At 35.1% G+C, this 72,089-nt stretch overlaps 1 protein-coding gene and 1 long non-coding RNA gene across 3 annotated transcripts; one reads left to right on the top strand and one right to left on the bottom strand.

Annotated features, from left to right (window-relative positions):
* Window positions 1-48,048: 48,048 nt before the first annotated feature.
* Window positions 48,049-50,574, top strand: LOC128987631 (uncharacterized). The gene is made up of 3 exons (XR_008490260.1): window positions 48,049-48,154; window positions 49,941-50,018; window positions 50,370-50,574. It is a non-coding gene; the product is annotated as an uncharacterized LOC128987631 (long non-coding RNA).
* Window positions 50,575-53,503: 2,929 nt separating this feature from the next.
* Window positions 53,504-71,587, bottom strand: LOC128986676 (endoplasmic reticulum lectin 1). 2 transcript variants are annotated; one of them, XM_054407161.1, is made up of 10 exons: window positions 71,256-71,586; window positions 69,939-70,028; window positions 68,586-68,666; window positions 65,591-65,726; window positions 64,481-64,733; window positions 63,326-63,446; window positions 61,960-62,016; window positions 59,543-59,698; window positions 58,805-59,044; window positions 53,504-56,334 (listed from the first exon to the last, which is right to left on the bottom strand). In XM_054407161.1, the coding sequence occupies exons 1-10, from the start codon at window positions 71,400-71,402 to the stop codon at window positions 56,110-56,112; spliced, it is 1,506 nt and encodes a 501-aa protein (XP_054263136.1). In that variant the 5' UTR covers window positions 71,403-71,586; the 3' UTR covers window positions 53,504-56,109. The 2 variants fall into 2 exon arrangements, with proteins under 2 accessions (XP_054263136.1, XP_054263138.1); XM_054407163.1 differs by lacking the exon at window positions 61,960-62,016 and having other exon boundaries at window positions 71,256-71,587.
* Window positions 71,588-72,089: the final 502 nt, after the last annotated feature.

The following is a 72,089-nucleotide window of genomic DNA, read 5'->3' as shown; positions in this document are numbered from 1 at the left end:
ACGACAATGTCCTGTAAAAAAATGTCTACCGTACAGCAATGCCAATTTTATAAATCTACTCTATTGAGTATACACATGTTAAAAATCGTTCCAAACAATACTAAAACCAACATTTTGTATTTTGTATTGAACACCTGTTATTCCCTTGCCAGGAGATGCATTACTTTAAAATAAATCTTACCAGAACGTCCATTGGAAACGATTTGATACCTTGTTTTCACCACCTGAAAAATAAACAACTATCAGATACGTATTCGAGATTCAAGTAAAAATACAGAACACGTAAATTTGAAACAATTTTATAAACAAACTGGATATGCGATATGTGAGGAGAGAGCTGATTTCATATTCTGTACAAGGGAAAGCTGTGAAATTGTGTTATAAGATGATTGTGGGGGACGATACAAGAGGAAGAGTCTGGGTTTGAGATATAGCTCAACTGTGACTGAGATACAGAGTGAAGAAAGCTGGTGTAATTTTTTTTACTGTATTTACAATTTCAAACTCTTGAGGAACTGAAAACATAATAAATACGTGTCTAGCGAAAACCATAATTTTGTCCTTTTAAATTCCTTTAACAAAACATTGCCAGGGTTTTATACAAAGCACCATTTAAAATAACGCATACCACGATGAACGCCATTGTATAATGACAATCACGCTAACCTGCAGACTAAGCGTATTTCCATTTGTCAGATTCGATTTGATTAAAACGATTCCTTGAAGATATCATATATGCCCTAATTAAATAACATTAGGTTTAATGAGTACTTAGGTTTGCTGCTACAGGGAACCTAATAAAGATGATTTTTTAGTACAGTACACACTAACCTAGACAAAACTTGCACATCAAGTAGTCTCTTGATAATTGCACCTACATTAATAAATACGGAGCTCTATGGAATGTAATTAGATTTATAGATGCATTTTTCTATGAATACCATGATACAATTGACTGAATATCCATTGCAAATTTGCCATCCGCAAACTTCTACAGTACCTCAGATTTCCACCATCAATTGGACATTGCAAAATCGAAATCCGTTCCAAAAACGGTAAGCCAAATCGTCTGTGGGGACTATTTTAGGCGGCAAATCTTCAGATTGTCAAGTGGCATTCCCGGCGGACGAATATAGCGCGTGCAGACTCTGAGGGGGGATGTGGGTCAGGGGGGGGAGTTTCGCGAGGTTTCTGCGGCCTTCCTCACGCCACGGTCCTTCACACCACACAGGTTTCGCGAAATCGCCTATACCAAGGAATTGAATATGCAATAGCTCTTTCAGTGTTTTTACTGGACTAGTTTCTTGAATCAAAACACGAGTTTGCTTAAGATAAACTTTGAATAGAATCATAACCCTGAAGAAAATGAACATCAGACACCCAGTTTAATGTTTATTGTTGGTGTTTATGTAAGGATGGTTCACGTATACGGTGTATAATAATAAATGAATAAATACTTTTTTTCTTTCCAGTAAAACTTTTTTTCTGCAAGTGAAAAGTTATTTGATTTCTTGGGTAGGTAACTTTAAAATTCCTCAATTGTTTGGACTTCCTCGTGCAATTTATTTGTTGCCATTGAATTAGGTTAGAGTCTAAATAGTTTCCATATTCAACGATTAATTCCGTCATTCAACGAATCAAAAACCTCCAAACCTAGTATATTTTAATTGAGAATATGCTGCATATTAACTGCAAAAAGGCTCTAATATATTTTATTTTTCGAGTCCCAGTTTAAAGAATAAACATAACCACAAAAATAAATTACATCAAGAAATCACAAACAACACGGTCAATATTGACGCGCAAAACAAGTGTAAACTCATAAACCAAGTTATGACTTGTGCAATTTACAACTGATTGTGATAACGCGAACACAAACAATGGCCTAATTAACTAACCCGTGACTAATTCAATAAAACAAAGAGAACAATAAAACCATTAGAAGCACGTACTGATAATAGGCCTACATTAACACAATTCCATTAACGAAAGAATAAATTCAATTTAGCTTAATCACATGCGAGATTCAAATAAGAAATGAAATACTTATGATTCTTTTAAAAGAAAATTATTCGAAGTTCATACATGACGCAATGTTGCATGACCTAGTATTGACCTAAGTCACTTTGGTGAATTGGCAGGTCACGGTAACACATTTATGAGTATTAGCATGAGTATTATTAGCATTTATGAGTTGTCATTGTAACGCACTGTTGACAAACTACGTTACGCTGACCTCACGTCACGCATGAGCATTGCATAACGCATAAGGTACAACAACTATCATTACCCTTGATGTTAAAAACAAAAATCAAGAAACTATCAGCCGCTACAGTAAGTTTTAGGTTTTATCCACCATAAATTTTTATAAAACAAAAATCAAGAAACTACTGTATCAGCCGCTACAGTTTTATCCACCATAAATTGTTATAAAGACAACGTTTGTAATGTATAGTAAAGGCGACAGTACAGACCTCGTACACAAAATACCATCACATCACAGTAATTTCCATACCAATCGACATTAACAATCAAGCATAAACATAACTTTAACCATTGGCTTGATACCAGCCAGGTACAACAAATAGACTACTATCTGTAACACATTTCTTATCTAAATAAAACATAGTTTAATCACCATTTACAGGGTGTGCTTGTCAAAAGCTATTTTTGTTACCACGATGAATTGGTGTGACATAAAAGAGCAACATCTTACAATAAGATGTTTCTTCAATTTGGATGAAAAATGAACAAAACTTCAACATACCTGCTTACAACATGGTGCCCACAAGGTAACGCTACACATGCACTTTTCCACATCTACAGGCTTGTACCCAGCAACGCACGTCAGTTCCCGTTGGTGATCGTCAGTACAGTACAGTAATTGCCATGTTTGCACACAGTACACGGTGGCGCTAGTACTAGTACACGCCACAGGCGCCAGTCTGCGACTGTGACGCGACTGACGCGAATCGTTATCACTGTAGATAACGACGGGCGTCACCGTCATCTGGTGACGCTTTTGCGTATTTCACAGTAAAATGACATTGGTTTTGGTTTTCCTACGCTAGTGACGTTGCTATATGAGGAACTGTCCAAATCGTTGTCTTGCCCAACTACTACGACAACGCAGAAAGAAAACTTGGAAAGGTTGTTCACAAATGACTTGACTACGACATTCAAATACACATTCTACGACACCTTATTCATTCATGAAAATTTTCTGTTACAGAATTCATTGACTTAAAGCGTCGACCCTTTCTGACAAGTCCAGTCTGCCCAAAGGACAACTTCACAAACATGAGATGCTAGATTACAGCCATCTTAAGGCAATAACATAATTTTCTCCAATAGAATCAATTTATATCCTAAAGAGTTTTACTGTCATGGTGAAAGTCTTGACTGTAATGACGAATTTCACACCATTCATTCGACAAATCACATCCAATCGCCAATAGAGAAAAGGATGATTCGAATAATACAACATCTGTCGAAAAGCATCTAAAATCTGTAATCCAATCACCCAAGGTATAAAATACAGAAAGATGATTTCAGTCGAGCCAACGTATGAAAATGAGGTTGACAATATGTTGTCTGGCAGACGCAGACAACACAAGGTAGAAGTACAAGGACAGGCAGTGTGAGGCGCAGTAGGCCAACGGACAATGGCTCGGGCTGATTAATTAAAAGGGAATTCGTCACAGGGAGACGAGTGAGAAGGGGGTGAGAGGGAGAGGGGGGAGGGGGGCCTTGGTACAACCTCAGCCTCCTACGGGGAGTCTGTTGAGACGTCTCTACAACCAGGTCGGGGCGCGGTAGATGGAATAGAACCAGTGAGAATCTAATGACATGTGTTGAATTTGTCAATAGTTGCGAGTAAGGTCTAGGCTAGGTATGATAATCTCAGACTTGATGGAACTTGTGTATCCAAACGTCAATTGTATAATCCAAACAATTCAGTTACGATCAAGCATTATAATAATGGTTCTAATAGCTGATGTTGCTTTCGTAGATATATTCGGCAATGCATCCAACAATCCCGAATACACTTTTCCATCAGAAAATTTAAACAAGTTGGAATTAATCATACATTATGTATGATTTCTAACCTTCAAATCAAATCAAATATTTAAGGCCCAACGCTTTACGACAACTGCATGTTCTAAAGTAAGAGTACACACATGTTCAAGGCTAAAGTAGTACAGCAATACCGCCCTTATGGTTTTATTTGGCCAACATCTTTTAAACGAGTTTTTTGTTGGAGGTATACAAGGAATTTGATTAATTCATAGGTAAATTTCACCATTATGAGCGAATACGGTGTATATTTGGTGAAGGAATTAAGTAAAACCTCAAGGGAAATCATCACCGATTGCAAGGAGATAACGTCTGGTGTATGATAAAGAACGGACGTATAGTTGGAGTGTAGGACTTTCGGCCTGGGGTGATTATGAGAAACTTACCCTCCGCAACAAACAATAGGGAACGTGGGTAGCTCTGAGTCTGCTGTCCCCAAAAGATTCTCTATAGGTAAATTGAAAAGATTTTGTGGGTAAGAGGGAAGTAGGGAAGGGGTGATATGGGGTGTTTGACACAGCAAGCTGGCCAAAAACTATGAATAGGATTAGGTACGGTACTTCCAAGAAGGACCTGAGCCCCAGAGTACTCCAGAGCAAGAGCAGGTATTAGATGGATTTAAATCTAAGTTTAGGCTATAGTTTAGTTACAAACACCGTGCTAAAAGTTGTATATTTAAACAGTTTTTAACCAATTTTAACGACGATTTGACGACATATGTGTCACCTCAGTTCAAGATACAAAAACAGTGGATATGTATAAATTGACCATCATAATATTAGTTATAGATATTATAGTTTTGTATATACATTATAGCTTTTATAGATAGGCTACTGCAGAAGGTGGGGCCACCATCCGCCTATTGTCACTATAGCTTTCATAAATCACAAACGTTGACGAATTAGTCTCACTTAATATGATTTCAAGGCTTGTTTACAAGAATCCATCCACTCAATAGTACAAAAATATTATCCATACAACAGTATATTATATTATTACAGTGATACAATCAAATTTTATGTAAACGGTTAAGGCCATTTACCAAATAAAAATATAGGCATATGGCATATCAAAATGAAGCTTAGAGTGTGTAGATTTTGCCGAAAAGTATTGATATGGACGAACTCCCTAAGGGCTCTGCCCCACAGGCTGATTTTCAAAAGGCTACGCCTTGCATGTTTTGGAAGTTATTATTTGATTAATTTAGTGAACAACAGCTGGCCAATGCAATCGACAATATAGTTTTCCTACAGTTACCTAACAATGTACATGTTCTCTCACTGATTTGAGAAAGCAAAGTGGCCAATTCGCTCATCAGTGAGACAATGTTAACATTGTCTCACTCTAATTACTTTGTCTCACTCCAGATTTGCAACGTGAAGGCACGAAATAGTGAGCGCGTTACACGCAGGCAACGTCATATGCGCGCTAAATGCGTTGGCAGCACTGGCTGTAAATCAGCTGGTCAGCTGTTGTACTGTTGTATTTGTCTCTTCACATTAAATGTTTTATTAAAAGTTCACTTCTGTGTAAAATAGGTTATGTTTCTTCACAAATTTATTTGTTCTATGGTAACAGTAGGAAAAGTATAATGTGCAACTCGAGTTCAAAGTACAATTGCCTCACTCGAGAAACCATTCCTCACTCGCCTACGGCTCGTGAGTAAGGATTTCTCTCGAGTGAGTCAATTGCTCACTTTTCTCACTAGTTGCACAAATAACTATTGTTTGCTTACATTTTTGTTTACTTATTTTATTATTTACTTTCACGTTCTTAAAAGAGTCGCGGTGAATGGACAGTGAAGCTATTTATAGCTGTTTGTTACAAGTGAGTAACTAAAGGTGTTCGAACCATGATGACTATGAGATTAACAAACCATGTATGTTGTTCGTTCCAAGAGGTTGTCACCGATCTTTAACAGATCGCAATTTCATTGAAAAGTATTAAAGATGTCGTGAAAGAGAGCTGCGTGTACAGGTACAACCTCGGCCAACCTTAGGACGTAAGGTATGAAGGTTCCACTGCCTTTAACATCCTTTCACATGAAAATTTCTCGAACTTGGGCCCTTTAAATGAAATATAAAGTCAAAGTTGATTAAATTAATTTAATGGTGGTTTCTGTTCACCCGTGAATTCACGGGTAGAACCTCTTGTTTCAGTTTAAAGTGTGAATTGTAGTTTAACAGCTGAATGTACATTCGTAGTACATTCATTCAGATAATTTAAACAAGAGACGTAGTATAAAAATAATGATAGGCCTACTTTAATTAAATTACAGTCTGGTGTAAGGTAAACAAAAAACTGCAGTGTTTAAAATAATGTTTATTTAAAAAAAAAACTTCTGGTAGTGTCCTATTTACAAGCAAATACAAAGTGAAAGTAAATAACGTTATAAATAACGTATAATATATTATAAATAACGTAAATAACGTAATAATGTTATGTAAAAACCAGATAAACACTAAGTATAAAATACGAAATTAAAAACTAAACCAATGTAACAAGAGACAAGTATGTTATAAAAATGCGTTTAAAATATAATCCTATATATTAATTAACAGTCTGGTGTATTGGTACAACAAAATATTAAAATTAAACTTGTAACTGCAGTGTTTAAATGATCAATTACTACAAAAAGGCTTCTAGTGATGTAGATATTTACAATCAATAAAAGAAATTTACAGTTTGTTACATACAAAATCAGAAAATTCAGTTGGATGGAATTAAATGCCCCTATGCATTTCATTCAACAATTAATTAATGTAATTTGCAATTTAATAATTGGAACACACAATTCAACATTGTGCATTTCCAACAAAAATTATGTTGGATGGAATTAAATGTACTGTTGTTATTAGGTGAAATAACACAGAACAAGTAAGTATCAAAATTAAACTTTTACGGCCAAAATTTAGCGTACGCAGCCAACAAAATAAAGAATTCAAGTTAAAATTACTACAAGTATTTTGCATTTAAAGGTTTCGTAATACAGTAAAGTTAAATAGACACCTTCTAGTGATGAAATGCACTATTTTGTATTGTTTTACTACCTTACACAAACATCTGTTACTTTTATATTTAGTGTTCGCGGTCAACGAAATAAATAATTCAAGTTCAAATTGCTACAAGTATTTTACATATAAACGTTTCGTAATACAGTACTGTTAAATAGGTACCCTCTAGTGATGAAATGCACTATTTTTTTATTGTTTAACTACTGTACACGAACATCTGTTACATATTTAGCGTTCGCGGCCTAAGAAATAATGAATTCAAGTTCAAATAACTGCAAGTATTTTACATTTAAATTTGTCATAATACAGTACTAAAAACCACTATCATATACAGTATTAAAAGAAGCATAAAAGATTTATTATATGTAGTAAGAATTTGCGTATTTTTTAATCTAAAATTTTGAAACAAAAATAGGTTTATTTGGGGCGGATATCCACCACCCGTAGACACCATCACTTTCTGAGTCGTTAATGCCAAAGATTACAGCAGTATTCTAATACAATAGTAATGTATTTCCTAGAAGGTTGGCTCCAATGCTATTTGCCCTGTTTCCTGTGTCGACGACCCTGTCCACCACCCCACAGGTATTTCCGGGAGATTCCTGGGATTTAGTGGGTAAAGCGCAAGCTCAGGTCAGGTACCTACTCCCGAGAAACCTACCCTTTACACCACATAATAGGGGCAGTCCAGGCCGAGTCAGGGGCAGCGCAGGCCGAAAGTCCGTTTCCCGTATAGTTGTGCTTCTTGTCATAAGTGATGAGCTTATACTGTACAGTAAAAAAAAAACGGTATGCAGAATAAACAAATGTTATCATGAATATTGCCAGATTCGACTACAATCATGACCACACTCAACATTTTGTATCCAAGACAATTTCACAAATAGAGAGTCAAAAATCCATGAAGTGATCGTTCATAGCCTTCTAGGAACCGAACGAACCGTGCCAGAGCTTCGAGAAGCGATGACGGTTCAATGACTCATCAGTGATAAGATGATAAGCTGTCTCGTCACATCCTGTCTCTGTCTGCTCTATTGATAGCGCAAACACTTGTGTAAAACAATGTTACACTTGGGATGAGTTGTTGAAAAAAAATTTGACAATTTATTCGGTGTCTTTCAAAAAAAATTCTGTCGTTGGGTCCCTAAATTCTTGAAAATTACGTAGGGCATTGGTTATATCAATCGTGACTAAGACGATAATCTCACAACATCCTGTTTCGTCTAACTTGTTACATTAGTGTAAAATGTATAATAAAAACTTTGGGTAGTGTTAATGTTTTATATTTGGACCATTTTCCGTTATTTTACTTCCACTATGTTTTTCAGGTAAAATCTACGAATCTTAGAATAAGGTTATATTAGGTTGGGTTAATTCGAACCAAGACATAACCTAAAATGGAACTTCAATAGTTTAATGCTAATCAAATTATTTGGTAGTGAATGAAGGTCCCAAAATCAGTTGTAACTCATTGTCACAGTTAAATTGTCGTAGACTCAAGATTCTGGGGTCGTTCAGTGACTCAGCTGTCATAAGATGATCTCCCTACAGTACACCTTCTCAGGGTTTTGTATAAGAAGTGATGTACATCTCAGGTATGCCTATTTGCGTGGGTTCAAGACTTTAGTATGTGTTGTAAATGGAAACAAGTATTCCATGCGACCCTGTAGCGGCGAAACCGTTAGAACTCCCAGATACTAGGAACTGTCGGTGATTCGGCGACACGTGATGATAAGCTATATCACTACATCCTGTCCCGTCGGGGATTCTTTGAACATTGACGTTACAAAATGATGTAAGGACTGAATCAAAGATGTGTGTACGTTGTACGTAGTTGGGTGAATCAGGTACACCAAGCATTCCAAGTGATTACTATGTTTCTCGGTAACGTCATGGTAATAAAATACTGTATTATATTATAGTGATTAGAAATAGGAAAGTGAAATGTGTGACCAATTCTAGACTAACATTTCAAAATTAAATTGAATAACTTCATGCGTATAAAAATTGTAAGTAGGCCTAACCAACAAGTTCACGATTGTTTTTAAAACGATTTATTTAAACCTTTTTATGTAGCGTGAAAAGAGTTTTTTTTTTCTTTATCAACTTACACTCGTTAAAAAGGCATTTCTATGTATTTAATACTCGGTTAATACCATGCCTTCAATTACAAAACGACGGAACAAATATTTTAACAATATAATGATAATCTAACAATTAAGAAAAGAGAAGTACAAAAAATTAAACAGAAATGTACACCCTTGTACCAATAATTGTGAACTCAAAGTATTACAACAGTTCCAACGCAAGAAATTTCAAAAATTACATCGAAAATATACACAGAATATAACTACTTGGCAAATATCAAACAATTCTTAAAATTACAATCGAATTCAAGTCAAACAAATAACTGTATCTTACTGTGTGTAGGCGGGTTGGCGGGTAGCGGCGACTGTATGCAACTAACCATGTGACCACACTATGTCTGTCTGGAGACAGCTGACAGAAACAGCTGACAGAGACACCGACCTGGTACAGTGGGTACCGAGAGGCAGTGACTCATCAGTGAGGAATCCTGCACTCTGGCGGCGACCGACGACAATGCAAGTTGCAACTGTCCGTCGCCGAACCGGCGCTACTTGACTCAGCGCTACTTGGGCGGTTTCACGGGTCAAACAAAAATAGTTAGTCGCAAAAGGGTACATATGTACTATTATACCGACCACACCGATAAATCGACTTAAACAAAAGAATTTAATTGGTTTAAATAACAACATTTACCTAAGGGTTTTATTTTACCAATTTAGGTTAGTCGGTTTATTACGAAAGTACCGCACGTGTCGTTTATTCAGATTGAATAAACCAAGTGAATATATCAAGCTTGTCTAAACATGTGTTAAGCTTATATTTGGCTTCAATGTCTTGGCAATCACAAATAAATCACAAAACTAGACGGCTATTTGATTTTTTTCATACACGTACGTGTTTGTTTCCGGACTTTACCAATGCTAATTATGCAAACTAATATCCATAGTAACACACAATTTATGTTTTATGTTCTAGCACTATGTTCTATACTTATTTTCACTGTGTGTAGCTTTGTTATTGACTAAGCAGTTTCTTAGCCAGGATATCAATGATCAGGAACAGTTGGGACTAGTTTCGACCAATCAAATACTACCTACTTTTCTTTTATTACTTTTATTTCTTTTATTACCTTAAGATCGAACCGACAGTCTTTTGATTTGATTTCTAGACGAGTACTATAACCACTCACCTACATATCCGATTAAAAACAACGACAAAATCGTAAATAAGATAAATTAAAGTACAATACTACCATTTTAACAGCACCATACTAATCTTCCCTCTTACTCCATCACGGTTCTGATATACTGTAAGGTCGTCTACCCAGAGGTCATATACAGGTCATTGTACAGGTCAAGTACATTTACAGGGTGTGAAGTTACATGGAGTTCGCCGGCTCATCTTACATATCTGGTAGCGGTCAGCAACACTACACTGCTGACAAATCATAAAAATATGTTGTCCTAACGAATTGTATACCTCATAAATGTGTTGGTTTGCAAAATGCGTTGAGACTTTTATAGGAATAAGCACATAAAGCGCAGCATTAAAAAAAAAAATACACCCAAGCATGTTAAAAGAGAAATTTTCGATTCTCCAATTTTGTAATAGAGCGAAGAGTCAAAAGCTTTTGAAGGTTCAACATAAAGCCCCAGCTCTTCCGTTGATTATTTGCCTTTCAATAAATAATCCTAGCTAGGGAAACAGCTGATCTACTGGTGAAAAGATACAGAAACAACTGATCTACGGCGGAAAAAGCTTAAGAAAAAAAGCCAAGCATCATCTCATCCCACACTCGTCTTTCATTCATTTTCGAGTAAAATGCGCCTAAGTAAAATACCCCATCTCATAATAATGGGTTTCAAAATAGCGAATGTTTCTCTTTTTTACTAAACTGAAATGGTTTATTATATAACTATTTTTTTGAATAATTGCAAAAATGACTTAACCATCTAAAACAAACGCCTAAATTTAAATTTCTACAAGTAAACCAAGTTAGTTCAGTTGAATACAAAAGTTTAATAACTTTACCATCACACTTTTTGAAATTGCGTTAAAATCTATGACTACTATGTTTTGCGAATTTTACACTAAAAACCATACTCTTTTTAGAAAAATAAACAGTTGCTAGCATAACTTCTCACAATAAATCAATAGGGAATGCGGAGCTTCACATGGTCAGATATAGGTCATGGGACAGAATGCAACTGGCTGCAGCAAAAACTGCATCTCCCGCGAAAACGTGCTGACCAGCTGTTACAGGGGTGTTGTAAGGATTCTACAAGGGGTCAAGTTTCAATAAAATTCGACGCTATACAGTTACCTAGTTATTTTTAAATGACTATACTTGTTTCTTGGATAAATAATTGTTAACAGTGACATTATAATGACCTACACAGTAGGATTTAACCCGAGTCCTCTAGCGCTGATTTATGGTGACGTTTTGGGGTGAGTATAAAAATCGAGCCTAACAATTAACACTTACAAACATTAACCCTGTACAAAAGCCATAACACCTTTATAATTAGTTTAATTAGTTCTGAACAATTTATCAATTACATTGGTACAAGCTTGAATAAACTCAATAAGGCATACGTTGACATCATCCTACTTTAGTAAAACAGGAAATGTGTCTTTGCAAAACTTACTTCCATGTCAAAACACTTAGTAAATGATTTCATGTATTGTTATAAACAATATAGTCGTGTTAAATTATGTAGATAGCTTCAGTTTCCCCATTTAATAAACAACTCGGCATAAACAAATTACTAATTCAAAACCTTAAAGTTTTATAATCAAGTTATCTCTATATGTGCAAGACTTTCTGCAGAAACATGCGTTATGTATTACAGGAGGAAAATCAAGGAAACGTGGGATAGTCTTCTGAAAATAGCATTGTAGAAAGCTGTTATTTTGTTTGATAACTAAAAACAACCTTGATTTCCAACTTTTTAGGCGATTGACAGTACTGTGATATATTTGACAGTACTGTAATAAGTTTCAAACCTAAATTCTAAAGAACGCACCAAAACACGAAACATGACACTTCGAACAGAAGAAAACAGAAGATATTTCCTTATCTTCCTCGCAAGGTAAACTAAGAAACAAAGGATACAATGTAACATGAATGTCGTCCCGTTAACAAATCAGTTTACAATTTAATCAAACATCTAACATATAAACTAACATTTCAACATCAAAGAGCAAATTATCAAAGCAAAGTTTGTTTTTGGATCAAAGTCTAATTATACGTTGTTAACGATGGACACTGAAAATATTCCATAGTTTCCAAGTAGTAAGGTTGTTATTACACTGGGAGTGACAAAATCATAGAATCTTTCTAATTAACATGATAGCATGGACACGAAACTATTGTCAACAATATTGATTTATTTATTTCTTGATCAGTCAACAGGAGTAAAAAATAAATTTACAGAGTTCAGTATACTACATGGTGCAAAGAGATTTGAACCCAGTTCAATGAAGTATTTCATAATATTTCTAGAAAATCCGGGGTCAGTAAAGTAATTGAAGTTAAATTTGCTGAGTTCGCATAGATAAATTACAATTATGGTGTAAATTGAAACTAGTTGGTTATAAAATAATCGTCCCGTGAATACAAACCAAATCGTAAATAAAATTGCGCTCTTACAAGGTCGGAGGGCTGTCTAGTTTGGTTCGAGAATCAAATTAGTATTGTCCAACTGTAGGATTAAGAAACATAACCTTAACTTTCAAGGATTACCTAATAGCATTGACTATTGTACTGTAGTAGTCAAAACTAATAGTAAGCTAAATCACATGATATCGAAGTGTTGAAGGTGTACCAATTGATGAAATGTCCAAGCAATACTTAAAAATGTCCGGATCAAAGCAAAGCTCCTTCCACCATGGATCAAAGCAATACTTTGATACGTTACTTCCGATGGATTTCAAAGTATTATAAGTTATACTAAAATGCGTACAACAATAAATCCTTAATACCAATGTGATGCCCAAAATCATTTGAAGCTATAGCGTCGAAGGGAACTGGCCAAAAATGAATACTTTATACCCAAGGGATGTCCAAGTATTGGAAGTAAACCCAAATGGAAGATTCATCATATCATCTATGCATATCCAAGGTACACCAAGGCAATGAAGTATCAAAGTACAGTACTTTGTCGGAAGAAGCCTATGCAGAAGTGACTCATCAAGCATTTCCGGCTCCGGTGCCTCCTCAAGTTCCAGGAATTGTTACGCCAGTTCTGTTTGTTCAACATATTCACAGCTGGTATCTTACGTAGGTACTTTCCAAAAACAGTTGAAACTACCCTTGAAAGCATCAATATTGTTTTCTCTACTACTGTATGGAAATTATCATATTATCACATCCCTGAAACGGTACGTAAAACAGCTAATTTGCGCTCTAGAGCGGGAATGGATCAGCGCTAACAGCTGATATCACAGTTAGTGTTTCTACACCAACCACAGTCAAGGATCCGGTAAGTTAACAACCGGTAAGCAAATAACATAACCCAAACAAGCAAACGCAAACACACCCTAAATGCAATTTTATATACAACTAGTTCTCGAGCGTAGCTGATGAGGAAAGAACTGTACGGTAATTAACTTCAGCTTGTGCACTGTATCTTCATTAAAGTACAAAATTTACCTACTTGAAAACAAGCTAATAAATTGTAACTACTGTACTCACATTTAACAGATTCAAGTATCCAAAAAGGTATTAATCCACAAATCCACGTGACGCTGAAACAAAAATAAACTAATTAGTTATTTAACACTGATAAGTACATAGAGTAATAAGTAACACTCACTATAAGTACAAGTTATTGTTATTAAGCTCAGTACCAGCAGTACCATTCAACAATTTACAAGAACATTTAGAGTGGTTAATTAATTTGTGTTCTTAATTTAAACTTTCCGAAGTTGGCTACAACCATTCTACAACTAATTTTCAATTCCATGTTCAAAATTATACGATCTAAAATTATTAACAGCTGTAAAATACGTCGGACAACAAGGACACGAAATTAAACAGTATCGAACAGCACTGAATACAATTAATTCTTCAAGACACATAGCTCGTTTTACACACTTCATGAGAGTACAGTATTTGCTTTTCAGACACATCTAGCGACTGTTTCAAGGGCTTGGTTACTTGGAGGATTGTAAACAACAAATAGAGAAGATGAGTAGACCACGTCAGAGGTACTAACATGTCAGGAATGTGGGTTTAGGAATAGATTAGTCAAGCATTCCAAACATCACCGTCTTTTGTGATATGCTTGTCTTCGCGCCGAGATGTGTTCAAAGACTACCTAGACCAAAGTTATTCATGCAATTTATTAGCTCAATTTTTGTAAAACGTATTTGTACATCCCCTTTAAAAAATGATAATGCAATTTATTTGCTAAATTTTAATGAATAATGTGATTTAGTTAAAAATTTAACCAAATTTCTACAAGAAGAATATTTTGTAACCAAAATTCTGTCATATTCGATTAACACAATATTTATAGTAACCAATAAGATCACTATAGACACTTGACACTGGTGAACCTATTCTCACAAAGTAACAAAGTATTCTTGATTTCATAAGTTACAATACCTACACGAAAATTACGTTATAAATTACGACATAAGGACACAAATAAACGATTTCTAAACGAGAATAGCAAAATGGTTTCTAGGAGGGGTGATTTGAATAGTTCCCCTACACCTAGAAGTCATAGACACCACAAAGATACCCACCAAGATGGCGTCTCGAGTTACTGGTATTCCAAGACGGGACGTCCCATCCGAGACCGCACCAAGACTGCTGGATTTACAAAAATATCCGTTGACGGGCGATGAGGGGGTGGGGTGAAACCGGACTACCGGACCAGGGGTTGCAATTTGCTCCGATTGCGAAACTCAAGGGGAGTGTGGGAATCAGTGGGCGATATGTAGATTTCCGCGCGGGCAGGTCCCAGCTGGGAAACGGGGTCACCCCACCTGTAGTCCACAATCCAAACAAGGTGATTTATGTGCAAAGGTTAGGGACCCGAGGGGCGAGGCGATTCATCAGTCTAGAACTGTGTTTGCAAAACGTATTTTGGATTGTCAAGAAAGTCACATTGATAATCATTCATCGGCATCTAGAAAAAGTGTTAAATGTGGTTAAGAAAAACCTATTAGCAAAAGGTTTTTTGGATTGACAAGAAAGTCACATTGATAATCATTCATCGGCATCTAGAAAAAGTTGTAAATGTGTATAAGAAAAAAACCTATTAGCAAAAGGTTTTTTAGATTGACAAGAATGTCACATCGAGAATGATGTCCAGAAGATGTGTTTGCAAAACGTATTTTGGATTGCCAAGAAAGTCACATTGATCATCATTCATCAGTGATTAGCAACAGTATAAAGGTTTTTGTTATTGATAAGAAAGACACAGAAAATACGTTTTCCAAAGTATTTGGAAAAGTCTTGGAAAACGTATTTTGGAACTGTGCAAATAATTGTCAAGAAAGCCACATTGAGAATCTTTCATCAGCGTCTAGAAACTTTGCAAAATCATTTTGGGTTATCATGAAATTTACATTGAGAATAATTCATCTTAGTCTATAAACTGTACAAAAGACTTTTGGATTGTCAATAATTTATATTGAGAATTATTTATCAGCGTCTATAGACACTGTGTTTGCAAACACGTTTTTTGTATTGTCAAAGTCTCATTTCGAGCTGTATCTTTGAAGAAACTAATTCTGTGTGAAGGATGTAATTATATTTGGCATAAAAAATTGGAATTACAGTACAGTATTAACAATGGCAGCCGTTTTTGGGTTTATCGAGAAAGTCTGCACAGTTTTGCAGAGATAAAACCATCGACGTTTCGATTGATAAGGCCCCGTTTATGCACCAAGTGCGGGAGCGGTGCGATAGCGGGCCCGCTCCCGCTGTAAATGAGTCTGTTTATGCACGAAGAGCGATAGCGGTAGCGGTTGGTTAAAGGAGAATGGAAGGGGGACACAGTCTTGCCAACTCAAACTCTGCCAAATAATTCACACAACTATTTTGTCCTAAGTGCACGTGCGCGTGGGTCAAGTTGGCAACCCTGGCTTCAGCCCAAGCAACCGCTGCGATTCCTAACTACACAGCGGGCGAATTAGAAATCGCAGCGGGAGGTCAACCGCTATCGCTATCGCTCTTGGTGCATAAACAGCCCCATTTAACTCAATGGTGTTAGAAATCGCTCCCGCTGTCGCTACCGCTACCGCACTTGGTGCATAAACGGGGCCTAAGATAAAACATGTGTGATGTGTTGCCGTTCAACGAATCGAGGAATGATTTCAGTCAGATAGTGAGCATTCATTTTGATAATGTGCTTTTGTGGCTCTTAAGAAATGTGCTGTTTTGTGCTTTAAATCTAATGGTCTTCTGCAGAAACTGACATTAAATAAGACATCCTTGAACAGCTTAGAGGGATCGCTCCAATTTGGAGCCAAAGCTACTCCAAATCAAAATGAAATAATTAGCCTAATCGTATTAGGCATTGTTACTGATACCATTCCAAAGGGTTGTCATAAGCAACTAAAACACCATTCAATATCGGGGATCCAGCAACAAACAAACAACAAATTGTGATGGAAAAATATAAATAGCAAAACGTGCCCAAAATAGACTTGGGCAGCAACACCTGAGCAAATCTAGGATGGATAATTCAATGGATGGTTTGATCTGTAGAAGTTACAGTACGGTATAGAGCCAAATGTGTTAATAGTTTTATGGATCTTTGAAGATGCGATTACTTGAGAGGTAAAATTAAAGTAATATATTGCAATCGTGAATTCAGAACTTAAGTAAAAATCACACCATAGTGGAGCAGAATATTTCCGGATAAGAAAATAAAGTTTTTTTTCGTAATCTAATTAAAGAAACACTTTCCTGTCAGTCTTGCAATAACAGATTTAATTCCAAAATTAAATACAACGGGTTGGTAACTAAGTTACATATATACCATTCTATAACAATAACATCGTATGGTTTAAGCGATTTACAAACAACATTTTACACGTCGATTGAAGTTTTGATGCTATAAATTAGGTACAATTATAATCAGCCCATGTGTTACCGCAAATACAACTGTTAGCGAGTTTCATTAGCATTTTATATATTTCCATATATCCAGATAAAAATATGATTACTATGTATGCCATGATAATTGGCCCAATGATTTCCTAGTTAGCTCCATAATATAAGTATTGTATATTTATGTACATACTCTATGTATGAATCTTTGATTTTAGATAACTAATGGAGGCTAAATTTAATGTATGGATTCAACCCACATGACATGGCAATTTTAACCAAAACGTATTTATCTAGAAATTATGAAAATCATGCGCACATTTTCAGTGAGTAAAAATATTTTAAACAGTTTTTATAGGTATTCTGATGGTAATTGATTGTTAGCAAACGTGATTTATCAATATTTGCTGATAAAAAACAACACAGTACATATTCAGTCTGTCATATTGAAAACATCTAAACGTTTTTTGAACAGATTTGGAGATAAAATACAACTTCTTATTCAGTCTATCGTTTTTTTAAACAGCAAAAGTGTTTTCATCACGAGTTTGAGGTGCATGGCATTTTAACCACATAGCAAGTATAAATTCTGTAATCGCCAAACCAATACGAATAACAATTGCATTGGTTTCAGAAGGATATTGCGTCCCACCAAAGCAGTTTCTAAACATAGTTTTCAATACAAAAACATTACCCTAAGTTTTATGTATAAAAACCGCTGGTGAACTTAACATCTGCCACATACGCACATCTCCATCAATGTGGCCATTGTTGATGTTGATGGCATCAATGAACTATTGACGTCAAGGTTATATCCGTCATTGTACAAGGTCGAGGCTGGGGTACAATAGATCGTTGATCGTCGTTTTATTTTAGATCCTCGGCTGCCATGTAGCCACGTTGTTCACTTCTGACAATTACGCAAATTTTAATTTGACAGTCCTTGATTTGATTTCAACGCCTCAAAGCCTAAAATTAGTTTGCCGAACGTCGCAAATACGTAGATACAAGGAAAGACAAACATTACATAGTTTCTAATATTTGGAAATAGTAGTTTACGCAACGATTGCGTTAAGTGAGTCTTTACGACACGAGTAGAAAATTTAAGGCACGAGCCTTGGCGAGTGCCTTAAAAACTTCTAGGAGTGTCGTAAAGACTATTAACGCGAGTTGCGTACACTACTTTACCTACGGCCGTTTTTTAATTACTATCAATCTGGATTTAATTACTAACAATCACTAATGATAACTTTTTAGAGAGGTTATGTTTTCGTGTATTGTCATTGCCACTGAAAGTGATGCAACGACTTGTATAATCAGCTGATTTCCTGTAATTACGTGTTTGTTAAACTTCGTTAAATATTACATTGCTAGCAGCATTCTTACCATAAATAATATTGTATCAGGTACAATTCGGCAAATATTTCATTTATTTTTGGACTTCCACCAACTTAATTAAGAATACGCGAGTATCAACATGAACAAGTCGGATCAACAATTAAATTGGTCAACTGATCAGCTGATCAGCTGATTAGTTGACGTTCGAAGCATTACAATTCTAATTCTTTTCTCTCAATACTTGAACCTCATTGGTCCGTTACCTGTGTGGATATGAGAAAACTATGCGGATATGAAATGAAACTATGCGGATATGAAAGTAAACAGCTGTAAAGTGAAACTTTTCAATTCTAAGAACTGGACTGAAATGGCTACTTTAAAAAACGGTCGTAGGTAAAATATTTTTCCCTATTTACCTAGTTTTTTTGTTTTAATGCTAAATCTATTAGAATATTCCCAAATTGATGCCCAAGTTAGTGTATGCTTTTATTCTATTCATAGGCTACGGAAGAATCATAGAGGGATTTTACATAACTTTCAGAAGCTACAATTCAGCAATGAGCACAATCTTATCGTAGTTTCGGATACCCGGGATACTTTCTTTGACCTAGTTTCGTGTTTTCCTTATTCTTTTTGCGGTCTACTTTCTCATTTGAATAGAAGACTGTGTGGATAGAAAACTCTTTAATCTCCTGGAAATAAAAAATGATCATCAATGTAATGGGTGAAGGGCAATGAGGCTCTCATAAAATAAATCATTTTAGGTGGGGTCATGAGAAAAGACTGAGTGGTTCGAAATGGCACCCAAATGTCGATTGAGTTTCAAATTAAAAAGAACCAGCTGACCTTTTTACCAAAACTGACATTACATTCATCAACTCAAACTCAACTTCGCCTAAAAATACACACCCTGATGTCGACGTCGTCGCTTTTAAATCTACTAAATAAAAACATTAATAACAAGATTCATTTAAAAAACTACAAAAAAATAACGTTTAACGATGGTTTTAGGGATTGTAAAATCAAAACATCCCTCACAAACACGTTTATTACGAAATAAATGGCACACTCCACACTTCCATCTCTGTAATAGAGACATAAATCCCATAGTAACGCAAACAGAATGCATATACGTATACGGTTGTGTAGGTATTGCACCGTAGACGCAGACTTGTGGAGGGGAGGGGGCACACTCCAACCAATCAGCACGCAGCAGGACAACGAGGGGGCGGGACTTGCGAGTGCATCACCAATAGCTGCAACTCCCGCGTCCACGGCAACCGATGCACATGGCGTCGCGCGTGCTTGCGTCAAACTCCGATAACTGTATACTGGACTCTAGGTCTTGAACATAATGCAATGTTGTCGAAACTCTAAGCCATATTTTCTAAACTCTAAAGTTTAATCGTTTACCTGATAGTTGTGCCGTATACCGAAAAATTACAGATAAGTCTAGGGCAATTCACCTAGACATCTTCGGCGACTAGAATACTGCCAACGGCTAAAAATTATTTTAGTCACTAGTTAACATCTCAGTCACTAAGTTATTGTCATCTTATTCTTGTTATTGTCGTCAAATCATTGCCGCTTTTGTGTTGATTTAAATGTTGCATCACTTTGTCAAACTGCAGTTCATATTTATTCATGTAACGGGAAATTTCAACCTCATCATTGTTTTTTTTTTTTAACTGCCAACTATTTAGCCTATATCATCGCCGTCTACTCTCAAATTGTCGTTCTTGTTTTAACTGTACTTATGTTTCTGTTATTATTCTTATTAACTTATTGTTTATGCCACTCGTGCAAACGTCATGTTTTTTCTGATATGTAGCTATCTTGTTAACCTAATATGGTCTTCTCTTTTTTTGCAAAGTAGTGTAAACCGTTGGGCAATTAATTAATAGGTAGCTAGCTAAATTAAAAATTGAATTTAATGGAGAATCGAAATTGTTTGGAATCAAACCAGCAACCTTCAGTTTCGAAGGCGAGCATTAACCTTCATACGACCAAATTGTTGAAGGTAAGAACACGCGTTGTTCAACAAGTCACCAATGCCGCAACCCTAGAGAAGATTTTACCAAGTGGAGACCAACGATGTAGGTGGAGACCAGTGGAGACAAAAAGGGACGAAAATCCTCCAGTCTTCCTACAGACCTGGACGTGCCGGGATTACATTGTAACGCAAAGGCCGATGGAGATTACAGAGCTCCTACGACGATTAAACTGTCATCATCAGCCTGATACGAAAATAATGACCCGTGGTGCTTGAGGACATAATATCTTTTGGCACTTCTGGAGAAAATCGAGGGCGAATCTCCAACAAGAGGAATTTTCCCCCGGAGTGGGCGGTGAATAATTTTTGGACATTTTGTATCTGCAATGAGTAGCCTAACAGTGCTACGTTTTGACAGCGCTAATCAAGTGTACACTTATAATCGTTAAATTATCCATGTTGTGGCGCATCCGCGTATGCGAGCTTTTGAAACTGTTTTTAAACTTAGAGCATTCCTAAACCTAATAAAAATGTCATAAAAGTTCGCTATTACCTAACCTCAACAAACCTCTCCGAAATTGGAAATGAGCCGCGAGAGACCCGAAGTGACCACCGCGCGGAAGTGGGAAAGACCCTATCACTGTCTATACTTCTTTTATCTATGCTATCACAGAGGCTCGTGTTAACCTCGTCACTTCTGCTTCATCGAGCAGACCCTTTTACAAGATTTCTGGCTTCGGCGCTCGCCCCACCGACCCGGCGAGCATACAGGCGATAACCAGGAATTACTTATCTGTGCAATACCTAATTGTTTTGGTAGCCGGTCATAGTGAGTGCTCGGCTTCAACTCTGCCGATCTTAGCGATCGTATTTAACACATTGGCGGATGTAAAATATTAAGAAATTATAATATAGATCTTACTAATATTATAAAAAATGTGAAAGTTTGTGTGTTTGTTTGTTTGTTTTAAGTTCAATCACGCATAAACCACTGGACGGATTGGGCTGAAATTTGGCATGATGATAGCTTACATTCCCGATTAACATATAGGCATATTCGTATCTCAAAAATCCTTTCGGGCTCCGCCCCAGTGGCTCTGTAATTTCCCGTGTTAACCTTATGAGTATTAATATTTATTAAAGGGAATTAAAGAATTTAGTCAGCTGATTCAACTAAAAAAGTTGGTTCTATGATATGGAAAAGCATTAAAAAGTTATAAGATTTACCAACAGGGTGCAGCACTATATTTTTTTTTGCATTTATGAAAACAGCTAATTTGAACTAAGCAGCAACAAAAAACTGTGATTCGCAATGAGAACTGTCAAAGTAGGATTGTTTACAGTTATGTTTATGTTTTTCATTTCATGAATAATTTGTGATATTTTGCGAATTGTTGATAATTTATTTTTCTCTATTGTTTAGGTGAAGTGGTAGAACATTATAGCTATGGTAGATGTGTAATACTATAGAATACTGTAAATTTAAAAAAGCATATTTTATCAAACTGTGTCCTCCCTTATTGCAAACGCAAAGCTTGAGTTTAACTGCAATAAGCATTTTATACTTTCCTAACGGTTGATGTGGACTTTAAATGGTGATAATTTCAAACAAATTTATAACTGTTGCTAAATAAATGGTCCCTTACAAACACGTTATGATAGGCTTAGGCTAAGAAAAAAGGAAGACAAATAACGAGTGCTGCTGTATTAAACATTTTGAATGATAAATCGTAATCTTTAAAAATGAGCTGCAGTCCATTTCAATGTTATTTCCGTCCTTATGTAGACGAGTTAACACTTGGTTTATTGTTATTTCACTAACCTTACAATTTTCACAACCTTCTTATAAATGCTTGCCTTTTGGTTTTGGTAGTAGTATTATAACCTAAAACTAAATGAAAATTAGACACTTTAAAAACTGATAATCATAAATCACAATACTGTTGTGAAAAACAAAATTCCATCGCAATTTGAAGCACAATTGGTTTGGAAACCTTATTTCAAGCACTACTTTAAAGCATTTTAAAACCAAAGCATGCAAAAGCACGTGTTTTGCTTAAGATGATATCAGTTTTATTTCTGATGACAATTATTAATTTCACCATAAAGCACGATTTTTCTGTAAGGTAATCACAACACATAGAGTAATTCTCAGATCGTGCAATTTGTTCAATTTAACCGCGACAAATGCATCTCTATAGCGCGCAATAACCGTACATGCGTCAACAAGAGCTGCATAGAGATACGTCTGTTTACCATAGAGTAATAAACATGTCTCACAAGGCAATAATTGTTCAACACCGTGACGTCACGAGTGAAAGTGTACGTAAATGTACATATTGACGTGTTTACGACGTACATTACCGTATCTAATATTTATAACATACGCAATTAAAGTAATTATCAATGACATAGGTATGTTATATAAAGTTGCGCTGAGTGATAAAGTTTTATGGTGTCTTGTAAACCATTTTCTTGATTTAAAAATGTTGAACCTCATACAATGTGTGAATTAAAACAATATACGTGCGGCATGGTATATACTCGGAAATACATTTATGTCAATTGGTTACTTAGGGTCTATCAGAAATAAATATCGTTTTAGTGTTGACAGAAAATCTATCATTCAATGAATTAGTACAAGGTATAGCCCATAAACAGGTTATAGAAACATCAGTTGAGTAAACGTTCATAGGTAATTTAAATATTCCATAAATGGTTGTATAAAAGTTGTTTCGTAAAAGCACTCAATAAAAAGTCATTTTAATCTACCAGTCTTGCGTCGTTTAAAGTACGATTTTTGATTATAAAGCCTAGTCCACACATGGAGACTGAGTCGGCCGACTGTCTGCCGACTGTGCGCGGACAGTCGGCAGACAGTCTGTCAACACAGTTTCAGATACAAGTTTCCGATGTGTTTTGCGTCCACACTAGCCAGCCAGTGTTTCCATGTTTGTTGGTATGGTAACCGAGGAGTACGTAATTATATCCTGTGCGGGCTTCATTTTTCTGAGCCATGGGCCTATTAATCTAGGAAGAGACTATGATGGACGAGCAAGGTTCGTACGATGGTCGCTATCTTCGATCAGACCTTCAGATTAGATGGAGGATTTAGTAACTTCACGAGGTCGACTTCTAAAGATTTTAAAATTTTGCTGGGCTTTGTTGGTCTTAAGATTTTAAACTTGAAGAGATGACCAATTCAATAAAATGTCATATAATGATATAAATCATTGAAAACTAATTCCAAAACTTTCAAGAAACTCAATCCAGCTCTTTTATTACCGCCCAAAAATCGTAATATTACCGCTTTGTAGTCTAACTAAATGGACTGAATGTTGAACACCTTCGGCTTGTATCCAGTCTCCTGTCTCCAGACACGTCCACACATGCAGACTTGAGACAAAAGTTTTGTCTCTTGTCTCCGTGTTTCCCATTCAAACATTGATGTATTCCCATTGAAAACACTGTATTTTGTCTCCAGAAACACGGAAATTTGTCTGCCTACAGTCGGCCGACATACTGGAGACAGTCGGCAGACCATGTTTCCGCAGACAAATCGCCATGTGTGGACGAGGCTTTCTCAAAATTTTGAAAACACGAGTAAAGGAAGAGTGTTTATTTGTACTTATAAGAATGTCTTAAATGATAGAAGCGTCAAAATAATAATAGGTCTAGTAATAATATAATAATACTATGTAAGCACTTAACACAACACAACTGAGAAGTAATCCATGCTATAAACATAATCAATCAAGAAATGTTCTGATATTTCCAGTATTTCAGGTTAGCACATATAATCAACCTTGTACATTTTGCCAACTTATTTACCATACATCTCTTAACTTGTCAGCCACACATGAAAGTGGTTCATGTTACTCAAATATTATTAATCAATTTTAAATAAATTATCTTTTTTAATTTTAACCAAATCAATAGTGAATTCCATAGACTTAACAGGAGTTAGGCTATTATTGAATATTGGTTGATATTTCTCGAATGGTTATTGCATTCCTTTAGGCATTTGACCTCAACGAGAGGTTATTTAAACAAACTGGCTGCTCCCTCATGTTTATAAAGAGGGTCTTCTTCACCCTTCCTGGCTAAGTGAAGACGAATAGGCGATATTTGTCTAAGAAAAGCCCCTTGTTGATTTCTGGGTGATTGGAAATAGATTTACGTCTCCCGCAGTCAAAACTTACAAGAAGTGAATATATGTACTAATGACAAAGCATTGTATATGTCAGTAAAATTACTGAAATACTTGGGTGGATGTTTTTAAATATAGCTTGTCTCAGCTTTAGTCAAATTTCCTTCCGCTTGAAATTATCACTTCCTGACATATACAGTAAAAGCTATGAACTGAGTTTGACTATGTTTGAACCAAGTGATTTTGGTAGGTCTCAGAGAAAATTCTAGTGATTTTGGTCCAGAAAATTGTTGCGATGAAAATAAAACTGATTTTATTACAAATGTCAACCTTAGAGAAAGTAGAAAATTGAGAAATATATACAGGGTGACCAAAAAGTCTGGAAACGGTTTAATATCTTTTTAACTAAATCCGTTAGAAAATTCAAACCTTTCACATCAACTTACATGTATGAAAACTACTTTTTCCAAGCATTGTCATTTTTTTACGTCTACCAGGGGACGACCCATGAGGAGTAGGTACATAATCTTTAATGTAAGCATAGGTTGATATGCACAATGCACACCTTTTTAAAGGGTTAGTCAAGTGGAGTTCATTGCCGGAAACCGCGTCAAAAAAGGTTTATCCGTTACAAAATGGCAGCTGTCCAAAGTTCTTGTGAATTATACCTGCACAGGCCTTAGTATGGGCAAATACTTGTATTAAACATTAGCTTGAGATCTTAAACTGTATTTTAAAGTCAAATATCTCACAGACTAAAAGTATTCAATCTTCAAAACAAATTTAACCGGGTTTCAGATTTCCCTGCTAATGTTGACTATGAGTATTTACCAATACTAAGGCGTCTGCAGGTATATTCCGCAAGAACTTTGAACTGCCGCCATTTTGTAGTGGATGAACCTTTTTTGACGCGGTTTCCGGCAATGAACTCCACTTGACCAGACCTTTAAAATGATGTGCATATCAACCTATGCTTACATTAAAGATTATGTACCTACTCCTCATGGGCCGTTCCCTGGTGAAGGTCAAATAATGGCAATGATTGCAAAAAGTAGTTTTCATACATATAGGTTGATGTGAAAGGTTTGAATTTTCTCGGATGCATTTTAAATTATTTTGACACCCTGTTACTGTTGTAAATAAATCATATGGAAGCCTATAAAGTATGAAGGCCTTTTGGTGACAATATTTGAATCAAAATTCCCCGAAACATTACAAAATAATGGCTAGTACTGACTGAATTATGTAAGGTCGTTATCTTACTCCATTACATGAAATAGAGATACTGAGTACAATATTATTATAGAAATTATAGTAATGGAACCGTTAAATATACCATGAAACAACGAAATCAATATGACATGTGGGTTATTTTGGGAAAACTAGTTCAACTAAACGGTTTACAATTAGTCAATTACCACAAAATGAAGCACCGAGAAACATTTCATTTTATTATCGTACAATTAGATAATAATTCGCTTTTAATGGGATTTTAACTTACTTAATCGGAATCAAGTTCTACAGTATTTATAGCATAAGGTAATTCAAACTTATTAGGCGAATGATTATCGGAAGGTTCAAATTAACTTTCAAAATATCGTTGTCGTATTCACGAACGGGTTGTAAGTTAAATTCAATAACGTCATTCGGAAATGGGCAAAAGAGCCAAGGAAAGATACCATCTAATTTCTGGGAGAATATCTTAGATATCGTAATATCGTTATTTTGAAACAGACATGCAGGAATTTAAACCTAAGTAGCCTATGAGAGAAGAGTGGAGTGAAATGCTCTAAACCTACCTATACTTTACTTTATACTTTATACTTTTATACTTTCTTATGAAATGGCGACCATACTATTTAGGTATTTTAAGCCAAGTATGAATGGAGATGAGTGTAGGATGAGTGGCGCGATCTTGTAGTCTTGTTAGTGACTAAGGCCGACATCCCTTAGACACAGCTGTTAATTAATAGCCCAAACAGCCAATGGCAACTAAGGAACCTACAGTTTAGTGGAATCCGAACCACATTTTTTCCTTGGTATATACGAATTGGTCTAATTATCAGGATAGTACTGCGGATAGTAGTAGTACTCACTAGTGCGGACGTTAATCCACACCAGCTGTTAAACCGAAATTTGTGTAAAGCCTAAAAAAACAGCTGGGTCCAAAAAACATCAAAATTCTGACTTCAATTGAACCGGTAACCCTCGGATTGCTATAGAACCACATCCACTCAACTTTCAAGCCTATGAACGACGTGTAAGATACAACAAAGGTGTTTGTAGACCGCGGTGTTGTCAGGGGCCTACATAGAGCCAATAGAAAGTGGTGCTGTTGTTCACCATTGGTTTCGGTGCATAGCATAGCCCAGACGAGGACAATTTACAACATGACCTAACGGATGTTAAATTTAAACTTTAAAATACGTTTATGATTGCAGTAATAAAATCACAAAACTATATTTTAATATAAAGTAAAGCGATACTCGCCTCTTCGCAGAACGAGAGCCTTTTTGATGAACGACGATTCAGAAACTATCCAGAATGATCCTGTAATAGGTAATCTGTTGCGGATTATTTCACCGTTTAAAATGTTTACGTTTCTCAAACCGAAGTTTATCATAATTTGCGATCATCACTGACACAATGAATAAATGGTAAGAACTAAGAACCCTTCTTTGGTAATCTAACTCCTTTAATCTATGGTATAAGCAGCACGGAGAACAGTTAGTTTAGTATTAATTAGGAATATTCTAATAGTGTCGATGAAACAGATTTTTAGTGTATACGCCATTGACATGTTCAGTGTTCTCATACCCTCAAACCCTTTTAAGGAAGCTAATCAAACGTTCAATATTTGTAATTCCGGGAATCGAACCGCTTTCTTTCAAGTTTGAGGCGACAACTAACCAGGCTCGCAGTATAACCACAAAACTTAATCACATACCATTCGAGAATCTATGACATAGTATTAAAGTTGATCATACGAACAGCTGTTACTATGGAGTGTATGTGTCGGGCGGGGTGAGAAGAGGGCAGACGACCTTGTGATAAGAGGCGCCGGCTTATCAATGACCTTCGGCCTCCCAATCAGCTGATCGCCTTGAGCACCAACCCACCCCGCACCATATGTCAACTGTAACTAATCGTAACTGTAAATCAAACATACTCCCCTGTAGTTTTTTCACCCTAATGGAACAGCTGAACGGGGTGTTTATCGGTTTGTGGGTGATTTTTACTTTACCCTATGATACCCCATATTCAAAAATCTACTTGAAATATTTAGTTGATGTCGTAGTACCCTATTTATGCAGTAGCTAAAATAATAGTAATAGCAATGCAATCACAAATTGTTTATATAAATATTTTAAACTGGTTGTGCCAAACGGATTTGCATTATTTTATTAATCTTCAAATTTATTTACGTTACTGGTAATGTTTTAAACACCAGATTTTTTACAGTTATTTCTGCCTCTGCTAGGGCTTGACCCAGTTGAAATCTGTTTACTTATTTATTCATCAGCTGATTTTGAATATCTCAAGTCGGCAAGGCAGAATCGCGAATCGACTGCTTTCACTTGCAAAAAAGTTGCCAAAACGGATCCCATCAATCACCCCTTCCAAATTCGGAGCTTTAAATCGCCATGACCCACTTTTACTTTGCCAACAACGAAAATAGCTGCGGAAAACCCACCTAAGTAGTAGTGTTTCTCAAGATGAACGATATAGCGGAAATCTGCTTTAAGAGCTTACCGATGTTTAAGTTTCATAAAAATGGTGCCAATAATTTTGCAGATCGGCAGGTCGGTTGAACAATGGATGTTACAGTTACACGACTAAATTGTGTACCAACCCTCTTAAATCTCCTCAAACACGAAGCCCCTTCATTCATACATTTCTGCATTAAATTTAAACCAAAATTACGACATTGTTATAATTATTTTAGCTATTGAACAAACTCGGATGGACTAAATTAATTCATGTTTGTCGGAGTCCGTCCATCCATCGCGTATGAATTACCAAGACATGTTACGTGCGTAGCTTTCTTATGTCTTTTCAACATTAAACTTTACCAGAATATTACACGAATTGGCCAGTTCTTTAAAATTCCATTTGTTGATTGTTGATTCTTTTCGGCTTAATATCACGCCGAAACAAAATCACATGATTTTCTAATTTCCATATAATATACACTAAAATTAGTACAGTACATCTAAGTTTTTTTCATTCTTTAATAAAGGCTAGGCTATTCTTTATTTTTACTAAAAAAATACAATCAAAAGCTAAAGCTTTTTCTGTGTAAATTTTTGCTTTTAAGTGTTGAAAATACAGTACCGGTACCGAAAGAGTAAGAAACGCTTGTGTAGAAAATAAAAATGTTTAGATGCACTACAATAGTTTCCCTCTATTATATTTTGCCGCGACGACGATGCAAAACATAAAATTACAATTCGTTAATTGTAGTACAAGTTTTTTTTTCAAACATTACCCGAAATATGAAACATTTTCCTCCCTCCAGATGGTGGGGGTAGGCTATCGACCCAACAAGAGCGGGTCAACGCCCAAACTTCCCATGTAGCCTTCCCCAACACCAAATATACATTGTGACATAAAACAGCTGTTTAAACACTAGATACAGTGGTGGGAAACTGGGTTTCAGATAAGAACTGGCCGTTCATTGAGATGGAATAACGTTTAGACCAATGATTAAATTGGTGATATTATCTTGAAATTAAACTAGCAGTCAGAATAATAACTAGATAACTGCATTACATTGCTGCTAAATGACAAACAAATACAAAACTTCAAGTTTTCTTTTTATACTACACCATGAGCGTTTTACCTCTAGCGAGGAAACGCACATTAAAAATGCTGTTCTAATTAGTAACCTTTGGCTTGAATGCATAATTAATTGACAGCCAAATGACAAACGACATCCTGAGTTAAGAAAAAGGGAGTTCGTTCAGGACCAAAAAATGGATCACTATAATGTATTGGTCTATTTGAAATATCCAAATTTAAAAACTGGAAAATACCACAACTGTTGTACTATCGACACAGCTTAAACCTTTGAAAAGGTTTACACGTAGCCTGTAATTATTTTAGTTGAGCTGTTGTGATAATGGAAATGCCTTACACACATCGATAGAATATTTAAGTGAAATGCCAACTATAATATTATTATGTTTATTTCAACATTGAAACCCCCAATATTTTATTAGCACAACACCCGGCAAAGGAATGATCATCGTATTAATTTTCAATCTCCAACTCTCCCCCAACAAAATTATAATTTTTTTTAACCCTATAGAACACTTCCTCTACGATAACACAATTGGAAACATCAAGAAACACCCAGAACAATTTTCGCCTACACCAAAGCTACAATTTATTCATTTCATACAGTATAACAGCTGGCCACGGTAGGAATTGTTAGGTGAGGTTGGCAGCGCTGTATTGAGCTGATCAGCTGTTGAGGTCAATACCCTGCTTGCGCAACCGGCGCGACGTTCCAAGGTCAGGGAGGCCCGGGCCCCCAAACATTACATTACAACCCATTTTTTGCCAATTACATTCATTACAAAGTCCCTTTTAGATACGCTGCGGACTAAACAAACACTCCGCTGTAATCTGTCACGTGTACATGAGATTACAGTGTTTAATTCAAGTGTTATAATGAGGTTACGTTTTTCTACGTCTGGTTTGCTGGTATCACACTTTTTGTGAACCACTCGATGGTAAAAATAGTCGTTGTATGCGTCATTTGGAGTAATTTTTTTTACTGTATCAATGTAGTACTTGAAAAATACCAAACTGCTGACAGAACTATCTCCTAACAGAAACGGGAAGTTGCATAATCTTAATTAGCCTATTTGCACAACTTATTCTGATGTAAACAATTATGAACCAAAAAGTTATATAAATTGTAACAGCAATGAAAAAAGTAAACTTGAAAGTACCGGTTTTTGTCTAATTACACTAGGCATACACAAAAAAGCGCCTAGTTTAATCAAGTTAAGGATTTTTTTTCTTTACATTAAAACCCATTCCATTCACACAAATTTAATATGCTGACAGCACAACTTGTACCATTAAATTTTTTAATAGTAACCCATGACAAGCTGATAAGCAAGATTAGCATGTTAGTTGTATATGCATTCTCGTAAGCATTTCTAATTACTGTAGTAACAACAAATCACTAATGCGTAAACTTAGCAGCATGTCTATACATTTTATGTGTAAAATTTCAGTATGCCTATCTAACTAATGTGAACAAACCAAGCAACATTTAGCAATAATGTTAAGGAAACATTTTTGACGCATCTAGGCTAAGAAATTTGTTTGTGTGGGGCTCTTCAATAATTTACTCTACATAAAGTAGGAGAGTAGACCTACTTTTCAACACCGCCTTATTTATAATTGAAAATTCTCTAATAGGAAATGAGCGAATGAAACAAGCTCAACTATTGATAAATTCTGAGCAACGTAAATCAACTTGGAAAACAGAACGTTGTTGCTTTTCGAAAACTTCATCAGCCAGTACAATACTAATTAACGCCAAACAGTAGCTAAAAATGTTTCCTCTTCAACCGATTTGTCAGCAGCTCGTGAAGACAAAAGTAGAAAGTTCAAAGGTGCGAAATAGCTTCATGGCGACAGTGCTCCCTGCCAAGACAACGCCGATAATAACAGCTGACATTGCAGTGTAAAGGTTAGCTGAAAGTGAGTGAAAACTGTGAGCAAATTTTGCGTAGCATAATGTAATCTTTGCTGTGAGTAATAAAGTCATCGAGTGAACTGTTTGTTAAATTAACTACCGTATATCTGACTGTAAAGTCGATGTGAAGTAAATCAACATCTAAATTCTCCAATAATTTCAGATCAGCTGTTTGTCAATTAGATGACAACTTTTGTTATAAGAAAATTGTTAAAGGAATCCTAGTGAGAAGTCGACACGTTGTGTCAACAATGATAGCGTCGAGGAATTCTGTGCTATGAGTCATTTGTTTGCCTACAGCCAAGGATATGTACTCAGAACTCGACTCAAGATAGTAAACGAAAGCATAAATTGGGTAATTTTAACAATAATAAAATAACTCTTCTGCTAGTGTCCGGTTCACGAATAGTGCACTTGAGTATCTGGCACAATTTCCAGGGGATTTTCACCGTGTCCCTAAGTTGGAAGTTTCCAGGCTAATGAATGATTCCATTTGAGTTTCTAGGCGAGATCCCGTGGAAGTTGATTCATAAACGTGTAAAGTATACAGACTTATCGGTGGCTTTGTTTTCTTCGCCAACACCACTCAAAATCATGTAATTTACAGTATGATTCATCCACTCATTCTCATGATTCATTCTTGTTATCGCCTTTAAATTATTGCGCAACACTGTTACAATATGGTCGATTCGACTGAGATGCCAGCGAATGACTTGAGCCGACGCTTTTTCGACAATTTTGCAATTAAATAAAGTAACAATCGTTTTGGAGAAACTGTCAAGAAGGCTTCTCTGGATAGCAAAAATATATCCCGCCGTCTTTCACATCTTGTTGCATCCAGTATTCCTAGCATAATTTCCCATTTATGTAAACTATATAGGTAGACTTTAGCGGCTATATTTTAACATTAAATATGAATAACAAGACCGTAACATATTCAACACATTAGGGAAAACGAAATATATTTCGCAATAGCAACACTACATAGAATGCTGATAACGGCAATGCATCATGTAATGCCCCTTTCTTGGGAGTGTCGCATAATTTAATTTCACAGAAAACGTGCACTTTTTGCGTGAGTAAAACGTAATTCAATCCTAGGCAACGAGGCCGGAACGCACACCATTTCATTTAATGGATTCAATGTGATATGTGAACTAATTGTTCTACCCTGAAGATCAAAATATACAATGGATTCAAAGCGCAGTTTCTGAACCCACGCTCCACGCTAAACTAAGTTTTGTACAAAATTCGACCGTCTACCAACCAAACATTTAAACCAATGAATTTTGATATTATACTGAAGTAAACCTACAGCCATTGTGAACTAGGTTAACCCATTATTTATTAACCATAGGTATTCAAAAAAGACTTTTTCCTACGGTCACTCGACAAAGTTGGCTTCCTTGTACTGTTTATAGTACAGAAAGCTGCTAATTGCTGCATATTTATACTTTGCCGTACGGTTTATACTTTGCCGCACATCAGGATTCCAACGAAACAACACAAAACAGCGTGGTTCTATTATGCACGTAATCAGTGTACGCTTGGAAATAGGTTGGCAACACTTAAAGATAATAATACTATGAGCAGCTGATTAACTATTATAACTACGATTTAACCTGTCATTTCGTGTTTATCGTTTCGGTATTTCTGAACTTTCTGGACTTTTATTTTAAACGTTTTTAAAACATTCCTACGATGTTAATAAACAAGAAAATACCTTTAAAGCATTTTTTAAGGCGCGGAAACCACTTCAAATTACAAAAACATACGGAACTATATTCTCAAAAACGCGGAGCACATTTCTTGCCGAGGAAAAATAGCGGAGTGATACGGACCGCGGGTACTACTTTCTCTAGGGCACCATTTGTGTTGCCAGCTGAACCTAAAAACGTGTTGTATAGTGTTTGAAAGACTAATTATTTATATGCTTTATAGTGACTGTAGGAAAAATATAATGTGTAACACGAGTGAAAAAGGCCTTTGCTGCACTCGAGATCATTCCGCACGAGCCGCAGGCGAGTAAACATTGCTCTCGTGTGCAGCAAAATGCCACTTTCACCACTAGTTACACAAATAACTATTTCTCAAACGCCTCTCGCTGTCAATACCTATTTTCTCTCCCAGTTTTTGATACCATGCTCACACGCATGATATATCGAACATCAAACAGCTAAAGAAACGTTTTCCAAGGTCAATTTATGTGGTCAAACAGTCGTATTCGACAACAAATCGTGGACTGCAATCAGCGATCTCTGGGTGGGACGACATTTCTAGTGTGTGGCGTGTGCACTTCATTCGGATAAGATGTTCACTCATAGAACAGTCAAAAGATTTTTTAAACGTTCGTCGGTGTCAAAATATTGCCATCTCTTTAAGCGGTTAAAAAAACTTTCGATTCATTTTCGTCACCAACAGGAAATGTAACTGAATGATCCACACCAGTTCGTTCCCTCGTATGAGCATTTTCTTTCCTGCTCTTTTTATTTAATTATCTAGACTTTTAGTGTTTTAAACACATTAATATACGTCGGATCTGTACTTTGACAATCAAACGCAAGCACAGATGTAGGCCTATGTATTTTTTTAGCAGCCACTGCCATGGGTAACATGTTTATTGTTACATGTTGTTTAACCCTCTCAATGTCTATTCTCACCTTCCCCATAGACGTTTACCGGTTTACCTCATTATGAATGGGTAAATTAATTATCACCAATATCAACAATAGGGCACGTCAAATAAACTGGTGTAGGTCCATCCGTCTTATCACTAAAAATTACATAAAGACGAGTTAGAGATTAAAACCACACTTTAAGTTATATTCAACTGATATTCACAGTTGGAACAATTCCTATGGTCCAACTTTCCCAAGAAACAGCTGTAAACTAGTGTCTGTAATTATTTAGACAGACAAGTGACAAGTGAAATTGAGCGTGTCCCTTGTCAGTTATCGGTTCCAAACGATAAACCGGGGGTTTTACTGGCGGAAACGCGAGGTACACAACAGCTGTTTCCGGCCAATTTTGAAAGTCATGGTTTCATCAGAAACTGTCGCGGCGGCCTGGGACCTTGCACAGTGCGAATAGGAAGGTCAGCGTCATTAACTGTACTATCTCAATATTGATTCAGCGCGGTGGAATAATTTATTAGGTTAGGAAATGTGTCGATTCAAAACCGTAGTTTTAACTTTCGATTTCAAATGAGCACCCGCTACATTTTCAGAAACTTTTCGAATTTGTGCATGAGTTAAGCACAGTCGTACCTTGGAAGGTGAGAAATTATACCTATGATTTGAGATGCAAACAAACTATAGCCTAGTAGGTTACGCAGCTGAAAACGAACTCGAGTAGGGCTTGAGAGTTTAAACTTATGAAAAGGTACATTTAGGTTAACCTGAAAAACTGGTTTAATCTTTGACCTTATAATAAATAGGTTACATACACATTACTGTAACATACAAAAACTGTCCTCGACAGTAGCCCGAATCGGAATACTTGCCGTTATATAACATTGGTTACATAAATGTAACACAAAGTACGAAAACTAAAATCTTCAAATTTTTAATAGCTTGTTTACTCAAGCTATTGTATTTTAACTAGGCTAAAACTAGGAAACTGTCTATTGAATTCCAACTCTATTAAAACGATAATCAAAACTATAAACTGGGCTGCAGAAAATTACTAACCAATATTAATTAATACGGCACTGTAAAATTTTCCAAACACCTTGTAATCTTAAGAACGGAATTAAAAGTTAACACACCAAATGAAATTTCCCCACAAGTAGTTCATACGCGAAACTTCGTGGTTTTCCAACCAGACGTTGACGGGCCTTGAAACAAAACCGACAAATAATTACATGACAGCTACCGGAAGTCGACTGTCGCGTGATCTCAGGCGATTATCGAGATGTCTGGAAAATAGAATTTGACGTCTGAACATATAATAGCTAATTATTCGTAGTAATTACTCACAATTTGTCTAGCGGGATCCCAGCAGCTTGACAGTGGGTGGGGAGCACCGTAAAAATCCAAAGGATTCCACTATCGGGTGAGCGGACACTACAGTTATCACTGAACAATTCGTGTGCGTATCCGGTCTTCGTGTCTGCCAAGGAGTGTGAAAAGTCACGACCACACGTCACGATGAACCGACTAGCAATGAGCCGGATCTCAGAGAAGATTCCCCTCCCCTGTCTGGTTTCCCCCACCACATTTCCCCTGCGCTGTCTGGTTACCCCCGCCACATTTCCCCTCCTGTCTGGGTCTAGGTCCTTCACCCGCGACGACGGCGGCCTCCCCCCCTTCGCACCGCGCCGCGCCAAGCTCCCATACTATTACTCTTTTTGCAATTTTCTCTACCAGTTTGATTTTTTGCAATAGCCCAGCGCCCTCTGAGACGTCTAGACTCCCCCCTTTTTTGGACCAGACGATTTTTTGCATCCCGGTTTTAATTTATGCCGGTATTAGGCTGCCGAGACGGGGAGTTTCGCTTGGGGTCAAGCCGTGAACGATGGGAAATGGTTTTGGATTCGGCAATGTTTATATGACGCGTATTCAAAATCAGCCACGAGATAGATAGTTGATGGGTAAAATAAATAAAATAGGGGAGCATAGCCAGAAATTGCTGTTTTGTAACAGTAGGCCTATGTATGCAAATTTAAATCAATTATACACTTTTTACACATTTCGTCGCGGTCGTCCCCCAAAACGACACATTTTAACACTGCATTACCATTCTAACCTAAAAACAGAACACTAAAATCAATAAACATACAAATAAGCGATGTTTAGCCTACATCAGCTGGTATATTTAAAACAGCTTATAGAAACACTGTAGCAGTACTTCCATTGGAAAATTGCATTATCTTTGACGGCCTGTGGGGCAAAGGGGTAATTTTTGACACTTCTGATATTTTCCCACCGTCCTTGATGGACTTAAGCGGGACATTAAGCTTACAATGAATCCTCAACTGCCATGCTATCTTTTTCCTAGCTCGAGATATTTCGTGGGGACCGATTCGCTTACGGAATTTTACAATAAAAAAACAACAATGGTAATTATCAACACATTTAGACTGGAACTTTGATTGTACAGTATTAAAACCTTTTATTACGATCATAACTTCTGATTTTGACGTACCATAAAATAAAATATATAACTTCTTATTGTGGTTAAAACTTAATAATCAAAGAAAGAAAGTAGTAAACATTTTACAGAAGCAAATCAGTATATGATTAAACACCATTGTTGTCGGAGAATAGCATTATTATTTAGACTATATTGACGCCAACACAAATGGTGGATATTTTATAGTGAAGAATGAATTTTCTACAACGAATGTGTAGGGCAGTTAGTCAACTGACTATCAGCTGTTTCTCTAGTCAAAACTATTTTACAAGTCCATGACCATCTACAGCTGAGCTAAGTTTCGAACCGAGACATACAACCAACAAATTAAACAACACAACCAAACCACCATTCACATTAGCATTATCCATAAAGACATCATACGAAGAGCCGGGTTTTGCACATTTACATAACACTCGAACAAAACAGAAATATTCTATGTCTAACAAACAATCTAATTTTAAAGTTTGCCCCTTTCACAAATCCGGTAATCGTAAAAGCCGAAAACGAGCACGAATAGTAAAAATAGTATTTAATCGTATTTGTAGTCAGTCAGGACTTCCCACTATGACTTCACCAGCTGTTGGGTTGTTCGTGTACGGATCTTGGTGACTAACTTGAGTTGCCAGTGACGTGGCGGTGATTGGACTGTTTATAGAATCGCAATAAAACTAGTCAACCATAGAGTAACGATAGGAAGGAATTATATAAGTATAAGTCATGTAATATATGTGACTTTCAAATTAATTGTTTTACAGGTTTTCAGCTGATCGTCATTGTTATGAAATATAGACTGTTGTATTTTATAGACGGATGAAGGCCTGGCCGTTTGTTTCATTTTGTTGCTACTGCATATATTAAAAAGGATTCTTGCATATTTGAAATATGGATGCAATGGCCAGCTTGTAACCAACCAAGCCAGCTTGTCAACAAATTGTTCCATTGTTTTTCCGTTCTCGCCGACTGTTAAACTGAATTTCTCATTGTTAGAATATATTAACATTTTGTGAACGATATGTTTATGTTGTTTCGTGTAAGTAGGTTTTTAAGTCTGTAGAATTTTACAGTCGGTGAAACGAAAGGTTGTTTTTGGGTAATGGTTATTGCAATAATTAAACTGGACGGATCATTAAATTCAAGTGAGCTAACTAACTAAAATCGCTGAATGAATTATAACTAGAATAAAGTAGGAGTATAAAAAAACCGCAACTTGGAGTAAATACATACTTATTCTTGAAACTATTCTCAACTTTAGCGTATTGGTCTGAATAGGTATTATTATATAAAAAGGCTTATACAAACTAACGCCTCTGTTCAAAGCATTTGCAGCTTGTACGATCAAGCTTTATTTAAAAAGACGATCCAAAATTTGTTGTAAATCTCTCATCATGGCTAAAAGAGTAAAAACCAATAATATATTCATTAAGACAATATAATATTATCCATACACTTTTGTCGTTTGTTCTGTATTAAAACTTTAACACCATAATCCCAACAATTATTCGGCCATCGGGCTTTGATAAATACTGTGATCCTGTCAAAAAACCAGCTGATCTTGGTCAGTAAAAGAGCTATAATATGAATCTCATGCTCATCAACACTCACATTTGCTGTTAAAGCATTCACTTTCGTGTATAATCTAATAAAATCCACCTTCTATCATTATAGTACATTGTTCTGGTACATATTTATACAATTAAATACGAGCCTGCCAGCCTGGCCTAGGCTACCGTGATCGTAGTTTTGACGATCGTCCCCGCAGCGAACAGCTGATCAGCGCTGCCAGCGCATTCTAGCAGCCAAGCGGAGAACTACTAGAGGTGCCGCGCGTTCAACTGAATCATTTATGACCCGCTGGAATTCCCATTACACTTGTTGGACCGCAAAAAGCTCAACTGATGGAAGTTGGCGACATAAATCTGTTGAATACGCGGGAACGCGTGTCTCCCCTCGCTTTTTGTCACCCCCCCCCCTTCCCTGCCACGCTGACGAGTCCCGATATCTCAGTGACTTTGGGGTTTTGTAAAACAGATATACTGTTAATTTAAATGTTGACGAATCTGAAAGAAAGTTATTTTATGTTTGGGGTGTAAGGAGTTCAAAGGTAATTCCTTAATAAAATTAGTGTGGGCTACTTTTTTGTTTCAAAAGTAGGTGTCCCCAACTGTTTTTTAATCATACAAAATTAATTGAAATGTTTGAAGAACTCAAATATAATTTTTTTACGTTTGGGATATAAAATGCGTAAAGGTAAATAAGCAATAAGCAATTAATTGGTTTATTTATTAGATTAGCGTGAGCTCTCGTTCTTCAAATGTTGGTATGTTTTTCGAATAATACAGAATGTGCTCAGAGAAAACCCTTTAATTTATAATTCAATGTTCAATTTCAATACATTTTCGATTTCAATTTGGCCTACTGTACCTCAAAAAGTCATACTGTAATAACAATAATACTAATAATGCCTCTAATGCCGTATGACAATAGTTCCATACATTGTATAGCAATTTTTTCGTTATTACAATTTGATTTACAATCTGTTAAGCTTTTTGAACATTTAAGCATATATGATAATAATTCAAATAAAGCGTTCTCTATCCATCGACAGATCTAACTTAAAAATATTTAAAGTAAAAAAAAACAACAATATAAAATATAATTATTTAAACATAGCAATATAAAACAATCATTTCAAAGTAAAGATAAAACATCTGATTACAGATAATAAGGTTTTGTGTTTTATAGTATTAAGAGGCTATATTAAATAGATTTAACATATTTACACATTAAAGACTAAAAACTAGATAATAATTTATAAATAAAAATACTTTTTAAAAATGCCACGTTTTTAAACGCACTAAAAAGTATAAAATAATTTATACAATTTTGAGAGAATAAATACTTGTAAGATTTAAAACGAAAAACGTGGGGCGCATGCAATAGATCATAATAGTCCAATAGGTGAAGTTAATTATAAATCAGCATGCGCCCCACGTTTTTTGTTTTAAATATTACAAGTATTTATTCTCTCAAAATTGTATAAATTATTTTATACTTTTTGGTGCGTTTAAAAACGTGGCATTTTTAAAAAGTATTTTTATTTATAAATTATGTGAAATCAAATTGAAAAGTAAGTTTGGGAAAGCTGTTGATTACATATAGTCTCTATGGCAGCAATTGTACATGGTTTACACGTAATGTGTATAGGTGTTATATTTTACGACTAATGGCACAGAATATAGGAATCTCAAACGGTTAGGACAGCAAGACTAAGTAAGGATTGGACACTACCCTTATCCCTCAAGTTACCAAAACATTCCTAGGGATACAAATCCCTCAAGTAACACTCCAGTGAGGCACTACAGGGGCCAGACTAGACTGTGTCCTTGGCTACGCTCCACGGCTCTGTGTACCATTAGTTCTGCACTACAAAGCCAAATAATTACCTACCAGGCTACCAGACTGCACACTTCCGGAACTAGGCATTTGTAATATGCAATGTCTTTGTAAAGAATGTCTTGCAGTTACAGATTCGCTTAGTGACGTCTAAAAAACATCCACCATTGCTGTATGTTTTGCATAAAACGTCAACTTCAGGAATTGTTGCTGATTTTTGCAACATTTTTTTCACACACAAGTTTTTTATTTAGAGATTTTCCAGGTTTACTCTAAATGTTTGCTATTTAAACAATACAACAGCTAACCATAAAAACGAACGATTTTATTTTGTAAAATGTACCGTACAGCACTGACCAATTTCTTAACTTGTACTTATACTTGTTGAGTTCTTAATTTGGTAAAATTTTAAAGACATTTTGATATGCTAAATTTGATCTGGAATATCCTTTTAAAACTGATAATGTTTATAAAGATCGAATAAAAAATATATACAGAATGTTCCACGTAAGGTGTCTCAAATTGATTACGTAAAAACGGCTTCCGCTAAACCCAACCCCAAGGAATAACATAAAAATATTTTTAACTTTTTCAATGGGTGTGACAGAAACTTTCGAATCTCGGATTTTTCAAACGTAATCATATGTCATGTTGTACATAATTTTAAAGGTATTTAATAGACAAACATTTTGGCGAATTGTCTTGTTCCGTTTCAAAATGGCGGCAGTTTTTTTTCTTTTGAAAGAATCAATATGTTTTAAGAATACTGTACTCTACTCTGTGTTTCCTATTCCAATGCACTTAGCCCTTCTCCGGTTGAATTTTCTTACTTGTTATGAAATTCGCTTTACTGTAATATGGTGACATGCTGCAAGCAACGGGTTTTTAAAATTATAAAAAAATTTGAAAATTAGCAAATGCTCTTTGTTCAAAATGTTTAAATAGCAACATATGTCAAGTGAAACATCATTTCACAGGTTTTAAAATCCTTAACAACTTTGTAATTTACACTTCGTATCTCCTTTAGTTTTTGTGTAAATAACAAAGACTCTAATCTTCCTATATCAAATGCATGTTATTTGGGTTTAACACTAATGATCCCATTTCATTTATACAGGTACATTTGAAACTGATCTCGTACAAATTAACCAAATCGAATAAAAGAACATTTTTAGATACTTTATAAGGTGGCATTTTAGCTGAAGTTATTGGGGGTAAACATTTCAGTTTTCTTTACTATTTGTTTCAATCATCGATGCATATGGTATAACTTTCAACGTAATCTGGAATAAATCAAGGAAATGTATATTTCAGACACAATGTACTACACGTGTCAATTGCACATACAGTAATTAATTATGTTCTATTAATTAGGAATTAGATTATAATCAAATTACAACAAAATTAAGTTGCATAATAATTTCGTCCGTGTAATTTTAATTTTATTAAATTCGACAATCAACACTGGCCCGAGAATTGACCAAATTATGGGATTCTCTACTGTTTGTGCCTCTACTACTTAATAATGAGTATTTACTAAAACATTTACAATTAAATATAATTAGAGGAGTCGATAGAGTAACCGAAGTCCCCACTCAATTAATGATTAGCTTAACCATTAAAATTTTCTCTACGTTGTGTTTTTGGCAAGATAGAGCGCTATTGATAACAGTGGTGATTCATAGAACTACCAGGATCAATGGAACTGCAGCGCTTCTGCCGGCCAAATTTGAAGACTCCTGAACATGATGCAATCTGCAGGATGTTGTATTATGTCAGCGCTTAGTGGACGTAGCGGTGATTCTTAGAACTAATCGATCATTGCATTGCAGCGCTTTTAGCGGCAAAGACTTGAACTTAGTGAGCGTGTAGCAAGTTACAGAATGTTATACTTAAGTGAGAAATTATTAATAAAACAAAATATCCCTATTTTGTTTTATTACTCTGAGATAAAACCACGGTAAAGGAGTTTTTTACTCTATGATAAAACTTAAAACAGTTAAAACTTACCATTTCCTGCCACATTGACATTGGATTTCCTTCTTATAATTTCTCCTACAACATTGTGTCTGAATGCATTAGTAGACTAATTTCCAGGTTTTGTCGTCTTTCCTCCTGCCTTGGACCAAAAAGAATTTAAGTTTTTTGATTCCTGATCCCTCTTGTAATCTAATCTAGTCTAGTTTTGAAACACAACCATTTTTTTCTTTTTTTTCTTTTATACGTCGACTCTTATGCATTTCGTAATACGCAAACTCCTCATAGACGGCTAAATCAATCGTTTTCAAATTTTGCATGGTGATAAAGACCATATCGGTGAGTGCCAACATCTATATGGCGTTAAAAAAGTCTCTCAGGAATCCGCCCCGGGTCTCAAAGTTTCAATGTAATCCTTATGGAAGCAGTATTTGACACATAAACAAAGACATATGATCAGCTGGTGACTTTTGAATGCAGTAAATAAAGAAATAGCTGATAGCATTATTCCACAGATATTAGAACAGAAACAGTATGGATCATAAATATAATCAAACTAGTGGCTTGTAGGGACGTAAGTCCCTAAAAAGCTCAATAATATAAAACAAATTATTCTAATATTTAAACAAACTAAGAAATATATTATCTATGTGTCAGAATAGATATCTCTGCACGCCATATATATTTTGTGTAAAAAACAGTTTGTTGTTTGTCTTTGTTTGCCTTTGTTGATGTTATTTTCAATAAATCATTCGAATCACTACATAGGCTAACTCTGCTAAAGGCAGATAATAATTAATTGATTGTGAAGAAATACTGGTTTATTAAGGTAGCTTGGTCTTGTGGTTAATGGTGATAAAAAAGACTTCCCTGATTGAATTTAGGAAATTGTCTTCTTCAAATATGAAAAGGCAAATAAAGGTGTGTTGATGTAAGCTTAGTTCTTGGCCAAACCCGCTAAATTAGCATCCACCCTACCCAGTTAATATTTCTAAGTTTATACTCCTTTTGTTAAGGTTTAACAACATTAGTGTAAAGGAAAGGCATGCCATTGACCAAACATAGCCCTAGGTTTTTGGGATCAACATAAAAAACTACAATTAGTGTGAGTTTATGAGGTGGGATTCCTCTTAAGGTGCGCTTGACGTTACATATTCAATCAAACTAGGTGAATCCCGTCGAAATCGACGGCTAATCTTGAGGTTTTAGGTAAATTCAGCTAACTGTGATGGATAGAGTGAAGTTATTAAAATCTTAGGGAGGAGAAACATAATTATGAGTAAGACGATAGTGTACCTTAAAAACGTGGTTGATGAATTCAATATTTTCTGTCCTTTCGTCGGCTTTAGGTTGCCCAAAAGGCTTTTCAGGAGTCATACGTTTTTAGGAGGTTTGTTTCTTGTTCATGTTAAGGCCTCTTTCACTATATGGGAAAAGGAGTTCATATAATTGGTCTGTCATCTGATGGAAAAAGTCAATATTACTAAAATAATTGATTAACTTAACTTATGGGGTAGTTTTGCAATGGCCATATCGATCAAATAAAGCTGTGCATGTATTTCATGGGTTCCAGACTTGGTAACAAATTATGCAAATGCGATGAGATGTGATGGCACTGTTGTGTTTCCGAATGTTTTGTATACGTAAATAGTGAGGTTTAGATGCGTTGTTTGACCTAACTAGATGTGTACAAAGTAAAAACCCTGTACACATTTTTTTAAATACATGAATTGACATTAATTTACCTACTTCACCAAACCATAGATGAAACATACTCCGTAGTTAGTCTATTCCAAAACTTCAACACAGCTCTCATTCTCCTCATCTATGACACAAATTTCAACCCGATTATCGAGAACTTTTATACCAATAAATGAATTTCTGGTCATCTTTCTTGAATTCTCATTTTGTTGAAACTATAAAAAACTTGCCATGCAGTGGAGAATCAATTTAAAATCATAAATAATAATGTGTAAACATTTAATTAATTTTGACAGTTTCAGTAGACCTTTGAATACAATTTTAATATTAACAGCTGGTTCATTAAAATTAGAGTAAAATTATCCATATGGTCGTAATGTAAAAATACTGCTGAGTGAACTTTAAACGCCTCTGGGGCAGAGCCCCAAGAATCAAATGGTTGGAAAATGCCGACTAGGCAGGTGTTCTTTGAATCGGGTGGTAAATAATCGTGACGTCTGGCCTATGTAGAAGCTTGGGCAGTCGTTGCAAGACAATTTATAGACTCCGGTTTTATTGTTTTATTATTTTATTTTATTTATCCGGATTTTGTGAAAGTAGTTTGCATGAAAGTGTTGACTTTGACTTTTGGATACTGAGTTAAGTCATCCCTTCTTTAATGGACCTACTTTATTGTACCGTAAGTAAGTCCATTTTTATCCAACAAAAAACAAATTATATAGTTCAATAATGTGCCACTTAAATGCAGAAATGTGCTAAAATCTAAAAGATTTCTCCATTAGTTTTTGTTGTTGTGATAGTCTTTGTAAGAGATTAAAGATGCCATATTACAGTATACAAAATAGTAGCCTAATTATTTCTCCTCAGTTTGGCTTGGTTAAAGATATTGAGTATTCTAATTCAACAGAAATATCAGTTATCTCACTCTGCTGTGGAGGCTTTAATTCATCAAATCAATTTTTTCCAACTTTAACATGCAAGATCGAAAATATCTACTCCTACTAGATCAAAGGAGAAGTGCTTATGACTATTTTAGTAGGTTTTTTTATCCTATTGAATTGGAAACGGAATTATTTTGTTTAAATATTTTTGTCCCAAAGATTAAAAACAAACCAAGTGCGGTACAGTATCTCCATTATGGAGAACTGACACCAATTAAGAGTGAAACTGGCAATATATAGGCATTATTATCTCAATTTCAGGCATAATATATTTTTTGTCACGTTACATTTTATATAGTCCAGATTTAGTGTTACACACATACACAATATTGTGATTAGTTGGTTTGTGAAGTTCAATTGTTGCTTTCATCAAATATATGTTTATCACAAGTTTCCAGCACCATTAATAATATTGTTTAGAAGAGCTCATACTATTTTGTGAAAAAAGTTAAACCGGAATATGAAAGTGCAAAATAAAAGCCTGCAATCAACAATTTTGTGTAAGTTAAATATTTACTTCAATTACAAAATTAGCTATCAAATGTATGTAAGCTAGAAATCATCTTACCTCTGGTCAACAAAACCTTTAAGATTAAAATAGGTGAATCATTCAGATCCATCTAAAATAATATCAACCAACTCTATTTTTGTGAATGTACATTAATAATCTAAGATAATTAAACATAACATGTAAGATGTGTTAATTAGTAAATAAAAAATAACTGTCATGACTTACTATTTCCATGTTTCCTTACAAATTTACTTACATCTCCGTATTCTCATTTATTATACTATTTAAAGCTTCTGGAGAGAGACAATTTGACAATTTTTTTATTTACCCTGGTCTGGTTTGGACCATAGGTCCACTCTTACACCAGACCAGACTTAGACAATCTGTACATACATCAATTACATGTCAGTTGTGGCTTGGCAACTTAACTACCTTATAACTAACAGAAAAAGAAAAGAAAATTGCTTTTACAAATTGTAAACCTAAAAAAAAAAATATATATTTTCATATTTCATTTTTCTGCTATATAGGTTCATCCATGTTTTCCAGTACCTAGGCCTACAGTTGTAAATGTTGATTAAACCTATTTGACCACAATTTCTTTGGATGGGAAGAATTTAACGAGTTTATTTTTAGTCAGCAGAGTAAGGATGTATTAACTAGTAAATAAAATACCAGTTTTGTGTCAGCATTTCTACAAAAAAATAATGATTTTTGCAGGATTAGCCTTGGGCAATCATTGCAGAGGGCTGCAGCAAGAAACTCCTCCTGGGAATACTCCTGGGACGAATACCATAAGGCAATACCTCTAGTACTCTATTGAGAGTTCACCAATACTAAGATAAGGCTAATCAGCAAGTAAAAATTAGTTGTAACAATAAAATTTCTTGTGCAGAAGAACTTTTAATGCTTTGTGTGATTGTTAGAATCTATCTTCTATCTATATATTAATAGGCAAGCATGTTTCTTTAAAACCTTTTTTCTCAGCTCGTGTACATCGTAGGGAAAATCTACGCATATTGTTAGAAAGCTATTTTCCTGTAGGTGTGCAGAATCCCTTTATAAATTAAAATAGGCTCAAAGATAAGCACAAAAAATGAATTTGAAATTAACAAAAAATTAACATGGGCTTTATGGGTTGCTATGCTGGTGACGAAATAACAACCAAATATAAACAGAAAATCAAAACAAATTCCAATCACATGTTTTATTTACAGTGTGGGGTGAAAAATTGAGAAGTCTGTACAGTGCAATTGGATTTTTTAGCTAGAAGTGGTTAAGCTGTTTTGGAATATCTTTGAAGATGAACCTTTTTAATGCGAGGTTAAATCAAAACAAACAAACTGGCATAATATATTCTTGGAATTTGATGAATCACTTTGTCATTAGCTAATCATTAGAGAATATTTACTGTGAAATAGAGACATGATTCCTAATTCCAAATCAACTAATGAACAAATTGTTATTTAAATTTCCTCCAAATTAAGTGATGGTTGCTTTGAAAATACAGTAATTAATTTATTATGAGCAGATATTAAAATATTGAATCTTCTTGCAAAATTAATGTTGATCATTATATTAATAGAATAATGTAGTTGCTTTGACTGGGATACACATAATAAACTGTTGGGACATAATGATGATTTACGATTCGGAAAACGTTGTACGATAGGCCAAGGAAGCAAGATTCAAGTGTGGTTTATAAAATGCAGTAGCCTAACTGAATGTTTTCTAATTCTAATAAATCAGACAATGACACATACTAAATTAATTCATTTGATCTTAAATGAAATTTCTTTCGTAAGTAATACAACATTGTCCCTGATTGACGACATGCCAGTTTGTTTTTATTGATTTGACCTCAAAAATTGACATGTGAACATTGAACAAATGATCACACCTTCGATGTATATAACAAAGATATAACCTAACACCACCGATGTTAGGTTGCATACATCGATGGATCGCACTCACTACAGCCTACAGCCAAAAAGGTTCATCTGCAATGCAAAGATATTACACCATACCTCAACCGCTTCTAGCTAAAAAATCCAACTGTCATATTTTTTATGGTAGTTTGTAGTTTATGGTAGTCAATGCTATTACCATTGACTATATAACACTATTACTAAACATAAAGTTTGTCTTTGATCATCTGTACTTGAACAAATTGAATTGGCCAATATTTTCAAGCTAATCGTATTACTTTGTACTACCTATGTTCTTTCAATTTCAGGGTTGAATCTGTTTGTCTTGTTCATCCACCACGATGTGTTGGCGTTTCAACTTGAAAAATCAAGAGTATACCTTTTTGACAAGGTTGAAACAGATGTTGGTTATAACTTTTCCAAGAATAAATCATCGTTGACTATATCTCCAACTAGTGAGAAAGCAAACAATGTTGAGGGGAAATTTGATTCATCCTCAAACTTTACCAAACTTCCTCACGAAAACCACACAATTAATTTTGCACCCCATCATCCCATTGGTGAAATACAATTCAAAGCAGATGAAAACACCTCAGTTGAAACGTCAGTCAAGCAGTTCACTACACCAAAGTTTGAAGATGTGATCGATCCGCGGTTTGTAGAGTGAGATGACCAGATATTTCTTCCTAAGAGCGATTTCAAATCTGATAGAACATATCATGTCAGCTCTATTTGCTGTGGAAGATCTGCAACAAGTAACTGAATCACCACATTTTGATTATGACTTGTCACCTTCACACAACCTGAGTAAGAGAGATGCTGCTGATCCTGGAGAGCATGTTGAAGATAAATAATGAATAATGTTGAGATTGTAGCACAACGGATTGAGTTATCAAATAATTAAATAACTTACGTCATCAATCCATAAATGATCAATCCTTATGGATTGATGACGTAAGTTATTTAATTATAAATAATGAAAATCTGAATGCTAACCATACATCAGAGCTTAAAAAATGCTGATACAAATACTTCAAGCGTTGAAAACAACATTAACAAAAGTAACTCAAACAGTTCTCACTTTACAGGTGGAAAATATAGCTCAAACATTTTTAGAGGTAGGCCTATTCACTCGTAATAAATTAATAGATGTAGTACAAATTTAAAGCTACAACATGAGTAAAACTTCCTTTAAAAGTCCTAAAGGAACTTGGTTGAAGTTTGTGGTTTTACACATCACTATTGGTTGATGTCAAAGGCTGTTCTAGGCATTTGATGAACACCCTGCAATCTATAAGTGGGACCTCTGAATCTAAAATTTGGCTTCAATGGTCCTGGCCTAAATACAGCTGATCTTAGTCCAGCCATTTTATATCTTTGCCTTAAAATATGCATTCTGGTGTGTGTATTCTTTTACATTAGATCAAGTATTATTGCTTAATCTAATGTTATAGCCTTATAGCTTAGCTCCCCAGATTGATGACCCCCTCTTGACAAATATCCCAAAATTAGTCTTCCTTGCTAGGTGGCTTCTCGTTTTGAAAATGTTAATGAAAAATAATGAACACCTCAAGACTGTTTAAGGCCAAGTCACACCGAGCTCGCTCCCGCGGCGGGAGCGTATTTTGAAAAATCGCTAACCATGTTATCAAATGTGCCAAGTCACACAGCACTACCACGCCCCCGCAGGCGTGCTCAGCGATTTTGTTTGACTACCGCGGCGGGATTTTTGTCTGGCGCATGCGCAAAGGGGCATCTCGAATGGCCAAGCTATAAAGTTTAAAAATAATACAGATTAATACAGTTTGAAAGTAAATTTAACATGTTTCTTTTGTTTGATGATGTATGTTGTTTTGTATATTTTCGTAGTATACGTTAATCACCAGAAAAAATAACTTTTTTTTACTATGCAAAAATAATGTTTTCAGTAAAAAATTATTGTTTCCTATCAAATGTTTTATATTGTCGACGTTAACAAACAATTTTGTATTGTTTCATCAACTGTTTCAACTTGCAACAACCAAAATTGTACAATCAATGCAAACTTGAACTTTTAATATAAGGTTTAGCAAAAATATTACATTAGTTTTAAAATAGTCGTATGTTTTTATTTCAAAAGTAAATAGGCCTAGTCTTTGTAGTGTAGCAAAAAATAACGCTCAAAACCCTGAAAGTGGATAATTTACCTATCCTTATCCATATTTAAAATGGTTGAACTTCCAACATAAGGTCCAAATTAAATTTTTTTAATAATTACAGATCACTTTTTATGTACGCTAACAAATAAATAAACCCATTCAATGCTTCTTAAACACTTTACTACTTTAAAAACCAGAAAACTTACATGTCATACCAAACAGGTAAGATGTGTTTCTTATGTAAAATAAATTGTAATGAAATAATCCCAAAACTCCCGCTGCGGACGCAAACTTTGGTGTGACATGGCTCGAGGAAAAACATCTGCGCCCGGTACTCCGGCGGTGGGAGCGGCATATGTCGGTGTCACATGGCCTTTAGGGTGTTTTAATATTACAACGTAGGTTTAAATTAATTATTAAAACTTACTATTTAAACTACTATAACAAACACACCTGAATGAGAAAAAGTCCAAATAGGCATAAGAAAGACCAAACTTGACACAAAGCAACAGCGTAGTTTTAATATTTCACAGACCTGAAAAACTCTCTTTAAATCATACCTTCCTTAGATGAAAATGCTGTTCGAGAGGGTGAAATATTTGAATGCTCTGTGTATAATGTAAAGTTGTGTGTTTCCTACCAGTTTGAACTCTTTTTCATTCAGAGGTACCGTAAGCCTGCTATCCTCACTAAAAATCCTAAAAACCTAGGCTCATGTAGGTTTATGTTGTCGTTGTTATCACAAAACAATTTATTTCATTTTCAGATGATGACCACAACAATAATACAAGTTTATTGGCCTCAGATTTGATATGTACAACTGTATGTCTTTTGCTTCTTTTTGGTAAGTAAATATTTTTCTCATTATAATCCCTCCAGCAACCAACCCGATTTACTCTTTTAATGCAAAGCTATTTTGTGCTAATACTTTTGCTCGATTCTGCATATGCTATATAGGTTCATCCATGTTTTCCAGTAAAGTTTTAAATGTTGATTAAACCTATTTGATATAGAAAATAAGGAAATGAGAGCTCAACTACTTTTGGAATTAAGTTTTCGGGTGTTAATACTGCTTATTAATTAGTTACTTGGATGGGAAGAATTTAACGAGTTTATTTTTAGTCAGCAGAGTAAGTGTAAATAAAATACCAGTTTTGTGTCAGCATTTCCACAAAAAAAATAATGATTTTTGCAGGAGTTTTGGCCTTCGCAGCTGGGAATCTTTGTCGCAGACCCCAGCCTGCTGGGAACCAAAATGCAACAAACCAATCTTCTGTCGTATTAAATATTCAAATTCCTTAGCCACATTTGCATGGATTGTAAGGTGATAATTTTGTTTTATATGGTTGTAATCAGTAACATGAGTTATATGTAGAAATAAAATTGTTTGTCAAAGTGCTGCAGAAGAACTTTTAATGCTTTGTGTGATTGTTAGAATCAATATTAAAATGTATAAATGCTTTTTTTCTAGAATACAGTGAGTGAATCTTATTCTAGAATAATCTTACTTTTCAAAAACTAAGTCAATAATTTTTCATTTAATTTAATTTCAACACCTTCGATAGCACATGCCTTTCTGGACTTTCATGATAAAGAACTGCTTTTATCTTCGTCTTCAACGGACACCTTTATCCTTAAATTAGAACACATAGCTGGTTGTATTTATTTGCTCTAAGATACTAGCTTTGTTAAATTTAAATTAAAGTTTCCCTTTAGCTAAACAAGATTTAAAACTCTTTGCATTAGGTTTTTTTGGGATTTTGATTTTAAGCACATAAAGGTGTTTGTTGCGGGAATGTTGCAGAAAGTCAACAGTGGCGGAAGGTCAAATAATTTATACTTGTGCCGATAGGTCAAAAACTACAATGTTTGCAGTGTCTCTAGGTCAAAAATCCCATTGAGTCAAATAATACAGTCCGTGTTTCGCCATCAACAGATCATACAGATTTGCCATCAAGCATCGGCATATATTTATCTATAATCAAACTCAGCTTATACGTAAACGAAATGTGCTCCCCATGAGCGAAACTGAACTTATATTTTATCGTATTTCGTTATATTAAAACTGCTGTTGCATTAGGTCAAATTCCCAATGTGTCAATCGCTCTAACATATACTATGTTTTTAGCACGGTCTGTATTATTTGACTTACTGGGATTTTTGATCTACAGACACTGCAAACATTGTAGTTTTTGACCTATCGGCACAAGTATAATTTATTTGACCTTCCGGCACTGTTGACTTTCTGCAACGCGTTCATGTTTAACCACAGTCAGATTGTAAACAAAGTTTATGAAAATGTATTCGAAATAGGCTATTTTTTACAACTGTACCTGATTGAGGTACGTAAATCCCTCTTTATACTGTGTAGATAAAAAAAAAAGTTGTTTAAAGAAAAATTAATTAGTAGTCATGTTTTCTCAATAAACAAAACAAACATAATCTTGAAAAGGTAAATGTGTAGGCTATTTCTCTGGATTCATTTTGCCTCCAAAACAGATTTTGGACCCTATTAATCAGCACAATTTGTGCAAGAGGCCTCTCCTTTTCAATATCATGACAGGGAATAAATTATTACCTTCCCCATTACAATAACTATTGATTTATTTACAAAACACAATCATTCAATTTAAAAATACTCATAACACATAACCAAATAACGAAATCCCATTTTAGTTAAAAATATTGTGGTTTATCCTGTCTTACCTTACAACTATTAGTCTTTCAAAGACTTCACAGCAAATAAAATACACAAAGTTATAAAAGGAATATAGTAACAGTAATTATACATGACTATAGTCCGTTCACAAAATTAAGGCAGTTTGAGGGTAAGTTCCCTAGTAATTTTTTTGCCTAATGTGTATGTTGCAGCTGATTGGCGTTTTAGCAAACCCCAGCTTTTGAGCTATTGTCCTACCTATTGATGAGGTAAGATCAAGTGGAGGGTATAGATTTTTTCTGCCTAAAATGCCTAAATTTTGTGACGGATTAGGTATAATTGCTAGGATTATAATAGTTAAAAACATTTAATTGGTATGTATAGCCAACTTTTGTGCAATTTTCAATATAGAACACAAATACTTCCCAGAAAACACACTCAAAAATAAATACACACAAAACACATACATACATTTTTATAATTTTGTGAAGATTAATTCTAATGTGGAAATAGGCTGAATTCTTTTTACTGTTGGTTGTTAAAAAACTATTAAAGTCTTATAAGTAATTTAATGTCCAAAATAAGTGTTTGTACAAATAGCCGCTGTGACATATATTCATAGTAGAACCCGTCCCATTGCTATGAAGTTTTCCAGTGCTTGCTAAATTCAGCTGGATCCTAAGAGCTAATAAACGGTATCAGCATTCTGACACATACTTTCTCCCATAAGTTTGTCAACAACCTCATATCCGGAAATGGGATTTGTACAATTTTGTTCAGAATTTAAGGACTATAACATACTACATTTTTATCAAATCGGTTATGCCAATTTTTTAGAAAATCCGATTTTCCGTTATTTTATGGGGAAAATAACATAATTTACAATAACTTTTGAACCGTAATTTTTACAGGAATGGGATTTGTGCCGTTTTGTTCAGAATATAAAGGGCTCTAACATACTACATTTTTATCAAAGTCGTTCGGGCCATTTTTGGAAAAATCCGAATTTTCCGTTATTTTATGGGGTTTTATGGGAAAATCCCCATTAAAAATAAAAATGTCTAAAAAATGAAAAAAACTCTCAAAATTGTAAGGACCGTAACATACTATGTTAAATCAAAACCGGATTTTTTCTGAAATCCTATTTTTCGTTATTTAATGGGTTTTTTTTTATGGGAAAATAACATAATTTACCATAACTTTTGAACCGTAATTTTTACAGAAATGGGATTTGTACCATTTTGTTAAGAATTTAAAGGGCTACAACATGCTAAATTTTTATCAAAATCGTTCGGTCCATTTTTGAGAAAATTTGATTTTTCCGGTTTTTTTATGGGTTTTTATGGGAAAAACCCCATTAAAAATCAAAATTTCAAAAAAATGAAAAAAACGCCTGGAGATACCATGGATTAGAACCTACATACCAAATTTAATCGAAATCGGACCACAGGTGTAGTCTCTAGCTCTGTACACATCCAGACACACAGACACACAGACACACACACACACAGACACACACACACACACACACACAGACATCACTTCGAAAACCACTTTTTTGGGTCCAGGGGGACCCAAAACGAAAATATCCACTCAAAACTCAAACTCGAAAATTTTGACGAAAACAATACTTTCTCCATATACTATGGTATAGGGGGAGAAAGTAAAAATGTATAATGTAATTCTGACATTTCAGAAGAGAAACATGTTCTCCAGCATTTCTAATTCACTTCTGGTGTACAGTAAATCTTTTTCTAAATTGCTATTATCTTTGAATTGGTTTGGTAGTGTAATGTCTAGTGGGTTCAATAACCCCTGAAATCCAATAATTGAGGCAGGACACAAAGCTGCATATTTTAATCTGAATATGACTGACAGAAGACTGTAGAATGGAGAGAGATGATTTTTATTGCTTGTAGCTTTATGACTGAGTAAGGCCAGCTGTTTCCTTACATTACGAGAAGGATGTATTAAAAGCCCTACGATCCAGTGACAGAACGGAGGTCCAGTTTTAAACCGTCAAAAAGCTACAGACTTTTATCAGGATAAAACCAGCTACCTTCTGACTACTAGGAAGACAAGGCAATCACTATGTTGAGGAATCAGCCTCTTTTAAACATAAGTTCACAATGTTATTTGCAATTACATTGCGATGTGATGGGTTCTATTAGACATGCGTGTCACTTATAGGGCTTTCTTTGTTTCTTTTCTAACAACCAACTTAAAAAACCAATAGAGGAAAATTGCAAAAATTAGAACTTTTCAGTAAAAATTCAGTAAAGAGACTAGAGAACTTTTTTTATTATTGCATACATTTGGACAGGTTAGGTAATTCTAACATAGTTTCATATATTTTTCGTCTTTGGATAGACTTCCCATTGCTATATTAATGTTATAGCCGAGTTGTAGTTAAATTAGGTTTTGGTCATTCATAACTTTAACATTCTTTTGTCACATCATTATCACCCCAGTTTTGAAAAGGATCAGGTGATTTTGTTATGTTGGAATGGTTAGTGATGGAAAAGGCTTTTTCCTACAGTCACCCGACAAAGTTGGCCTCCTTGTACTGTTTATAGTACAGAAAGCTGCTAATTGCTGCATATTTATGCTCTGTCGTACGGTTTATACTTTGTCGTGCGGTTTATACTTTGCACATGGCGCACATCAGGATTCCAACAAAACAATAAACAATACAAAACAGCGTGGTTCTATTATGCACGTAATCCGTGTACGCTTGGAAATAGGTTGGCAACACTTAAAGATAATAATACTATGAGCAGCTGATTGACTATTATAACTACGATTTAATCTGTCATTTCGTGTTTATAGTTTCGGTGTTTCTGAACTTTCTGGACTTTTCTTTTAAACGTTTTTAAAACATTCATACAATCTTAATAACCAAGAAAATACCTTTAAAGCATTTTTTAAAGCATGGAAACCACTTCAAATAAAAAAAAAAATACGGAACTATTTTCTCAAGTCGCGGAGCACATTGCTTGCCGTGGAAAAAATAGCGGAGTGATACGGACCGGTGACTACTTTCTCTAGGGCACCTATTTGTGTTGCCAGCTGAACCTAAAAACGTTTTGTATAGTGTTTGACAGTGTTTGTAAACATTGCTCTAGTGTGCAGCAAAGTGTCACTTTGCTCACTAGTTACACAAATAACTATTGCACCACACTATAATGTTTTTAACTGTTATACATACGTTAATTGATGGCTGAAAGTTACGTTTTGCTGGCCATGCTAGCTGTCATCATCATTTTGGGGACCGAGCAGGTTTTTACATCCCTAGGGCCGTAAAATCAAATGTTCGCTTATTTACTTTAAACAATAATGTATATTAAATACACAAACTGTATCCATAGCATTGCAATAGACTTGTTTTTTTGTCACCGCTGCCTAGCAACTGTTTATTATTATTTTTGCTGATTCCTCAAATTATTTCTTCACATAGTTAGTGTAGGTACATTATTATTGTGTTGAATAGTATTGTGGGTAATAGGGTATAGTGTGGTGAAAAATAGGGTTTGTACCACGGACCAAAATGGTTTTGCAGCTCTCGATCGTTTAAGTTCTCGACTTCGTCTCGACCTTATAAACTATCTCGAGCCAGCAAAACCTCATTTTCGGCCCTAGGTACGAGATATACTGTCTGATAATGTGAAAATTGATTTTAAAAATGTTCCATAATTCACTTTTAAATGCAAGCAGGTTGATGATTACCAAGAAGTATTTTGTAAGACTGATAAAATAGGAAAGAATACCTTGGATTTAGTCCTATTAGAGTTTATTTTGGGCTATACTAGAATTTGTTTCAATTTTCAATAGTATTTAAATTTGTTCAATTCCCATTTGTTTCCCAAATTGGCTTAAAATGAGTTTCTAACATTTCAATCCCTAATTTCATATTTTTTTCAAGTGCTGTCATTTACATATTTTTTCAAATAAAAAAAAAAACATTAACTAAGTAGGAATTGAAGTTGAATAATTGTAGACTGAAGGTTTGAATCTTTTGCAAAAGTATTCAAACGTCAATGACATCTTATCAAAGTGTTTTAAGTAGATAAAAATAGTGAATAATTTATGCATAAAACTATGTTAACCTCACCTAACCTAACCGTGCAAAAAATAGTTAGGGAAATAACCGAGAAAAATAATTTGACATTAAGTAATTAATTCAAATCTAATTGAAGAATTTCTCAATGCGACAGTTGAGTAATGAGTTGTTATTCTCATTGAAATTTGAGAAAAACAATTCAAACACATGGAAGGACTATAATTCATCTCGCGGGAGTTCGGAGATGTCATCGTCGGACACAGTTGCATCGTCCAAATCTGCAGAGCTGACTTCATGTTGTAGTCCGTACTCATCTACGTTGGCCAACATTTGACACACTAGAGGACTCTCTACTCCCAGGATGTACTGGCAAGTGTGAGGCTCAATGAGGTATAGACTGACAGCGCCTGGGGAACTATTCTCTACACACTTCAGCTTCACCTACACAACAATAGACACAGTTACTACATAAAGCTGTCAGTGCATTCACCAGTCTGAGTACCCCATAAACATTAAACTGTAGGGGTCTACACTTCCCTGCAGGCCAACAATTGGTCTAAGGGGTCGGTAAAGAACGGAAGTAATTTTCAGTTAAAACTCGGGTCGGGTGAAGCAATATCATTGAGCATTATGCAACGACAGTAGGTGATTTTCACGTTTTTCCTAAAGACGTTCACTAGTTGCTCTGTCTGCGGAAGATGTTCTTGATTTTGCCGTGACTGCGAAAAACTTTCAAAATTTCATTGTCACTGTGGAAGAAGTTCATGATTTTACCGCAATATGGGGGCAGATCATGTAAAATATTGTATAAGCCAACTGTGGTGTTACAGTTAATATATTTTTTTAGATCAATTTTCAATACTTTCCAATACAATACGATATTGGCCCAAGACCCAAGAGAAGAGCGAAAATGTTTTACCCAACCCAAAACAAAAATACCCCCGCCGCAGCAAACCTGCCGTCTAAGCGAATTTCCATTTGTCCGAATTGATTTTCAATTGATCTATTTAAATAACAGTACCTAGGGACCGAGCTTTGCTCGGGAAAAATCGTTAGTTTACTCTGAAAGCAGTCTTAGTATTGCAGATACATTAATCAATTCCCACAATCCACAATGCTCGCATTTACTACTTCCTTCACAACTCCCTACGTCGTGGACCTGTTTCCCTCCCTTCCCATAGCATTTTAGGATTGCAGATATATTAATCTAATCATCATAAACAGCTCCCACACTACGGACAGCTCAACTTGACTACTTCCTTCACCACTTTCTACGTCGCGGGCCTGTTTCCCTCCCTTCCCATAGCATTTTAGGATTTCAGATACCTTATAATCGTCATTAACAGTTCCCACACTCCGGCCTTTACTACTTGCGTCACCATTCCCTACGTTGTTGAGCTGTTTCCTTTTCTTCTCTTAGCATATTTAAGTATAGCAGATACATTTTTTCAACTGCCACAAATAGCTCCCACACTCCTCCACACTGCTCGCCTTTACTACTTCCTTCACCACTTCCACGTCGCGGACCTGTTCCTCTCCCTTTCCATAGTATTTTAGTATTTTAGATACATAATCCAACTGCCGCAGACGCTTTTCACACTCCGCAATGCTAACCTTAACTACAATGTATCGAGTAATCTTCAGTACGGTATAATCTTTGCTCAATAGTAACAACTGATGTTTTTCCTTTTGTGCTGTTTGTAATTTGCCAGTATAATGTGGGTAGATCGCTTTTTATGAACACATGTTACAACTTACAAGCCTTTTGTTTACTTTTCCTTGTTATTGAATTCAACCAACATGGTACTTAGCAACCCATAAGACTATTGTTAAAAAAATGTGACTTTCAGTTTCATTTTTCTACGTAATTAGATTTTTGTTGGCAGTTCTAACTGCAGTAAACTCGTTTTCAGGCCAAAAATGAACTATTTACAAGATTTGAAGAAAATCGTCGGAGCCGTTTTCGAGATCTTTCTGCAAGCAAGAAAGCAAGCAAGCAAGCATACATACATACATACAAGCAAACATTGCTCGTATTAGAGTATAGGATTGGGTTAAACGAGTACCTAGGTTTGCTGCTACAAGGAAACTTATCAAGTAGTGTGTTTTTAGTAAAATATTGATAGCTTACTATTAAATAAATAAATTTGCCAAGTTTGATCAAAATATATCCATAAAGAAGCAAACTACAACATTTTACAATATTCTCCATAAGAATAACATGGGAATTTTAAATTTACCATTTTTTTAGTTTTCTCCGTAACCAATAACCGTACAAAAACACTTTGATATACTGAATTGTTTGTTTTTTTAAGCTCTTTAAGAAGGTTTAGAGAAAAATTGGGAAATTTCGTGTTTTGAGGGTAAGAAGTGAGAAAAACCAATTTTTACCCCATAAAACCCCCCATAAAACCCTGTTCCCATGGTCCGATCATGCTGGATCGCGAACTCATTCAAGTTTATCCCGCCTTACACCTTCAAACCAAATTTCATCAAAATCGGATAAAAACTACTCAAGTTATCGTGTTCACGGACACATATATATATATATAAATCTATATATATATATACCTATATATATATATATATATATATACATATATAAAAATTTGAACGAATGGTGTTTTTGGCCTCTGGGGACATTAAAATGAAAAAGTAAATCGGTCCCGGGCCTAAGTCTTACCATGAGACCTACGGTAATAGCTACTTCCCTATAGGGAAATTCGCTAAAAGTGTGGTTCGCAGACCCTAACAGTAGCCTACAAATCAAATGACCCTACAAACATCAGAATCGCTGACTAACTGAAACGCTTACAGTGTTTTAAAAACTTTAAACTACAAGCACTAATAAGAATCATTATCAAAGGTAGAAGCCGTGAACAGTTTCTACAGTAGTGAACTGTCTACATACCTCAGTCTCCCTAGGCAGTCCAGTTTTGTCACACAGACTGCCACCTCCATAGTAATGTGACAGCTGACGTCGCTCGGGCAGCGGCTTGGGTCGCTTGTGAGGGTTGTGTGTGAGCCACGCAATGTGTGCCTCGCGATCGAACACGCCTAGTTTCACCGTTGTGCGTGTGTTATCCTGCTCCACATGATATTGCTCCACACTGCGGCCGTAGCAGAACTCAAATTTCCACCATCCAGAACCCTAGAGTATATAAGACCAATTTAAATACAACAGAAGTGGTAATTGGATTTTAGATCTCAAAACACTAACTTGAGCTATTATAAAACAACAACATGTAAATTTGCACACTTTAAAGAAACATATAAGCTTAGCCTGACCTGACTCCAGTACCAATTGATAGACTAGCTGCCAATATTAGTGGCTGGTAAAACAGCGTCGTCAGATCAATTATTGAGAAGGGGACACCACCTAGGTGCGTATTTGAAAACCCAAATATGAGTGAAGAATGAGTGTACAATGGTGTAAGATGATCTTTGTAGCTTTGTTACTGACTAAGGTCAGCTGTTTCAACAACTAGGATAATTCTTTCAAAGCCCAATGATCAGGGACAGCTGAGTCCAATTTCAAACCATTAAAAAGCTCAAAAAGACATTTCTCAAGATTGAACCAGCAACCTTTTGATTACCAGGCGAGCACTATCAAATATCCAGTGCTAACTAGCTAGCATATAAGACTCACCCCATGTAGACAAGTTTTGCCAGACAGGAAGTTCTCGACAGGAGATGTGTCTGTGATGACGTCAGGTGATGGACTAGAGGGGGTGGGGGGAGGAGTTGGGGCGTCTTTGTCCTCCTCAACAGCTCTCAGTTCTAATCTTACTCGGTTCTCTCCATCCTGAGTACAAAGAAGAGTAACAATTTTCCAACGGGGTAAGTACAAGTTGTTAAATAACAGGAAAAATACAATATTGACTTTTCAGGGTGTCTACCAGTTGATCTAAATTTCAGCGACTTTTGAAGGGGGCGACTATATAACTAAAGTATAAGAAAATAATTTTCAGTGACATGAGATAGTCGGGCATTCAATATTTTGTACTATGTTGTATTTTGTTGAATGTGTAACATTTGAGCAGATTGCCATCTCCCAAAATATGTTCACTCTCACTGATTCTCATTATAAACTTAATCACTGCCTGCAGAAAGGTGCAAAACAAAAGACAGGCCTGAAGAACTTTATTAGGCCCAATTTTTTTCATGACCAAAAGTCATGGATCTTAAAATGAAAATCCGTTACTTTCCACTGACTTCTGTGACCCCCTAGTAAAATCAGTGACTTATCCGTGACCAGTAGACTTTTCGCTTTTGGATACTGAGGAAGACATGTATGTGAAGTACCACCAGCTATAGCCTATTTACTATAAAAAAATAACATGGTTGAATAAGCCACTCGCAGAATGTGCTACGGTCTAAAATTTGAATCCTTCTCCTTAGCTTTTGTTATAATTAGTTGTTGTGACCTAAAAAGATGCTAACTTATTGATTATTTGTTTGTATCTCTTAATTGGTTCATGTGTTGAAATAAATAAAAAATAAAGGCACTTAATTTAGTTATTTTGTTGTGTTTAACCAACAACTAGTTTGCCACATAAAATGCTAAATTCACATTGAAAAATATTTAAGAAGAGAAATATTTTATTTAAATAAAATAACATAATAGTTTTTAGAACAGTTCTTCATGCAGGAAACGAGGAAAATATTCACTATTTCAAAAGTAACATTTTACCAAGCACATCCTGAAAAAAAGATAGAAAAAATTAATGAAATGAATATAAAATGCATAAAAGTACAATTAAATGTTAACTTTCTTGAATAAACAATTCTAATAAATGATCAGCAGTTAAAAAGATTCTCTCTGGTGAACTCCGTGTGACGCTGGATAAATCCCGTATATTCACACTCCATTCTTCCCTCTGCACGCACTTGGTACAACTTCGTAGTATTACGAAATTTTATTGTAGGCTACTGATACTAAAATTGTACCAAGTGCCGATGGAAGAATCGAGTGTGAATATACACGATTGATATGTTTTTATTTGTATGGACCATTTCTTACCTGTACGCAGGATAAACCTAGAATAAAATAGCTTATTCCCTACATGGGAAATTCGCTTAACAAAGGCAATCAACAAAGGCTGAACATGGAAATTTATTTCAATATTTAATTACCCTGTTGTTTTATCAAGTAGTGTAATAAATTTGTAACAAAGTCAAATAAACACAAAACTACAAGCTGTGAAAGTCAATCTACATTAATTATCAAACATAAAGAGTTGGCACACTACCACAACTGAAACTACATAAGATATAAGGTTTCATGCTAGAAATACATGTTAGAAACAAATATGCAAAAAAGAACCAAAACTACTATGAACAAATGATTGAAAAAAATTATCAAATGACTTAATTAACTTGAAGTGCGATTTTTAAATTGCATAATATGGAACGGTTATTTGGAGTTGACAAAAATAAATTTAGTTACTTATAACTCAAGAGAAATACTTGGGTTTGGATTTTTAAACCCAATTTTGTTTACTAAGTTACACAGTTACTTTCGTAAGGGAAAGGTTTTAAGCAAACAAAATTGTAATGACAGCATCAACAGGATTTTACGACTCATCTAGGCACAAAATACACGGTAACAAATTGTCAAAAAAAAAATTCAAAGCTGAAAAAAAACTTTTTAAAAGAATGTAAATTTAATGTATACTTCAACTACCAATTTCAGCTCCACTAAAAAAATTGGTCCATGAGAAATAGATCAACGGAGTTTTCAGGTTAGGAATGAATAAACCTTCATGTTAGAGTTCATAATCCTTCATTTGTTTCAAATTTCACCCTGTCGTTACAGCAGAATATTTTTCAACCCTAGCAACTGCTTCAACCCCCTAATAGGCTACATTTGTAAACAAAATTCCCAGTGTGAGGAAACTAAATCAACCACTACACAATAAAACCGACAGGGATGTATATTTGTTTTATGTAACAAAGTAATTTAAACAATGTATTCCCCTTGCTTATAAGCCGAAAAAGAATTACGACCAGGTTTACTTATAATAGTCTTAAAATTATTAAAATTATCACAAAATGAAAACAAACCTTTTCGATTTTATCTATGCTGAAAACCGCAAACACCTTCTTGAGTCTTTCGTCTTCCTAAGAATAAACAAAACTTGCATTTCAACATGTGCAAGGTGTTAAGTTACAAAAATTAACTGCATTTTAGGAAATTGTAAACATTGGTTATTTTTATTTTTATTATTAAATTTGGTACATTCATTTATTGAGCATGATAAATTATGGTTTTGCGTTTATATAATTTACATTTTTAACATTTCTAGTTTATATAGGTCTAGTAACACTTTTAGTAAATTACAAATTAAAATGAATATTAATAAAGCAAAACAAAAAAGGTGCAATTACAGGATGAAAGTGCATACGTACAAGGAACACATTTACTAAGTTTATTAGCAAGTTGAAATGTATATCAGTAACTATAATGTATCAATGAATGGAAAAGTTAGCTATTCAAATAAAAAAATATGCCTATGACCAAAAATGCAAGTTAAAAAACAAAATTAAAGATTCAGATTCAACTATAACCACTATGCATGAAAACAATAATTTCAGTAGCCTAATACAAATTTGTTTTAATTAAATGACAAGCACGCTTCTACATTGTTTCACAGAGTTCAATACAACAACAAAAATTTTATTATCCAAACTTTTTATATATTGACTATAAATAACCAAGAACTATAAATTTTGTTGCATGTTTGATATACGGTAAACATTGAGAGCAGCTGACGCCTTCAGAGTGTCCTACTTTTTTGATATTTTATTAAGGAACGCGGCAGCGTTCCGCCCCGCCAAGTCCCCCAGCGGTACACAGCTGCTGCAGTGTATATATACATGACGTGACAAAGTGGCTTTTTTTTATTTTATAGAACAGCAACAGATTAGAATTTTTTCTCTAGCTCTAAATCCTAATAGATAGTTTAAAACTTACAAACAAGACACCAGAATTCCCAACATTAACTGTTCATCAAACATGATAGTAAAAATATTGAAAAGGCTGGAGTATAAGTTTAATTTTTGGTATTCTTCCAAAAATGTCAGTGCCCAGAAAGTAGTCCAACTGCTCTTTTAACCAAATTAATCAAACTAGGGTAAAAGGGTAATAAGAACAGAGAGACAAAAAAGTTAATGCTTTAACATTTTAGGTTACAAAAGATAAATTAAATTTAAAAATTTGAAACTAACGTAGTAATTGACCACACAATAATTTACCATTTTAAATTAATTTGGGTTTAACGCTCATTTCTCTAGGTATATTTTTGATTATGTCCAAAACACATGATTCCAGATTTTAGATCAAGAAAAGGGAGAGGAGGCAAAATTTTCTATTGGGCCAATAGTGTGTCTCATGCAAACCACGGGGCTGGGAAAAACATTAGAGACTCACCAAAAGTCTCTGGCGACGCAATTTTAAGCTCTCAGCCTCAAATTTCCTCAAGTTCCTTGGTTTCCTTGGAGCTTCATCAACTGGCAAACAGTTAATAGGATGTTCTCCAGTGTCTTGAGGTCTGAAACCAAAATAGGTTTGTCTAATGGTCTAGTCTAATATAATTTTACAGCAATCATCTCAGAGTATGAAAGTCCAACTTCCTGTTTGTTTGGCAATGGCTAGTACTGTTATGTCTGCTACTTATCGAGATTATTTTGTGCGCGTCAGACTTATTGTTGTCAGGTAAGCGAGGACTTAAAACGTTTACAAAGGATGAAAAAAGACGACTGATTAAAGCAGTTGATGATGGGTTAAAGCAAAAAAGGTGAAAGAAATAGCTAGGGAATTTGGAATTCCATTTAACACTACGTCGAAGATTTTGAATCACCGGGAAAGTATGACGATGAAGGTGGGTTTATCAATAAGAAAAGACTTTAGAACGGTGAGTTTAAAGACGAGGATGAATGGATTAAACAGTGTCGAGATTAAAACATTCCTATATCAGGACCGATTTTACAAGATAAGACCATTAAGTATGCCATTTGTATGCATAATCAATTGTTTTGTTTTGCTAACACAGTTACCCTTTAGTATGTGTAAATAGCTTTAGCTCATTTGTTTTGCATGTAAAAGTCAAGTAAAAAATATAAATGTCATGACATAAAATCACTTTCAGAATCCAACACCTCGGCATCTCAAATCTTTGGTATAATAGCACTTTCATAACTCAGATAGAAGTTGGGAAGATGGATTTGAATTCTTCATGAGATGTGACTCAAATCAGCCATTTGCCTGATTGCCAACCCTTACTGTGTGTATGGCCACACCAAAAATTGTTTTAAAATAATTTGGATTTTTATGCTCACAAGGTGAAAAGCTAATACAAATAGGCTTAATTAAATCGCTGAATCAAAAAGTTTGAAGGGTAATGCCACGGTGCCTGTACACGAAACAATTCAAACCTGGGACTAGGAGAAACAAACAACAATCTCATTAGGAGGGTTGAACTGTTAACTTTTTTTATCAAGGTTTTAGGTAAAAAATACTCTAAGTTAGTTTTAAGAGTACTAAAATACACTTAAATAGAGAACTAAGAACAATTCAAACACTTACTTGTACTTGGGGTGTTGGCAGAGCAATGAAGACAACACTATCATCTCGTACTGACATGTCGACGTCTCTTTGAACGAGTAGATCTCGTGTTTGCCCATAGTGTAGCAGACGTAGAGAACGTTTGTGCGACGAGGCTGACCGTTGAGGTCACATATTGTGCCGTCAGTCAGGTTCAGCTGGATGTACGGCAAACTGAGACCATCAAGCTTCTTGACTGGAGGCGGATAGTGTAGTCCTGCGTCCAATTCTTGACCTGGACACAATAAAAACTATTTAAGTCTTTGTTTGAAGTTGGAGGTTAGGGTCCTTGTTAGAGTGTAGAGTGAAGCAGGAACACTGGGGTGTCTGATAGTAGCAGTAGGTATTACCACACGAGGCCTATAAACATCTTCTTACGAGCAATTATCAGGATTAGTCATCACTTTTCTTACCAAGTTATTAATCACATTGGATTTTCACTGATCAGATTGTTTACAACGGCAGTAGGAAGACAGTGGGTGTTGCTAGCCTAGTGGTTAGCGACTTTGCGTCTCGGAACTTTGGGTTTGTAGCGCTTTTCCTTAAAATCGTTTAATCTCACTTTGACTTAAATAAAAAATGCCACTGGCATAGAAAAAATACAAAAAATTAAAATAGTGCTATTTACACTTGATAACATGTCATCCACCACCATAACAAGTCTGTGGCGGTTGTAAAAATTCCATAAGATAATTGTGTATAAAGTAGTGGTGTGTTGGTACTGTACTACCGGTTCACGACAAAAAACATTTAAACGTCGGTTCTCAGTAGCTTGGTACTAAAAGAAAACAAGCCTATTGGTGTGATGATGACTTTTTAGTGAAAAAATCAATCAGTTTCAACATCTTTAACTTAATTTATTAGGTTTTTGAGTCTTTTTACTATTTCTGTAATTGTAAACTAAGTACGTTTTACAGTATTTATAAATCATTAATGGTCAAGGCCTACGACTTGAATCTAAAATTTAAACCTTCTAGAGACGTGGTAAGAATGCTCTAACTAGTTTATGAACTCGTCTACCACTTGTAACCTAACCCTTAATGCGTTCAAAGATAAATATCACGAAGTTTACAATATTCTTTTGCAACTTACTCAGCTTTTGGTGAGCCGCCTTGTCCCATCGGCCGAGGTAGTACTCCTGCGTCTTGGAGCGAGTCGCTTCTCTGTCCTCGTGATACTGACGCACGTATCTCCCGTGGCACACCTCGTAAGTCCAGTACGACTCCAGCTACAAACAGGTTCAGCCATTAGCAATGTAATGAGTCTAATATATTCACAAAAAATAATTCAACAAGTTTGTTCCAATACTAAATTTTTATAGCCATAAGCATTAAAAATATTTCTCCCAACTTACGCAATTCAGTAGAGGTTCTTAAGTTATTTACATATTTGTGTAAGAGTAATACACATGCCTAACTAATAATAAGGCATGAAGATTTTTCCAATGAATATATCTTGCAGGCTACGGTAAGACTTATTTTTGTTGGTGGGTCCAAAGGTAGTTTTCTTCTTGGTCTCCAAAGTTCTTAGTCACAAAGGATTAGCAAGAGTAAACTTTGATTAGGTACCAATAACAATAATCAAAGGTAAATTATTTGATTTATTCATTCATTTTCATTGTCAGTACATAATATAAATGACAGGACAAATTGTCAAATGAAATTAAATCCATGACTTAATACTAACAGGTAAAACTTACATCATTAGGTTTATTCATACCTAATTCCAGCAACCCTCATTTAGTTTTGAGCCATGTTTTTATGGTAGCCTACAGTAAGTCTAAACTTTGAAGGATTTTCTAGGATAACTAGCTGAACCCGGCAGACGTTGTCTTGCCTTTGACTATTTATAATTGAAGTACCATCTATAATATTAAAACGAAACAGGGTTTTTTTTATTTCACGATTCTGGATCAACCACTTGACGGATTTTTGTGTTGAAAGAAAGATAATTTTGAGAACTAGGGAATGTCGAAGCCATAATTTTAGGGTTTCAGTTTTTTAGAAAATAAGTTTAAAATTTAAAAAGACTAGCAGCCGACGCTATCATTCTACACTAGCGTTTGGTATAAAAATCATTTGCTTAACGTAACAGCTGTAAACATTAAGCGTGTATGTGACACAAATTCAGCATTTGGATAATAATTACATGCATAGGGTTGACTTATTTATACTATGTGTAATGCTATGCTCATTGATACGTCCATTTTATGGGTAAGAGGATGACAAACTATTTAAATATTCATGGTAATGATAGATGTTCTAATTTACTTTTAGAGCAATCTTTAAAATTTTAAGTTTGTTTTAGTGCAATATAATTTGTTTTAACTAACAGCTGGTTGAATATAAAAGTTTTCTTTAGAACTAACAGGTTAGTTTATTATTCTGTGATTTTGGCATTGATTATAGAAAATACGTAAGATTCAAGATTCTATAACCACTGATGTATACAAATTGAGGCTCTGCCCCCCAAGTAATCAAGGGAAAAATTATGCAAATTATTTTTCTGTTCGACTTTTTGAGTAAAGAATAGGGAAATAACAATGTGTACATGTTTTAATTCATCTTGGCAGCTTTTTGTTTACAGGAAATGGTTAACTGCTTGAACTTTGCTTGGATTAGAAATGGAAATATTATTGGTCAGTTTTATTTGACTTCTCAATCCCGTACGTAGGACGGGCCAACAGCTCGTAACGTTTAATTGTCTTATCTATAAGTATAAAAGAGGATGTTTGTATATATATTTGGCAGTGATAAACTCAGACACCGCTGAACCGATTGCCACAAAACTTGGTACATACGTGTAGAATTTCATGGAATAGGTTTATACACCATCAATTTCGTGATCCGTCCAATCGGCTCCGCCCCAGTGGCTCTGGAGTTTCCCATGTTAACCTTATGAGAAATGGAATTAATGAATCATAACAGCTGTTTCAATTAAACAAGTTGGTTCTGTTCTATGATGTCAAGGCCACACTAAAAAAACAGGCCGTAATGCTCGTCCAGCATGACGTCACGATAGAAGACGGCAATGACGTAATTTTGCCGTTTGTGATCAGCTGCTTGTTTTAATCTTTCATAGGAAAATAAATAAATAAGTACTTATACGTCATACGTGAGTGAGCATAGCGAACGAACTTCAACCTGGAGGCGAGTTAGTGTAGCGAACGAGCTAACCTGAAGGCAAGTGAGCGCAGCGAACGAGCTCCAACCTAAAGGTGAGTGAGCGTAGCGAACAAACTTCAACCAGGACGTGATTGAGCCATGCGAACGAGATAATCTTGAAAATTAAGAAGTTAAACGGGGCAAAGCCCGCGGGTTACAGCTAGTAAGTCTATATATATATATATACATATATAAAAATTTGAACGAATGGTGTTTTTGGCCTCTGGGGACATTAAAGTTACAAGGATTACCAACAGGGTGCAGCACTATTATTTCTTTTACATTTATGACAACAGCTAATTTGGAACCAAAAGGTGAGTGAGCGTAGCGAACGAACTTCAACCTGGAGGCGAGTTAGCGTAGCGAACGAGCTAACCTGAAGGCAAGTGAGCGCAGCGAACGAGCTCCAACCTAAAGGTGAGTGAGCGTAGCGAACGAGCTCCAACCTAAAGGTGAGTGAGCGTAGCGAATGAACTTCAACCAGGACGTGATTGAGCCATGCGAACGAGATCATCTTGAAAATTAAGAAGTTAAACGGGGCAAAGCCAGCGGGTTACAGCTAGTTGTATGTAAAACTTCTTGATAAGTTATTTAAGGTTTTTGGACCAATGTATTGTATGTATGTATGTAATGTATTGTTTGGATAGCTTAACTGGAATATGAGTAATTTGTGAACTACAGGTTTAATAATATTATTTCTGTTAAATTGTAATTATGTTTAGTTTGGGTAAGTAATAAGGGCCAAAAGTATCTTTTCAACCTTCACTCACTTTAGACACTACAGATGACTAAGGTATTTTTAAGCTATTCAATTAACTGTACAATGTTAGACAAACATCCAAAGTGCATAGACATTAAAAGGCATAGCCTACACTAAAATAGTAATTAAGTTTCATATTTTTTTCGCTTTGAAGTTTACTCACTCGATAAGTACATGAAGATTGTTGAAAAAGAGGCTGTAGAATTTCTAAGGCATTGGGTCCTTCATATGTTTCTTCAGATTCCTAAAAATATGAATATTATTCATAAAAACCATGGTTGACAGTTAACTGTAATTGGTAAATCGAATATTACAGGCTCGAACTAGCAGCACTTGTGTGTCCGTGAACGCGATAACTTGAATAATTTTTGTCAGATTTTGATGACATTTGGTGTATAGGTGTAAGGCTAGATAAACTTGAATGAGTTCGCTTGTTTTTTCAGCTCTTTAAAAAGGTCTAAATAGAAATTTTGTGTTTTAAGGGTCAAAAATTAGAAAAAAACCATTTTTACCCCATAAAACTTCCCGTAAAACCCTGTTCCCATTGTCTGATCATGCTGGTTTGCGAACTCATTGAAGTTTATCCCGCCTTACACTTTTTAACAAAATTTCATCAAAATTGAACGTAAATTACTGAAAGTTATCGCGTTCACGGACGTTTTACTGTAAGTTATATATAAACATTTGAACGAATGTTGTTTTTGGCCTTTGGGGACATCAAAATTAAAAGTAAATCTGTCCCGGGCCCAGGTCTTACCGTGCCACCTATGGTAATAACTTGAATACTTCCCTATAGGGAAATTTTCTAAAATATCACAAAAAACCTAGGCCTACAACATAACAGTTGAAAGTAAGTTAGGCTTCTACAGGATAAGACTGTAAACATTATTAGTGCGGTCGACATGTTTAAACATAAAAGTTATTTATTTCAATGTAAAAGCAATAGCGGCAATTCCCGTCATCAGCTCTCAAAGTGTTAAATCTTGGCACTATATCTTTGAGAGACTCAAGTTTACTTGTCACTTACCCAAAATACCTACCTACTTGCAAAACGTTGGTGAGTTCAACCGAGACAAATATTTGACAAAAACTACTGTTTATATTTACAGTATAACCAACTATCAGATTTTTTTAGGCTATGTTGCAACATTAATAATAAACAAACCTAACGTATAGGTACCGTATAATTTTACTATAATAATATATAGGCCTAGTATATACGTATAATGTATAACGGTAACGTCTTACTCATAAATGGGAAAAATATTTTATGTTCAGCTTTAGGCTACACTTAAGATGGAGGAAGTAGGTGTCAGTTTTTAATTGACACTTTCTTAGTTAGCCAAAGCTATAAATTGATCGGTTGTCAAAATACACAGTGTTATTAAAAGGATAACCTACAAGTTATTAAAGTTGATAAACCTTAGTTAGTCTCCAGTACTAATACAGTTTATTTAAAAATGCCAGTTTTGACTAAAACTAGGGTGTTAAGATTATATAGGCCTACCATACTTACTTTTGACTTATCTCGAGTGGTTGGTATTGTGCACTTATATTTCTCTTTACTACTTGTAACGATTGTCATAGATTCACTATCAGGAACCTCCTAAAACAGTCGGATGATCATAAAGTTAATGTTAATAAAGTTAATCATAAAGTATAATGAGTAATTTGAAAATTTGTTGGAAAAAATCCTGATGTTAATTTTTTAAAGTGGTTGTTCTCTCTTGCAGTCTGCCTTTTGTACCAGCTATGAAGACATTCATAGTACCCTCATGATTTTAATCACATAAACATCTAGGCTAGGCCTACCTAAAATTTTGCAATAAACGGTTATACAAGCTTCGCCCAATCCACCACAATTCAGGCATGACTTTGCTTGGCCAATTTCTTACTTCTAAGAATTATTATCAAAACACTAACCCTTGGAATTTTTTAACAATCTCGAGCCCTAAAAATAAATTGTGACTTCAGAATTAAAGTAAAAATTCCCTTAAGACGTTGGTTCAAACCTAATAAGGAAGTAAAACAAACCAAATAGCCTACTACCAAACACAGAGGACACGTTGGGTAACCCGACGTGGATTAGGCATCCGGCAGTGACGTCACCAGGGCCATTACCACAACGATAAGATGTAAATCCATCGGTGTACGTGGTGTAGTGGATAGAGTGCTTGGCTGATATGCAAGAGGTCCCTGGTTCAAATCCCATCTGTAGGTAACTTCAACTTTTTGTCAAAGATTTTCCTTTGAATGCCATTCCTTCTTAACTGTAACTTACATCTTGTTAGAATTTTTGGCATTTATAATTTTATTTTATGAACACAATTTAAGTTAACCTTCATTCGATTTTTTCATTATCAGCAAGTTTGGTTGGTTAGGTTAAGTTATGACAGTAACTGCCGGACGTCTAATCAACTACCGGACCATACCGGTATAATGTAGTCCGGTTACCAGACATGTATCCTCTGCGTATCTCAAAACCTATTCATGCCTAGATGATATAAATTAGCATAAGACATAAGATCAATTTATTTCCTGTAAAACTTACAATATACAAGTCATTAACGTCAAATTCTACATTATAAAATACATTATAAAATATAGGTTACTAAACTTATATCCAATAAACCTAGGTTAATTTTGGATTTTTTTAAATTTTAAAATCTAGTTTAGGAATAAACTTAGTTGGTCTTCATCAATAGCCAAAATAATGGATGGTTAGCCTAGGGACTCTGGCAGCCTAGCCTATCTTTTATGGTTGCAAGAACTTAAACTTACTACTATACCATTTAATAGGTTATGTATAATCCAAAAAAAGGTTGCAACTTACCAAAAGGTCAGCACTGTCTTTTCCTGGCCAGTTAATTTTAAACAACACGGTATCATCAAATCCCTGGATATCAGAACACAACACTCCTGACAATAATGATATTCCTAAGTAAAAAATCAACAAAATGTTGCAGGAAATGATACTCATTTTTACTCCCTGATACTTTGTAGTAATAAATTAACCTATGGTAAGTATAATTACATAGAACGAAATAGATAACAGAATAATTAAATAGATAAAATTATAAACATGTAAACAAACTTAACGTAGCCAAATTTGATTCGTGGTCCGACTCCGACTTTGTAACATTTTTGCAATTATGACAACGACAACAAACAAATTCACTGATCAGCGGTTGGTTGAATTGTGGCGTCTGGGGCGAGTGGAGTGACGTTTGTTGGCTCGGTGTGTGCCACAAAACAGCTGATCAAAACATCTGGTTCTGGTATAGAAAAGCAGAATCACCAACAAAAGCCATCATGGGGACAGCTCACTTACTCTACAGATCATAGACTATACGAGCTTTTTAAATAATATTGAAGGTTCACTTGCACTACAGGCTCGTATACTATACGAGCCTATCGAAAATAAAAAGTAAATGAAGAGGGTTCACTTACTCTACAAATCATTGTGCCTATGAGCCTCGTGTATTATATTTAAAAATACAGTAGGAAGGTTCGCTTACTCTACAGATCATAGTGACTATGAGCCAAGCTTACGAATTATTTGATAATTCAGGAATCGGCTCGTATAGTATACGAGCCAAAATAATGAATAATATAAATTATAGGAATAGGCTCGTATACTATACGAGCCTGCAGAAAAATATTAGAT

This window comes from Macrosteles quadrilineatus, unplaced genomic scaffold (genome assembly GCF_028750875.1).
Source record: "Macrosteles quadrilineatus isolate MER2022 unplaced genomic scaffold, UCM_ALF_1.0 Scaffold_2__2_contigs__length_208266976, whole genome shotgun sequence".
Classification (NCBI taxonomy): Eukaryota; Metazoa; Arthropoda; class Insecta; order Hemiptera; family Cicadellidae; genus Macrosteles; species Macrosteles quadrilineatus.
This window is presented reverse-complemented; position numbering and strand designations above follow the sequence as displayed.

Coding starts and splice junctions, on each gene's coding strand:
- LOC128986676 (XM_054407161.1), bottom strand. CDS start 71,402: ATGAGTATCATTTCCTGCAACATTTTGTTGATTTTTTACTTAGGAATA. Junction 65,727..68,585: donor AATCTTCATGTACTTATCGA/GTGAGTAAACTT, acceptor ACCTGTTTGTAG/CTGGAGTCGTACTGGACTTA. Junction 64,734..65,590: donor GGCGGCTCACCAAAAGCTGA/GTAAGTTGCAAA, acceptor TATTGTGTCCAG/GTCAAGAATTGGACGCAGGA.